At 42.7% G+C, this 72,089-nt stretch overlaps 1 protein-coding gene across 1 annotated transcript; it reads right to left on the reverse strand.

The window, feature by feature from the left end:
- Positions 1-9,384: 9,384 nt before the first annotated feature.
- Positions 9,385-30,352, reverse strand: LOC147440808 (26S rRNA (cytosine-C(5))-methyltransferase NOP2B-like). Its single transcript, XM_086482638.1, has 19 exons — positions 30,182-30,352; positions 29,950-30,071; positions 29,804-29,873; positions 28,995-29,134; positions 13,570-13,633; positions 13,338-13,471; positions 13,154-13,237; positions 12,654-12,728; positions 12,511-12,582; positions 12,365-12,438; positions 12,233-12,285; positions 11,974-12,083; positions 11,830-11,898; positions 11,664-11,738; positions 11,286-11,378; positions 11,125-11,204; positions 10,944-11,043; positions 10,611-10,867; positions 9,385-10,000 (listed from the first exon to the last, which is right to left on the reverse strand). The coding sequence occupies exons 2-19, from the start codon at positions 30,067-30,069 to the stop codon at positions 9,853-9,855; spliced, it is 1,818 nt and encodes a 605-aa protein (XP_086338764.1). The 5' UTR covers positions 30,070-30,071; positions 30,182-30,352; the 3' UTR covers positions 9,385-9,852.
- Between the last annotated feature and the right edge of the window lie 41,737 nt (positions 30,353-72,089).

The raw sequence follows: 72,089 nt of genomic DNA on the forward strand, positions 1-72,089 counted from the left end.
TACGTTGATGTTATGGGATACATTTGTCACAGATGGTTCACTACCTGAAGAAGGAATGTTGGAAGTAGCAGCATTGCTATTGTTGCTCTTATTTATGTAACAACAAACAGCATGTTGCTTAGCCCTTTTTTTTATTTATTGCCTCTTGTAATAGAGAAGTGACCAACAGATCAAACTTAGCCACTTGAGCTGTGCAACAAGCCTCAAAGTAGAAGTAAAAGTCTGATGCAAATCTAGTATTGCGTCCATGATCCTGCTTAGCTATAGCTAAAACAACACTAGCAGTAGGTGCAGAATTGCTCATTATATAATTGGATTGCAGTGGCTAGCCAATTGTCACTTGTCACGAAACTTGTGTGTTTTACATTGCTCGAATTGGTCATCGTGGATATCATCTATGGCTAGTCTTTTAGCAGAAAGATTTGTTGGTTGAAGATTATGCACAGATATTTAGAAATTTGAAGAATAGACTGGAGGCAGCACAACAGCCTTCTATGGAGCAACGTGCAAACCACTATGTTGCTAAGCTCTTTGTAAGAGCATCTGCAGGGTTGTCATCCGTGTGAACTTTGGCTAACTCAATGCGTTTGCTAGACAAAATATCTTGTATCACATGATACCTGACCTCAATGTGTTTTGACTTGGAATGAAACACGGGGTTCTTTGCTAATGCAATCGCACTCTAGTTGTCACACTAGACGAGATAACCATACAGCTTCTTTGCCGACACTGAAAACTGCAACATACTCAGCCTCAGTGGTGGAAGACGAAGTGCAATTTTTGAGACATGATCTCCAAGAGACTACCGCTCCAGCAAACAAGAAAATGTAGCTAGATATGGATCTCCTAGTGTCCACACAACCCGCATAATCAAAATAAGTGTGCAACTATGGATGCATCAATGTTCCCAAAGCATAAGCACTTGTTGCTAGTTGAACCCTTCATGTATCTCAAGATATGTGTCATTGCTTCCAAATGCTTTATGCCTAGATTGACCATATATCTGTTGGCCGCTCCCACTACAAATGTAGTATCTGGTCGCGTGCTAACTATGGAGAACATAAGACTGCCAATTGCCAAAGAATATGGCACCTTTTCTATCTCTGTCAATTCAGCATTCGATTTGGGGCAATCATTCTTGCTAAGTTTTACATATTGGGGTACTCAATGTTTCCTCCCCTACATGTTGAAACGTTGCAAGACCTTCTGAATATATTCTTCATGTGATAGTTCAAGTATTCCACGCTTACGATCTCTCTTGATACGCATACCAAGAAAATGATGTGCATCACCCAAATCCTTTATGGAAAATTGCTTGCTTAAGGTATCCTTGAGAAGTGCAATCTCATCTTTGGACTTCCCGACTATAAGCATATTATCCACGTTTAAGATGAGAATGGTGAGGGAACCATTCTTCAACTTCCTTGTGTATAAGCAGTGATCCTCTTGGCTCCGTACATAACCTTGGGATTGAATGTACTTATCAAACTTGATGTACCACCTCCTTGAGCCTTGCTTTAGTCCATACAAAGCTTTCCATGTCCTCAATGGCTACTAAACCAAGCACAAGACATAGTGTAGTCATCTTGACTACTCGAGAAAAAATCTCAACAAGTTTATGCCTTTCTTCTGCTTGAAGCCTTTAGCAACCAACCTAGCCTTATACTTAAGCTCAAAATATTTTGTCGTGTACTTCTTCTTGTACACCCATTTGCAAGGCAATTCTTCTTTACTTTTTGGTAACTCTGTCAATTCCCAAGTCTCATTGACTAAAATCAAGTTATACTCAGATTGTATATCTTACTCCCACTTCACGCAATCTTCCATTTGAATAGCTGCTTTTTGTAACAAGTGGACTCATCGCTGTTAGTGACTAACACATAGTCCAATCCAAGCTTAAAACTCTCACGGACACGAGATACATGCATAGATCTCCTTACTGCCTGACTGCTGGATTTTGCTCTCTCTAGAGCACTACTAGTGGTAGGATCATCACCAGTAGGCTGAGTTGGTTTTCCCAAATTTGTGGAGGTTACATTCTCAAATCTGACTTTTCATTATTCAGCCTCTTTAACAGGCTATCTATGCATTTCAGACACAGTGAATATCACTTGTGAGCTACGAATAACCTTTCTAGATTCCAAATGCCAGAGGCGATATCACATCTCTCCATCTACACCAAAACCAATGAAGATACACTTGTGTGACTTGGGATCTAGCTTCTTGCAAAGTTCTTTAGGAATGTGTGAGAATGCTTCACACCCAAACACACGTAATCCCATTTTCCGGTCATTTATATAATTAATTGATAGCCCTTGTATATGCTTCTTTGATAATTTCATTGTATATGTCAATGTTTAGTCTGTATGTCAATTGTAATATTATCTCTGTCAATTTTAAAGACTATTTCTTATCTAATCTAGACATAGTTCTTGGCTATTATATACACTTTAACTGGTTTCTAGTCCCATTGTGTGGTTCAATAGTTTGTGAAATCATAATTTGGCTTCTTGCCGATCCACATCTCGTGTGGAATCTTGAAATTCAATGGAGTACTAGGCAATCTATTGATGATGTGTACAATTGTCATAACAACCTCTCCCCAAAACTTAGGAGGTAAATTTGTCATAGATAACATGGATGTGACTCTTTTTTGAATCATGAAATTCATACGCTTAGCAATGCCATTTTGAGATTTAAATAAAGATTGACGTGTTTTACAGCATGAAAAGGGCAAAAAGATATTGTGAAGTCTGACGCTCCAAAGAGCAGTGTAAAGATAGAGGAGATCAATGTGGTTCAATCTCCACCTCCAGAGGTTGTTCCTGATGTACAACAGCTATCAGATGCGCTTGTTTTCACTTCCGATTTCAGTCCAAATGCGTTATTGGCTCTTGATGAGTGCTATGCACAAAATTGGATCATTGATTCAGATGCCAATTTCCATATTACTCCCCACAGGGAATGGTTCTCCACATATACTACTATGCATGGTTCATTCAAGCTTGGAGATTCCTATCATCTTGATATATGCTATATGGGAGATTTCAAGCTATGCATGACAAATGGCGCTGAATTTGTACTTTGTGAAGTCAGACATGTTCTTAAACTAACTAAGAGTTTGGTGTCAGTTGGTCAACTTGATGCTCTAGGCTATACTATTGTTTTCGGCAATGGTTCTTGGATGGTGTGTAAAGCAAATTTGGTTGTCATAAAAGGTTACAAACCTGATTCATTGTACTCTTTATATGTCTCTTCAATCAAAGAGAGTTCTATCTATGTAGCCGAGCAGCCTTCTACTAAGTTGTGGCATAACCGGCTAGGCCATATAAGCCAAAAAGGAATGAAAATCCTTCAATGGGCTACTTACCTGTCAAAAAAAAAAAAAAGAACAATTTATGTGAGCACTGCATCTATGGCAAGAAAACTATAAAAACTTCCTCGCCATTACATCGACAGTTGGGAAACCCTCTAGATTTGGTTCATAGCAATTTATGTGGGCCTATGCCTCAGAAATATCTAGGGGGAGCACTATATTTTTTGAAATAGATGACTCTACTAGAAAGGTATGGGTCTACCTCTTGAAGGGGAAAGATGAAATGTTTGCTACATTCCAAAAATTATTAGCCATAGAGTATGTCTCCACGAAGTTCAAGAATTTCTTTAGCAAATGAGGAATTCGGCGATAGTTTACTACGTCGTACACATCTAAGATAAGCTTTCATCTTTTGATTAATTGGTCGCAAATGGTTTTGTCAAGCTGGTATCTATACCATCTGCAAAAAAAATGGGCAGACTTTCTCACCAAGCCTGTGCTCGCCACCAAAAAAACAGATTCATCTCGCGGTTTGAGTTTGGGGTTTGAGTTTGATCCCTACTAGATGCACTTCTCTTTGAGGGGGGATGGCATGTGTCTATTACGTGGATACTTAGCTATTGTTATACCAATGTCACAAATTTTTTTTTGGATATTTATCTCATCAATCTCAATGTGTTGCAACAACAAGTCCACCCTTAAGGGGGGATGTAAAAGTTACCTATAGTAAGTTGGTAAGGGTGGATGTTCTCCACCCACCTACCTTAATTTCCACATGCTATTCTACCTACCTAAGTTTCCACAAGTGCTATCCCACCTACCTTAATTTCCACATGAGAGATATCCAAGTTCTTCAACGCTTACCTCAATTTGTATATAAAGCACATATCGTGCCCTCTTTTGTATATGGTTGATGTTCCACTTATCAAGTGCAATCTAATCCCATTGCTCCATTCTTATCTTGCACTCTTTTGCTATTGGTATTAGCATATTAATTAACATTAGCATTACTCACAATAAGCTAATATCTAAGTTCTAACACCGCCCTCTACTATTTCTATGCCCATTGAGATGGAACCGTGAGAGGTTGCCCAATGCCAAGGGCAAGTGCGGAGGAGAAGATGCAGAGGGAAGAAGGTGTGGCCTCACTAGTGTGTGGGTGTGAGTCCAGACCAAAGTGGAAGAGGGTATCGGCCAATAGCGAGGCGGCCGATCACGTTCAAGTGGGGATTCGGCCAATGGTGGCGTCTACAGACCCCATTGGAGGAGGGTATCGGCCAATAGCGGCGGCCGATCACGTTCAAGTGGGGATTCCAACTGCAGCCGCAAGTAAGTCGTGGGAGGACAATTTTGCACAACAAATAGTCAATGAACTTGATTCACTAAGACTATTGCTGATCATAATCGAAGCTCAAGAATTGGACGTGCAAGATTTGTACAGACACCATCCTATCTACTTGTGTACACAACTCTAAATATTGACCACCTTTATCATTTCACATGTGTTACCTCTATCAGCTATTGAAACTCACAAAGCTTAAGACACTATTTGAATATATTTTTTAAGTTACTTTTACAATAAAGTTATATTACAATGATATTTGGATTTTTGTTTATTAAAACTCACCCATGGGGAGCTTTGAAGAGAGAGCATTAAAGAAAGCACGGGTTGGAAGTGGTGTACGTGCATGTAATTTGTCCAATTTGTAGGGAATTTCATTCAATCAAATAGTATACAATTAGCATTTATTTTATTTTATGTTAAAGTGCTCAGTTGAGCGTGGTTAGAAACAGCCCTGGCATATCCTTTGCATAGGGCTCCTTTAAAAAATACATCAAAGGTGTCGCACCTCCACACCTACTCTTCCTTGTGTAGCTTTCAATTCTTATTCCTTCTACTAAGGAGATGCCACCATCACGTTTCCAGAATAAAATTTGTCTCCAGAGGCTCATACTTTTTTTGAAAGAGTAACGCGTTTTTGGACCGAAAAACTACTCCCAATACTGAAGCTCTTACTATGCAACAGTGAGAAGATCCATATTGTTGATACGTCTAGAGCCCATAGCAAAGTCGTGTATTAAGAAGGGAGTTTCCAAATGTGTGTACACTCACCTACAGATTGTGTCAGTGAAGACTCTGATTTGATTATAACCCGTTTGACATAATAATGTTCTAATGTATACTAAATGATCATGATCACTAACTAAGGTTTGAGTCACTATCTTGTGTGGTTGTCGTTTGCAAGCATGGTGGGTGTGCAAGTGATTGAATCCACAACTCTCTATTCGATCTAAAGATATGTAAGTTCTTCCTTGAAACGTATCAAATTTGCATAAGCATATAGATGGATTGGCTTGTGTTATGTCCTTCAATGTGTATAAAGTATTGTAAATATGAACTAGCCGTGGTTGGAGGTAGAAATATTTTATGTACAATAATATGCTTCCCCGTTGTGCACCTCCTAATCGAGGGTTCAATACATATAAACCCTCCATATCACATGTATTCAAGGCTTACTTTAAAAAAAACATAATTGTTGAATTTCTACCAATATAATAGACCATTTTCTAATTAAATATGTGTATGCCCCTTTGATTGGGAACTTTTTGTATGTCAAAAAGTATGTCAAAAATGAGGCTTAGTAACCTCTGATGTTAAAGTCACATGTCATGTCTACGTGACTTCCCAAAACCTAATACAATGGATTAAGGTAAGTTTATGAGTTATATACAAGGAATACTCTTATCATAGGTATATTCTCTAATACCCACTCACGAGGCACACATAGGACATGATTTGATAAAACACTAGTTAGTACCAGGGATTGTATCCATGATGTTGAACAAGCTACGTTTGAACAGGCAAACTAAATGGCCACAACAAAGTGTAGGGTGCGATTATATCAAAATCAACAACGGTAGTTTGGGACGGACCACGGAAACATTGTCCTAATCATTTTATAAGTATCTAAGGACTTGTCCATCCATACTTGTTTGCCTTGCTATATTAGTCCTCCTTTGCATATGACTCTTGGAAGCTGCTTTGAGTGGTATACTCATCTCTTCATCATTTTATTTATTTTTTAAGTACGGAATGGATTTGTGTGTGCTCGCACACATATATTTCAATTTGGTATTTAAAAGAAAAAGATGTGTGTGTGTGTGTGTGTGTGTGTGTGTGTGTGTGTGTGTGTGTGTGTGTGTGCGCGCGCGCGCGGCGCGTGCGTGCGTGCCCGCGCACAATCAATCCTGGCCTAAATGGAATCATATGCATAAGCAGAATGTAAATTGCAATAAAGTCATACTTCACATTTGGAATAAGAGCTCAGAGTAGACTTTAGCGTTAAACATCTTGACGCAATAGGTGCCCATAATTCACTTTAAATGCAGAAGAATGCAAGTTGGAAGATTGATACTAATCACATAGCTCTCAGTAAGGTTTACATTAGGCGCACAATCATTATAAATCCCCCACTCACCCATACGATTCATCAGGGGGGGGGGGGGGGGCTGCTTGTCCCTTCCAAATATTAGCCATGTGACAGCATACCATCGGGCAAAAGCCACGCATAGACATCACCATGGCCGCCTAATTGATGCACCACGTGCTCGAAACGTCAGAGAGAACTCTCATAGCAACCAGCTAGGAACCTCCTCCTCGGGTTTTTCTCTTAGGAGGAGGATGCACTCAAGTGTCCAAGGGCAAGAGCCCTAGAAACATTAACACCACGTGAGCACAAGATGTCCCTCTAGAGTGTGATGCAAAGGGGGAGTTGAACCCACAACGTGTATGTTCATCCCTAGTTAAGTTAAAAACTTTCTTTAGTGTGTACCTTGAAGTTTATATTTGAATGTAACTAAAAAAATGTGCCGGTTTAAACTCACAAAAATTCTTTGGAAAATGCAGATAAGCCTAAATCTTCAATGGCAATAGCTTGGACCAATAAAGAAAGAGCTATGTGCAAAAATTTAAAAATGCGTGAGAAAAATCAAAGACGTTTGATAAGAAAGGGCAAAAACTCCATAGGAAAGAAAGGAATGTGGCATTATCATTAATGACATTTTGGTCAGAATCAATCAAACCCATCTACAATTTTCCTCTTTAATCTCTAATTATAAGACTTCTACATTGTCAGAAAAAAAATCAATTCCTAAGTTTCATCAATATCCAGCTACAATTTCATGTCTTGAAAAACATGTTCTATACATCATACATTACTAAATAAAAGAAAGCCGTCACAAAAAGGACGACCCTCATTCTAATCGAACCTAATTGCTACATGTGCCCTTGGGAGATATACCAAATTCAAGTTATCAAAGTCCTCTACATCCCATGAATGGTATTCATGGGGCTTTATTGACATGATTTGATAAAACACTACTTAGCACCAGGGATTGTATCCATTATGTTGATCAAGCTACTTTTGATCATGCAAACTAAATAGCCACAACAAAGTGTAGCATGCAATTATATCAAATTTAAGATGGGTACAAAGCCAAGGTTTGGGACCACGAGAACATTGTGCTAATCATTTTATAAGTATCTAGGGACTTGTCCATCGAGCTCAGAGTAAACTTTAGTGTTAAACATCTTGACGCAATAGGTGCCCCTAATTCATTTCAAATGTGCAGAAGAATGCAAGTTGGAAGGATTTATACTAATCACATAACTCTCATTGAGGTTATAAATCCTTATAAATCCCCCACTCACCCATACAATTCACAAAACCCCAAAAGAAAGCAGATTAACAATGTGATATGACAAAAGCAATCAAACAAAACTCCTCTTGTACATGAAGGTTAGGATCATATCGACAAATTAATAACACATATCAAATCCTGTGTCTTTTGCATACGTCTAGTAGATTGCTAAAGTTCGGGGACTCCCATCACTAAAGGCAATGGTGTCAACAATAACCATGCAGCTAGTTTTTTTTTCCAAACATGCTTGATTCAAAAAAAGTGGATCGTTAACAGCCGGTTGCCCACAAGAGGTCAGTGCACTAACAAGCTACATGTGTGGGTTTTCTTGTCCCATAAAACTAAACACCATCCCAAACTAAATCAGCCATGCCATCACATCTGGATCATCTGTGTTCATTATCCACACATAGCTACTATTTGAATGTGACTTGCCATTGTCTTGAAAGAGTTAAACTGCCCAAGTTGTTCGTTCTTGAGCACAACATGAACTTGATGAAAATCTATATGCAAAAGGATAGTTCAAAACCAATTTTCTAGGTTAAAATATTGAAGGATTTGTTAAACAAGGCTGAGCGTCACATAGGCTTTATACAAGGCTAGATTCCTGCCCCCAGTAGCATCACTCGCCCTCTACAATCTGCATGGTTAACTCGAGCAGCGAAAGGTAGAAACCTTAACACCAAAACTTTAAAAAAATGATTTTTTGAAACAATCCTAATTTATAGCTACTTAGCTTCAATTTGGCCCTTTGGTTCACACAATATTGAAAATAGATGAGCATCAGAGTTTACTCTAGCTCCATCTCTTTTTAATATCAAAAGATAGTTGATGCCCAATAGATCTGCCACCTCCAGTGTATGTGTGTGTTGCAACACAGTATAGCAATAGATTGCAATGCATATACACACTCAAGTGACGTCTTCTCAACCACTATTTACGTAGTGTCACCAACTTGTTTCTCATTCACTGCATCTAACACTCAAAATCTGCGCTGTCTATGCTACAACAAAATATGATAACTTCTCATACATAGCCATGAATGCAATTTAAATCAGTAAATAAACACAAGCCGTATACAATAACTATCGAAGGGACAGGCGAGTGCACAATAGTGGGTCTATTCATGAATGCAAGAAAGCATGTTGGAACAGACAAAGATAAAAACAAAGGTAAAAACTGAGATGAGACATGTTTGCCGCCGCCAACCACGTTAGTGTTTGCAACAAAGTGTCCTTTGCTGTACTTTTAACCAGCTGAAATTGAAAAATCCCAGCTACGCCTTGCTGAAAACAGAGAAAATTTTACAAGTTTGTGCGAAGACCCATAAATCCTTCAACTTTTGACCTGAAAACAGGAGAGCCATAAGAACACACCTACCATTCATAGTTGACATTTCGATCAGGCAATCTCAAAAGGCTTCTACATAAAATCCACCGCATTGCCCTAATCATCTGCTAATGGTCCATACAGACCACCAAAATAGCGTTTTTGTGTAGCTAAGCACTCCCCCTTCCAAAGCCAAGCACGCTTTGAGTTCAATGGGCATCCTTAAATGCATCCTCGCATGGGAATGTAATGCAAACAAGAGACAAATCTGCGAGATGCTACACCCAAGGCAGCGATGAAAGCCTACGCTGACAATAGATCTGTGGACAGGTGAAGGGCCCCTTTAGAAAAGCCATCTCTCATCAAGCTACAGATCAATGCAGCTCAGAGACCAGTCCCCTTTGCACAGCTGTCTGTTGTCACCATCAAGCTGCAGCAGTATGAATCTAGGGGACCCCTTCTTCTGCCAATGAGGTGCTCCATGTGAACCGTCCTGGCACAATCAATCATCCCTTTTTGTGTTTCTTCCTTTTACCACCTCCATTTGTTACCTGTGAATGAGCAGCTGCCCCTGTTGCCTCTATATGTGGCAATGATTCATCACTTGTATGCTTCCTCTTTGCCTTAGTTCGAAAAGCTTCTCTTTTGTCCTCCCTGCAACATATTAGGGTGAAAGCACATTAACTTTTACCAAAAAGCAGGTCCATGGACAGTGTCGGTCAGCATTAAAAAAAAAGAAATGCTAATTGGATTTGATCCTGGGCTATGTTATAAATATGTCTATCATATTCTATATCACCAGAAAGCTAGTGAAACATGGATTTGATCTTATTTGCAAAAAATTTGCCACGCACCCACCCAATTTGTAAGCATAAGACTCTTAGCAAGCATAATAACATTTAGGGTTAATGTGCTTTTAGCCATTATCATTAAGCTTTCATAGGTCAGAATGATGTGAGCCGTCGATTATAGGAAGCACAGTACAGATATTTATGTATTACCGACCCAATTGCACTGACTCGCTTTTACTAAAAAGATACATACCTACCTATCATGAGAATCTGAGCTGATAAAGAGCAAAATGAAATCGAAGTAGCAAACAGATTGTCAAAGATTATGGTTGAAATCTTTAAAGAAGAGAAAATGAAGAAAAGCAGCTACAGATGATATTAACACAATTTTCTTTACAGGAGACGGAGACTCTTGCAAGAATCTTAATATAGCCTACAAATGTAAACCTGAGAAGAGAAACCGCATAGCATACCTCAACTTGGATATCTCATCTTTAGAGGGCAAGTTTTTCAAGTCTCTTCTCAAAAGCTTCTTTCTTTTGATACTCCGGCTTTTGGATGAACTGCCTGTTGTGTCTTGTGTCTCATGTGCAGTATCTTCAGCAATGGATTCATTAGCTGCATCAGGGTTTTCAATAGGATCGGGTTCACTTGTCACCACAGAATCAGGCTCCTCAGAGGTATTCATCTTCTCACTTCCAGGTGCCTTGCTGTTACTCAGCTTTTTCAGCTGAGAGAGAGAATAGGATGGTCAATAAAGAATACCCAGCCTGTAATAATCATCCATCATCAAAGTGAAGCTTTACCTTGGCAACAAAAAAGCCATCCAGATTGTGTACATGAGGATAAAAGCGACGGGTTTCAGTTAAAGAAGTATGAAACCGTTTCTCTCTAAATCGAATAAACCTACAGATAACCCTGGCTCACATCAGGAGGACTGACTTCAATGAATCATCAGCAAGTACTTCAAAATTTTCCTATCCTCACCCTGGTCGCCCAAAATCAAGTCCGCACGGTACCACTTTTACATCTCGTTTTTTGACAGCATAATCAATAACTGCCTCGTTCTGAAAGAAACAGCATGCCAGAATCAGGAATGCTTTTATCAATGTTCACGATTATAACATCATGTTACACCACCCATGTACCTCAGCTACAGTAATTGAGCATGTTGAATAAACAATATAGCCACCTGTTTTCGAGAAAGCATCAACCATATCAATGGCAGCAAGAATCAGCTCCTGGAAACAAAAAGCATGCCATTGAGGAAAATGCAATGGTTCCTATCTAAGCACATCTTTTTCCTGTCCTGCCGAAGTAAAAATTGCACATGTTGGAGTATGTTTGAGTAATCCTCAAAATATATCGAGCAACTGCTGCCAAATGTCCCCATGCATGTCCACCCTTTTAATAGTTCAAATTTAGGAAGCGTTGAACAAATGAGTGATCAAAGAAGTTATTTTTTTGATTCTGCCCAGAGAGACATGCTGATGCTGAGGGATTATCACTGCCTATCCAGCACAAACCTTTTGTAATATAGCGCTATTCTGAATATCTGCATCACTCTTAGACATCTTCACAGATTGGTCCTTTGAAACTACCTGATACCAATGCATACGAAATGCAAACATGAGACAGGTTTGGTAAACATTATTGGCCAGCCTGACTGATGATTAGAAACAAGAACCTTACCCCAGTTCCACTACATGGCGCATCTAACAACACACGATCAATCCTATTGACTCCAACAACTTTAGGCAGCTGACACAGTTGAAATAATTCCCTTGTCACAAAAACGAAAGCAGAAGTTGAAAGCTGGTAAAAACAAATCATTACCTCACGCCCGTCATAATTGCAGATGATTGCATTTGTGACACCCATTCGATGCAAATTCGCAGATAAAGACTTCAATCTCTTTTCTTTCAGTTCGTTTGCAAAGACAACTCCTTGCAGGCAGAGAAAAAGCATCAAAACTTTACTCCATATATCCGTACACAAACATCCAAGGCACATGCAAAAGGTCAATAAATGTTGAGATAAACCATCACCCAAAAAAATAAGACCTGAAAGCACAAGGACGTATCACAGTTCCCACCTGTGTTCTTCATGAGAGCCGCCAAATATGTTGTTTTCCCACCAGGTGCTGCCCTATATCATAAAATACTGTGTTTTGAGATGCTTGCCAAATGCCTACTAATGAGTTTATAAAAGTATAGGTGAAGCATACGCCATGTCAACAATTGTCTCCTTCTCTTGTGGAGCTAACGCCATGACTGGTAGAAAAGAACTCGCGCTTTGAAGCTGCATTCAAATAAGACTCATGACAAAAGCACCACCATGATAGCACATACTACACTTGCAAAGATGATTTACCATGTAATGCCCTGCCATGTACTCAGGCGTTGCTCCAATAGGGACTTGGGATTCATACACCACGAGGCCAACCTTCAAAACGATACATAGTTACAACTGCAACTACAATGTGCTGATTAAATCATTAAGAGCAAGAAACAAACCTTGGACCATTTACCAAGAGGATCTAGATTCACACCCCTGTTGATGAGAACACCAGCAAGATCTCGACGTCTTGCCTAGAATAAACATAGTCAGAAAAACATGATGAGGACAAACAAGTGACTGGTCCAAGATAGGTGAGAAATGAATCTTTAAAAAGTCTGAATGTCAATCGTATTAATAAACTCCCCGCAATTTGAAAGATGCTCGACAAAGACTTAATACTGAGAAAAAGTCAATTATTCTAAAAAAATTCCCTCAGCATTGCTCAGATGCCCTCCATTCTTACGCCCACCGCTCAAAATCCCCTTGACTCCAAAGCTTGATTCCTCTACACACCTATGCACACACTCTTGCTCATAAAATGGAGGCTTTTGATTGGATGGATACTGTGTGCAGATCCTTTTCCAAATGCAAACAGCTAAACCAACACCAATATGCTTACTTGCATACTCCTCAAAACAGCGAAGACCTGTTAATGGATGAACATAAAGGCAAGCACCTTCAAGGTGTTCGTTCGCAAACAAATTGGCCGTGGAGTTTCATTAGCTTCGAAATACTCGAGTGCTTCTGCAGCAGGAAACATCTGAGAAAAGGAAACTTATCATCAGACCAGGAAAAAAACAATACACCTGTGTGCGTGTGTGTATGTGCATGCACAACACATAACAGTTTGATAACAGAACCTGTAGGATCATTTCGACAAAAAAATCATTGTATCCAAAATAAGCACTCAGATCACTTGAGAGCTGCTTCACATAATCTTTTCGAGGCACATCCTCTTGGCGAAGAGCCTTGAAATCAGAAAGAACTCGCACAACTACAATATAAAAATAAAAGCAGGCCGTTGTTTGTAGTTCTCACTTCTTCCCCAGTTTGAAGAGAGAGACAACAAACGATGAGATAATAAAAACTCACTGTCTTTAATTCTTTGTAGAATTGAAGGCAAATTTGGTGCTCTCTGGGACTCCTCTTCGAGCTCCTGTATTCAATACATAATCTTGCTTAACCAAAGCAATCACACTAGGTCTATTCTTACACATAAACTAGATGATGACAAACAAAGCAAAGAAAGAAGATAATCTCCATAGAAAATTGAATTTAATGGAAAAAAAAAGCTTCTTTCGAGACAAAGAGCAGATTACCCTTGCAGTTGGCTTTACAAGATATCAAAGTCTCCAGCAAGTTTAAATACAAGCAACCTAATCTACAACGAACGTCATTGAGTAACAGACATCTTATCCAATAGCAAATCTAAATACAACCAACCTAATCTCAAATGAAAATCATTAAGTAACAAAAAAATTATCCAAACAAACATCGACACGACTTGCAGCTGAAAGAAGATGATTGGGGCTCTTATGGTTTGAGAAGGCACGCCTGAGGAAACGAAAGGGAAAGGAGCAAAGTATGCAATAGTATGGCCCTTTCTAGATTCAAGAGAAGATAAATGATGTATCCTTCAAATTGAAGTTGCTATATACTTGGAAGATTCACAATGCTTCTCATGCGAGTCTTTTGAAAGCTCTCAAGGGTGAGGTACCAGTCGACAAGGAGCTTGAGGAGCAACCTGAAGTGGCAGAGAGCGTGGAAATACTCATCCCAGAACAAATACTGGCGCACAAGGAAAGAAAAGTGAAAGGTAAAGCAATACGGCGGTTCTTAGTGAAATTCAAGAACTATCCGGCATTGGATGCGAAGTGGATGGAGGAGAAGGACCTAGCAGATACTCCCCGATACTGGAACTTTACCTTGAGGCTTTCGGTCTAGCTTCGTCCATTCCGAGAGATCCCGCAGATCAACAGGGTTGAATCTGGTGCAGACACGAGACCTGCAAAAGAGGGGAGTCACTCCACTCCTTTGTCACACGTTACCCAGATAATATAAAGTAACTGATTTTCCATTGGATTTCAGGGATACTACCGGGCTGACAGTATTCTATTGAATGAGTTTATGAAAGAAGTACTTCAAAATGGGAATTCCCGAAATGAATCTCATTTTTGTGTGCTCTCTCATGTGAGTCGTGTTTGAGAGCATGTTTGAAAGACGAAATGACTGCAGCATTTCAGTCTTCTGATTCCAAATGAGATGGACATGATAGCAAGATTTCAGGGATACTAAGGGCTGACAGTATTCTATTGTATGAGTTTATGAAAGAAGTACTTCAAAATGGGAATTCCCGAAATGAATCTGATTTTTGTGTGCTCTCTCATGTGAGTCGTGTTTGAGAGCGTGTTTGAAAGACGAAATGACTGCAGCATTTCAATCTTTTGATTCCAGATGAGATGGGCATGATAGCAAGATTTCAGGGATACTAACGGGCTGACAGTATTCTATTGTATGAGTTTATGAAAGAAGTAGTTCAAAATGGGAATTCCTGAAATGAATCTGATTTTTGTGTGCTCCCTCATGTGAGTCGTGTTTGAGAGCATGTTTGAAAGACGAAATGACTGCAGCATTTCAGTCTTCTGATTCCAGATGAGATGGACATGATAGCAATAGGAATTAGTCAATCCGGACATCAGTGAGATCTGGGATAGATCTAGATGCGATTGCTAAACATGTTGCCGATAGATCATTTCGGTCTTCTCAATGGACTTTATGTGATTTGATTTGAATGTTCAGTGACTGTCGTCTTTGTGCAAGTGCTTGATTTCTGTTGTCTAGTGCGTCAATACAAAGAGTCAGTGTCTACTGAGCTCAAATATCTCCCATACTCAATGTACTCATCCTACAAATGTCTGTCTAGCCCCATGTCACTGGTATCTAGCTCTCTCAGTATCTTGTCTGAAGTATCATAGAAAATTGTCTGATGATTTCTCGTGCGAGCATTAAAGACCCCTAAGAGAATGATGTCACCATCTCTAGAAAACTCCCATACGTCCTCATCTAGTGCAAAGAAAGGAGACTGTCCTCTGGGTGCGGCATACACTGATGTGCTAGGAGTAAAGTAACATATAGCAATGTATAGCAATGTACAAGAATCTGTCTGTCTCAGCTCTCAATCTCACCCTCCCAATCAGTCTAGCTTAGGAAGTATTCTGGCACTTTTTTGAGTCTGTTCGTAGACCATGCATGCCCAGGCACTTAGAGTAGATGCATATCCTCTGGTTGCGCACAGCATGATCACCAGCATTACCATCAGAATCCATCAGGAGCATTTTCCAGTGCATTAAATCTAATTTCCCTATTTTTGACAGTTTTCACTTAGTATTTTAAGTGACTTTTGTTGGGAATTGAGTAGGGCAAATTGGGTAAGATAATATATAGGCAAACCTAGGCTAGCACTATTGGGCAAAAGAGCAAGGAGAACACGGGCCAAAGCGCAACAGGTTCCCCCTCTCTCTCAGCAAGACTCCCCCCCCCCCTTGCTGGAGTTTTTCAACAAGCTCCATCAGCTTTGCCTTGGCGATTCGCATCTGCAATTTCAGCCTTGCCTGGCGATTTCCATCAGCGTTTTCAGCCAAGAACTTCAGCAACACAAAGCCTCTTTAGTTAGCCATTTGGGTGTCCTGCTGCCTAGCGTTTTTCAGCCTGCCCTTTCAGCGTTTTTGCAACAGCCATCCAGCGTATTCAGCCAGGCGATTTCAGCCAGCAAGTGCAGAGTGTAGCAGTGTTTTCAAGCAGTCTCCAACCGCATCTTTGCATCCGCAGATATCAGCACTCTTAGCGTTTTTGGACAGCAGAGCAAGCAACATTTTCAGTGACCACTTAGCAAGCCAAACAGTAGCAGATCAGCCCAACAACTTCGACCTCTTGCAAATTCATCAAGCATTCGGTTTTCAACCATAGACTCATCACCGTCCACCTCAACATAGCCCATTAGACTTGCATCAGTTAGCTTCCACATACACTTGTACCAGATTGTGCAATCAATAGTAGACCACTCTCGCCATCGAGAGTCGGGCCTTCGGAGGAGGGTTTTACAACTTCTCTGGTGTCGTATTCTCTTCTCTCTCTCTCTCTCTCAGTCTCATGCACCTTCACGCACAGTGTCCATTCACTTTGTTTGTGTCCATTGCACTCTCTCATTAAAGAACGGAAGGCTCTCCCTTCCCTAAGAAAAAGGAACCTTGAGCACGAGCAGATCACTCATCTTGAGCAAAGTTCATCATTCATTGCGTTGCACCTTACACTGGTATCAGAGCTTTGGCAGTGTTCTATATGACTCAAGGAAAGAACCACAAGAATTTTTTTTGCTTGTTGCGGTCGCACGTAACCCAAGACCTCTTGGGCATGTCGATTCCTAATCGTGTTTTTGAAGAGTGACAGGAAACCCAAGGAAGAAGGGCTTGTCCAGCCTCCCCTTGTGCCTCTTTTCACTCATTGAGAGCAGACCGTGCACTTAGCGGCCGGCCAATCGACGAGAGGTGGGAAAAAGCAACCTTGGTGTGAGCGCAAGGCCGCCGAGGGGGAAAAAGAGCAGAACTCGGATGAAGAGAAGATCCTTCTCTAACACCAAGGATCTTGAGCAAAGTTCATCATTCATTCCGATGCATCTTACATGTGGTGACTGGTCCCACGGTCTCGCACCGTCATGCGGAGAGTCGCTCCAATATCACCACCCTTCTATCTCAGTAAAAAGCAATCTTACCTTTTTCCCTTGCCGCTATAATATCTGGCATTACGTCCTACATGTGAGCAATCTACGAGAGGGTGAGGTCATCTCCAAGAAAGATGCCCATCTTCTTAAGAGTTGGTCTTTCTTCAAAAGTCCTTTGCTTCCATGGAGGGGAAATGAAGGACAAGTGCCTTTTTCTTCGAGGTTTCCCCATTGCTTCCATTTTTCTTATTGCCCACTCTCCAAGCTCTCGTATGTGTCGACTCATTAACCCCCATCACAGTCATGAGTTCTTTTACCTCTTCGTCCACATTATCTTTGTCTTAAGATCTCACATGTAACGCACGCACCCGTCTCCTTTGCTCCTCTTCTAATGTCAAGTTAATAATGGTGGGTGTGGGCGTTGTTTCCTTGCCATTTCCTTTCTTGGTAACCTCGATTCATTTCTCGGTCTCGTCCGCTTTTTGTTGAGACTTTGTTATTACATCCACCCAAGAAGTCCTCATTTTTTTGTGTTGCTCCCCCTTCTCTTTGGTGGCCCACGCTTACTCTTTAATCGTGTTGAGTTCTTCAATTCTTGAGAGTTGAAGCTCTGTCACAAACGGGAGCGCATAGCAATATAAAATATACTCGGATAAATAAAATTTCACTTAATATTGAAGCCAGAGGATATAGAGAGAAATAGATAGAGAGAGAGAGAGATAAAGTGAGAAGATCGACACAATACTGGGCCCAGAAGATGGGCTGGTCCCCCCCTGTAATAGTATCTTTATTACTGAGGAGAAGTCTATACAAGCACTTGAACCGAACGTACTACCACGTTCGTTCTAGAATAAGACTTGATGGTTCCCGGAAGCCTCAGCTTCCGATTCCTAGGGCAAAACCCTATTCCAAGGAACTTCCGTTCCTTATTCCAATTCCTCGAGAATCAAGGTTCTCGCCTCTGGATCTCACCTTCCAGACTCAGGGCATGACATCCCTGCAACTCTCTTTCCCAACTCTGTTTCCAAAGTCCTCTTCCCGCAGAACAACTCTGCTTTCCCGGACACGAAGTCCTTACTTGGGAATCCCAACTTCCGGATCACAACTTGAGAGACTACCTCTCTCCGATCCGTGGATCTACTTCCCAAACTCGGGTACGAAACCCTTGGGCTGATCTGGCTCTAGTTCCTCAGAGCGCTTTTCTCGTGCAGAGGCTCATGCCTTCCTCTGCTCCTACTCCCTCACGAAGAGGAAATACACCTGCAATCAAATACTTAGAGATCATAACATGAAAATCGTTACCTTCAAAGTCTCGATGCTCGAAACGCAACTCGATTCTCGAAAAACAATTCCCCGGAAGAGATCTCTACATAGAAAATCCTCTCTTCCAATCTTACACACAGAAGAGGTGTGTTCTCTGGTTCCTTCTTGTAAATCAGCTCCGTCTACGACATTTATGGGCTGAAAACAGAGAAAAACAGCAACTTCTCGCGATGGAAACATGCTCCGTAGGCACTTCTTCGCGAGGGAACTCGCGCACTGGGTCTTGGCGACATTTGGTACACTTGGGGCTGCCATGGGCATCACCGGCAACGTCTTCTTTACGGCTGAAATTTGTTGCGGCATCTCCTCCTTGCAAAGATTGGTCTTCCCCTTTGAGTAAGGGCATGTGATGCTTTTATAGCTCCTAGCCACGGGCATGAATAGCTGCTCGCTTATAAATCCAATAATTCATTTAGAATTATTTTTCTGTAAGATAAAGCCAATTTACCAACAAGCTCTCCCTCTTCGAGTGTGTTTCGTGATCGCATGTCACGTGACACATCCCAACCCTATGTGTCCGTGGACAAGCTACACCACAGCAGGGTTCAGTCAGTTCAATCAAGTCTAGATTAGCAGTGATCTGGCACTTTTGTGAGTCTATTCGTAGACTGTGCATGCCCAGTCACTTAGCATAGATGCATATCCTCCGGTTGCACACAGCATGATGATCGGAATTCCCATCAGAATCCATTAGCATCAGTTAGGGGAATTTTCCAGCGCATTTAGCCTATTTTCCTATTTATTGGGATTTTCACTTACTATTTTTAAGTGACTTTCCAACAAAAGTAGATAGGGCAATTTTGCTAAGTTAATATATAAGCAAACCCAAGTTAGCACTTTCTAGCAGAAGAGGCAGCAAGAGCTTCCCGCTCAACAGGCAACTTCTCAGCAGTATCCCCTCAGACCATCCCTCGCGTTTTTGCATCTTCTCCCCTTGGCGTTTTTGCATCAACTCACCAGCCCTGGCGTTTTCCTCTCTTGCGGTGATCACCATCGACCACACTGCCCTAGCGTTAGCAGATGCTTGCAGATCAGCCCAATCATAGCAAGTCACTTCAGTGTTTTCTCATCAAGCACTAACGCTAGACCTTGCTGCCCATCCCAACGTTTTTGCCAGCAGATCATCAGTGATTTCAGCCCTCTAGACCAGCGTTTTTCAGCAGGTGTTCCTCATCATTGGCAGCGTTTTCGGCAGGTGCAGATCTGCCCTAAAACGCAGCTCAGCAGGTACAAAGCATCAGAGTTTTCATCTGCAGCATGAACCCCGAAGGAAAAGATCATTTTCAGCCATAAACACAGCAAGAAAACAGTCATTTTCAGCCACCAAGAAGACCATGAAAAACAGCAGCGTTTTCATTTGCAGCATGAACCCCGAAGGAAAAGATCATTTTCAGCCACCAAGAAGACCATGAAAAACAGCAGATAAAAGATCCCAGATTTCAGCCATCAAGTCGTCGTCGTCGTCGTCATCAGCATAGTCCCATTGCATCAGTCCATTGCATATGCATTGTACACCTTTGTGCAATCAAAGTAGACCACTCTCGCCGACGAGAGTGGGGCCTTCGGAGGAGGGTTTTACAACCCCCTCGGTGTCGTATCTCTTCTCTTTCCTTCTCTCAGTCTCATTCATTTGCACGCACCACATCCACTCACTTTGTTCGTGACCACAGCACTCTACAAGACGGAAAAGCTCTCTCTTTCCCTAAGAACTAAAAGGAACCTTGAGCAATAAGTATCACTAATCTGGAGAAAATACAACATTCATTCCGCTGCACCTTACATTGGTATCAGAGCTTTGGAAGTGTTCTGCATTACTCAAGGAAAGAACCACAAGAACTTTTTTTGCTTGTTGCAATCGCACGAACCCAAGTTTACTTGGGCGTGGCGATTCCTAATCGTGTTTTGTTGAAGAGTGACAGGAATCCCAAGAAATAAGGGCTTGTCCAGCCTCCCCTTGTGTCTTTTTTCACTCATTGAGAGCGGACCGTGCACTGGCCGGCCAATCGACGTGAGGTGGGAAAAAGCAACCTTGGTGTGAGCGCAAGGCCACCAAGGGGTGCGCCCGCAGAAAAGGGTAGAACTCGGGTGAAGAGAAGATCCTTCTCCAACGCGATTTGCAAGCGAAAGAAAACCTCAAGAACCTCAAGAACTCAAGAACCTCAAGAACCCAAGTTCCTCGTGAACTTAAGCACCCAAGACCCGCAAGAACCCAAGTTCCTCGTGGACTTAAGAACCCAAGACCCCCAAGAACCCACGATTGCAGAATGGTCATCACTCGAAGCGGAATGGATACTTCACTTGGAGGTGATGAGCATGAGAGAGGCGAAGAAGACTTTTCCCCACCAGGAGGTTTTTCCGACCCTCCCCCTTTTCCATCTACGACAAAGATTGCACTAACTCCTATGGAGGAGTTGGACCAAGAAAGAGAAGCAGAAAGAAAAGCCTACGAAGAAGATATGGCAGCCATCGAGCGTTAAGTACCAAGAAAGAAGGGTAATGTTGCTAATTGGACTATTTTCTTATTTTTAATGATTAATCTCTTTTTTAGGATATTTTATTGTGTGCACTAAGAACTGTTAAAAGATTGTAGCTACAGGAACTGCCATCAAGAACGGACAACTTTGATATGTCATTTGATGGGAGACGGTAAACATCGCGAAGGAGTTTCCGTAAGTTCGGTGGAAAGGGCCGGGTTACGAGTGCCCCTGATGCGTCACATGATGGGTGACGGGTGCATCAGTAAGGGGGCATCCCGTAGGCTAAGGAGGAAATCCGAACTGAGTAAGAAAATACGTGTAAGAACGCAAGCACAAGAATAAAGATGGGTTCAATGAAGCTTTTTACGAAAAGCAGGAACAATCGCGGGAAGGCAGGCTTTCCCGCGAGGAATCTATGTTTGCATTGCATTCGTGCATGTGGTTGCATCCAGGGACGCCTAGGAAGTGTTGTTAAATGCATTGGTTTTAACTTATAAGGTTTTATTGAGTTTTTGGGTAGGTTCAGACCAATTTTAAAATATGTCGGCCGCCCACTTAATAAGTGGGCAGCCACTTAGGAGATAAAGCAACAAAACCAACCAACGAATTCTCTCTCCCTATTTCGGGTAGAACAGCACCAAAAAACCCCAAAAAAAAAAACGGCCGCGATCTCTACGCGAGCAGGTATTCGTGCCATGGCCAGGGAGCTATAAAAGCACCACATGCCCTCACTCACGGGAGGTACCAACATCAGCAAGAGAAGACTCTGCCGCAAGAGATCGCGAGACTACGAAGCACGGAAGTCGCTTTTCCCGCGCAAGATCGACAGGTATCTATTGTGGATTCGCCATACGAATTGTTGTCGCGTGTTTGTGTGGTTTGTTTTGCAGGAAACTCCCGTCTTACGGGAAGGCCCTTCACGGGAAGTACGGCTTCACGCCTAAGTCCCTTACGGGAAAGTACGGCTTCGCGCCTGAGTCCCTTACGGGAAGGAACGGCCTTGTGCCCAAGCCCTTTACGGGAAAGCACGACCTTCGGGTCTAAGATTACAGAACGGAGGGGTTTCCTCGGGTTCTCGTGCTTGTATACGAATTCTCCCTGAATAAAAGAATACTCTTAACGAGGGGGGACCAGCCCATCTTCTGGTCCCCAATACTATGTCGATCTTCTCCCTTCTCTCACATTTGCAAAGTATTTTAATTTTCAGATTTTCAAGTGCTCGTGTACGCTCCCGTTTTGTGACACGCAGCCATAGAAGCAGAATTTTATCGCAAGAACAAAGCACAAATGCAAGAGTTATTGCGACTCTTTTCTCAAGCTCAGGCACAGATGCAACAGAATCGGAAAAAGGAGACTCTCTCAGTTTCTCTTCTCCACAGCATGACACACAGGAATTGCATGATGAGAAGCATGATGAATTGAATGATAATGATTTGCATGATGATTTGAAGCACAATGATAAGCATGATGATTTGGATGCCAATGATTTGCATAATGATTTGGATGACAATGACAAGCAAGATGATTTGCATGATCAAGATGTGATTTCTCACAAGCATGATGAATTGCATGAAGATGATGTGATTGTTCACAAGGATGAGGTGTTAGTAGATACTTTTTCTAGCGAAGCTAACCTCGTTGTAGATTCGATCAATCACGAAGAATCGATCTTGGCTTTCGAGTCGAGGTCCACAGATCCCCCACAAGAAGATTCGATCAATCACGCAGGATCGATCTTGGCTCTCGAGCCTAGGTCAACAGAACCCCCTCAGAAAGAACCCAGTCAAGAAGAATCCCTTCAAGAACAACAGATCTTGGCTCTCGAGCCTAGGTCCAAAGAACCCTCACAGGAAGTATTATGTGTTCGCATGATTGATACGCACGCATTGTTCGAGTGTTTCATTCGTGAAGGTTTCCTGTATTTTAGTCAGCATCGTTTTGTGATCCCTTTTCCTAGGCATGACATATTGTATGTTGAGCACGTTTCTCTCACAGATGAGCACGAATGTATGCGGATTTCTCATGGAAAGCTGAAAAGTATGTATGTAAGGAAGTCACATTCCATGTCTCTTACTTGGCATGACACATTCGTAGAATGAGCACATGAAAGTATGAGCATCAAGCATGGGCATTATCACTCCGTCTATTAGTTCATCTACATTGCATACAGTCTTTAGAGAAGACAAGATTTTTTTCCTTCACTTTACATGGAATGGGTATGTTCATGGTTTTGTGTTGGAGATTGTTTCAAGAATTTTCAACCAAGGAGATTCTTGAAGACGGAAGAAGCAGGACTCTAGACGAAGTTGAAGCAAGAAAGCAGATTCAGAAGACTTTGTGTCGCTTTCAGCGCGGCCCATAGAAGCAAGCGTTGCATACCTTTATGAAGTTCAAGTACCGCACAACCCACACATCAGAGTGGGCTGGCGAAGAGTCCCTTCGAGGATTCTGGATGTTGTTGGCGATCTCCCTCGACGCCATACAGTTCGGTACCAATACCTCGCTTTGAAAAGGAGGCGATGTCACATGACACATCCCAACCCTATGTGTCCGTGGACAAACTACACCACAATAGGGTTCAATCAGTTCAATCAAGTCTAGATTAGCAGTGATCTGGCACTTTTGTGAGTCTATTCGTAGACTGTGCATGCCCAATCACTTAGCATAGATGCATATCCTCCGGTTGCACACAGCATGATCATCAAAATTCCCATCAGAATCCATTAGCATCAGTTAGGGGAATTTTCCAGTGCATTTAGCCTATTTTCCTATTTATTGGGATTTTCACTTATTATATTTAAGTGACTTTCCAACAAAAGTAGGTAGGGCAATTTTGCTAAGTTAATATATAAGCAAAACAAAGTTAGCACTTTCTGGCAGAAGAGGCAGCAGGAGCTTCCCGCTCAACAGGCAACTTCTCAGCAGTACCCCCTCAGACCATTCCTCGCGTTTTTGCATCTTCTCCCCTTGGCCTTTTTGCATCAACTCAGTAGCCCTGGCGTTTTCCACTCTTGCGGTGATCGCCCTCGCCCACAGTGCCCTAGCGTTAGCAGATGCTTGCAGATCAGCCCCATCATAGCAAGTCACTTCAGCGTTTTCTCATCAAGCACTAACGCTAGACCTTCTACCCATCCCAGCGTTTTTGCCAACAGATCATCAGCGATTTCAGCCCTCTAGACCAGCGTTTTTCAGCAGGTGTTCCTCATCATTGGCAACGTTTTCAGCAGGTGCAAATCTGCCCTAAAACGCAGCTCAGCAGGTACAAAGCATCAGCGTTTTCATCTGCAGCATGAACCCCGAAGGAAGAGATCATTTTCAGCCATAACCACAGCAAGAAAACAGTCATTTTCAGCCACCAAGAAGACCATGAAAAACAGCAGATAAAAGATCCCAGATTTCAGCCATCAAGTCGTCGTCGTCGTCGTCATCGGCATAGTCCCATTGCATACGCATTGTACACCTTTGTGCAATCAAAGTAGACCACTCTCGCCGACGAGAGTGGGGCCTTCGGAGGAGGGTTTTACAACACCTCGGTGTCGTATCTCTTCTCTTTCCTTCTCTCAGTCTCATTCATTTGCACGCACAACATCCACTAACTTTGTTCGTGACCACAACACTCTACAAGACGGAAAAGCTCTCTCTTTCCCTAAGAACTAAAAGGAACCTTTGAGCAATAAGGATCACTAGTCTGGAGAAAATACAACATTCATTCTGCTGCACCTAACATCGCACCTCTACAAGCTCCTTCTTGAGTAATGCAATCTCCTCATCTTGGGTCGTCACACGATCTTCAAGTATGTTTATCTTGCTTTCTTGAGCCGACATACGTTCTTTAAGCGTCTTTATTGTGCCTAGGAGGTTGCGATTAATCTTGTTGATGGTCTCGCACATTTCTTCTTTGCATTTTTGAATCCCTGCTCCAGAGGGTCGTCCTTGTCAACTTGCTTCTTCAAGTTCGAGAACCACAATGGGAGAGGGAGAGGGAGAGGTAGAGAGAGAAAGAGTACAGAAAACCACACTATGTAGATAGGTGTTTCCACATTATGCATACATGTGTATTGCATATTTGTCCACTCTACGACTCTAAACCAATAGGTATTCCCACATTACGCATACATGTTTATGCCACACCTATCTACATTCTCTCCAATTCTGAAAAAATTCTGAAACTGCTGAAAATTTGAAAATTTTCTGCACTGCTAAAATTTTATGAATTTCTGCAAGGTTCCGAGTTTCTACTGAACTCTAAATTTTTGTGGGGGAGAGAGGCCGAGTAGCGTGACGATTAAATTTCTGCACTTTCGGAATGCGGGGGGGGGGGGGGGGGGGGGGGGGGGGTTTCAGCGCGTGGGAGTGATAAAGATCTCCTCCAAAGAGGAGAGAGACGAGGGTTGGCGGGTGAGCGACGTGACGCACACACACACACAGAGTGATATATTAACGTCTTCAAAAGGCCAAAATGACCTATGAGACCAATCTTTTACAAACTGGTGACTTTGATACCATGTCTAATTCCAAAAAAAGAGATAGTAAAATGAATCTAGAAGTGCTACTAGCTGGAACTGTGTCACAAACGGGAGCGCATAACAATATAGAATACATTCGGATAAATAGGATTTCTCACTTAATACTGAAGCCAAAGGATATAGAGAGAAATAAATAGAGAGACAGAGAAGATCGACACAGTACTAGGGACCAGAAGATGGGCTGGTCCCCCCCCTTAAAGAGAATTCTTTATTAGGGAGAATCTTTTTACAAGCACAAGAACCGGAGAAAACCCCTCCGTTCTAAATCTCTGACTCAATGGTCGTTCCTTCCCATAAGGGAAATCCGAGAGACGAGCTCTCAATCCTTTTTCCGTCTGTACTCGAAATCGAGACTCCGTAGACAATTTTCGAATTCCGTTCTCGGAATTCCCAAGCGTAGGCCGAAGCCTTCTCGCTTCTCCTTCGCGATGAAGTACCTGCAAACACACGAGCAAACACGCGACAACAATTCGTATGGAGAATCCACAATAGATACCTGTCGCTCTTGTGCAGGAAAAGCGACTTCCGTGCTTCGTAGTCTCACGATCTCTTGCGTTAACTGGCGGCAGAGTCTTCTCTTGCTGACGCTGGTAACCCCTTTTCAATGAGGGCATGTGGTGCTTTTATAGCTCCTTGACCACGGCACAAATAGCTGCTCGCGTAGAGATCGCGGCCGTTTTTTTTTTTTTTCCCCCAATTCTACCCGAAATAGGGAGAGAGAATTCGCTGGCTGGTTTTGTTTGCTTTATTTTCTAAGTGGCTGCCCACTTATTAAGTGGACGGCCGACATATTTTAAAATTGGTCTGAACCTGCCCAAAAACTCAATAAAACCTTATAAGTTTAAAACAATGCTTTTAACAACACTTCCCAGGCGTCCCTGGATGCAACCACATGCACAAATGCAATGCAGACATAGATTCCTCGCGGGAAAGCGTTTGCTCTTCCCGGAAAACTCGTTAAAATTTTCCACTTTTTAAGAAAAGCTTCTCAGAACCCATCTTTATTCTTGTGCTTGCGTCTTTACGCATATTCCTCTTTTCCAGTTCGCGTTTCCTCTCGCCTATGGATATCCCCTTTCCGATGCACCCGTCACCCACCTTGTGACGCATCAAGAATACCCATCACCTAGTCCGTTCCTACCGAACTTACGGTACAATCTCCTTCACGATGCTCTATGTCACCCATCCTATGACGCATCAGAGATGTCCGTTCCTGGATGGTCGGATACTTCTTTATTGATGCTTCCTGTCACCCATCCGTTGTGACGCATCAGAAGTACCCGTTCCTGGTGGCCTTACAGATATTCCCTTTCACAGTGCTCCTGTCATTATTTTGAATGACACACTAGGGATACTCTGTACTCGGATGTCTCCAGTGAGAAAAACCCTCTCACTTAAAATTCCAATAATTCATTTAGAATTATTTTTATGTCAGATAAAGCCAATTTAGCAACAAACTGTGTGGGGTATATGTGATCACTGATACAATGGGTGCCCAATACAAGAGAAAGATACAATGGGTGATAAATTCATCTTCATCTATACTTTGAATGTCGAGATAGTATGGCTCGAATTCTCTGATGTAATCTCCATCAATGCTCTACACCTCCTCTCCTCAGTCATGGGCATCTTGATCCAATGCTCTGTCAGTGAGAGTACCGCGGGTGTGAGTATGAGCTAAGCTTTGCAATGGTGGTTACTCCTCTATCTGTCCATTCTCTGATGTGAAGTAATCAGTGATTTGTCTTTGGAATTGTCTCTCTCCAGATCTCCTTAGTAAACTATCTTCGTGTCTGTGTAACCCAAGTAGATACAATGAGCTAACCTTTGCAGTGGTGGCTGCTCCTCTATCTGTCTAGTGTCTGGTGTAAAGAAATAAGTAAGTTGTCTCTGAGCCAGATCTCCTCAGTAAACTATCTCTGTGCCTGTGTAACTCAAGTAGATACAATCCAAGACATCTCTGGTCCTAATCATTATGACTCTTAAAAGGGTCCAAAGCCTTCTCCGAATAGACAATGGAAGTGACTCCGTAATTCGTAATACACTGTGCACTAGCATATACAATGTGTCTCCATCTCTCGCTCTATATGGCATAGGTGGCATATCTTGCTAGTTGCTGGTATCCCTCTAAATCTACTAGTCTCAATCTCAAGCTGGTGTGAAGATGCTCGTATCTAACCAATGGCACACCGTAACCCATGAGATAGATGTGTATTCATATAGCTGGGTCGAATCACAAACCCATTCCCTAAGTTGGAGAAGTTGCTCTCTATAGAAAGCCATCTTCGTGATCAACTCCTGTGTCGACTCTATTCATGTTATCTTGGTATCCAACTGGGCCAAGTCTTGGCAAATGAGTCTAGTAATCTCTACCCGATTAAGATACAACGATGGTGCATCAAGGAAGTATTGGAAGGGAGGCAAGTTGTCCATGTTGAAGCCATGTATCTAGAACCATGATGACATTTGTGCATACCAACATGATGCGGCCCCCTATAAAGCTAATTGTATGGAGGACTCAAGGAACAATCTTGCATATCTCTCTCTGGTAGTATCCCATAAGTTGTACATCTGGTAAGCGCCTCTATCTCCACGCGGGGGGGGGGGGGGGGCTAACTCCACTCTAATAATCTCGTGTCGCACAAAGGCCTCCGCTCTAATCAACCAAGAGAGCATAGATACCAAGGGCCTCTCCATACCTCTCCACCGATCTCGAGTCAAAGAGAATCCCTAAACATGAACCCCAGAGAGGATAGCTGAAGCTACCAAGGTATCAAAGAGCCAGAGCTATGTTCCGGGTTCCTGAAATTGAACCTGCAAACACATCCTCTACAATTCTCCCAAGGCTGCATACGCTCAGTTCGGTGTAGTCTTTGCTGCTCTCTTCAAAGAAAACTTTGGCCCAATGAAGACTACCCCAATATAAGTGTATGCATATGTGTACTCCGCAGTCTCCTCACCATAAGTGAGTGTAGGTATTAATCTCTTGATCCACAGAGAGAGAGAGAGAGAGAGAGAGAAGAAGAAGAAGAAGAAGAAGAGTATTTTAACGTCGTAGGGAACTATCCCGAGAGAGAGAGAGAGAGAGATAGAGAGAGAGTGTGTTTTGTGGGAGAAGTTGCTAAATCATTTTTTATAAAGACTCTTTAGGAGAGGTGATGGCAAAATCTCTTCTCATCTTATTTCTCTCTCACAGAAAAAGGAAAATAGATAATGACCACCAAAGACTTTGTAAGAAGGGTGTGTAACTTTGCAACCAAAACAAGCAAAAACTCATCTTGTTGAAATGACATTCTCAATGAACTTTTGAGGTGACTAAGTAATGAGCACACAACCATGATTTTGAAACTGAACTACTGCAACACCATCACGAAATTGGCTTTCAAGAGGTCCTCTTAATACGCAATGAGATAACCAAAAGAGAAAAACAATAACCAACACTCGATTCAAAGCAAGCTTATATACAAACTTTACCTCCGAGGTTGGTAGTCTGAAGTACTCATGCCTATCTTGTATATTCAACTGAAGTTCAGCTTCAGCCTCATCCTCTTCTTTAGCTTTTTCAATATCGAGGAGCCGTGACTTTCTTTCCACATCAAATTCTTCATCGCTTCCTATATCATCAAGAGAGAATTCGTTAAGCTTTGGGTATTGCATTGCAAAGTAGCATGAGCCATGTGTATTTTAAAAGAATATGTGCTTTGACATAAAAGTGCAAAAAAACAAGATCACTTGAGTCTTGACCTTCTTACTAAAACGTTACACTCGAATACTTTGAAGGTTGAAGGATTTTAATCACGAAAGACATGAGGCTTTAGGGTTATGGTTTCCTCTGCCAGACCAAAGAGGATACAAACACTGCCTCCATCTGAACGACAGCAGCATCCCCACCCCTAAAAAGGTGGTCAATACTTAATTCTTGGCAGAGCACAAATCGTCTGTCAAAAATTGTCACCTTATAGGCACAGCTGCTAGTGCCCTGATATCCCTTTTAGAGATTGAACGCTGTTTTGTTTATGCAAGCTAAGTATACATCTGAATGCTATCTACCTATCGATCTATACATCTGTCTCTGTTTGTAACTATGTAAGGAGAGGGGGAAGGGGGTGGGGGGGGATGAAATATTTTGAGAGGCGCAGACAGACAAACATGTCAGACCAAAAAAAAACTTTCTTCGCATGTGCTTACGTGAATGGACAAATTTTACTACTGCTAGATAATTAGAGCCTGAAACAACACACGCGAGCAATACGCTAACGCTGTAGATTTTATGCAATACATACCACTGTTGCCTTCATCGTCATCATCTTTCAACAGTTGAAGCTTGGCATCTACGTCATCCTTCGAAAACACCTAATATAGAAAAGCATGAAGCTTGTCACAGAAACAATACCCTCAATCTGCATCCTGTAGATGATGCGAGCCAGACCTTTTCCTTCTTGGACTTTTTTTTTTCATTCTTTGATCCTGTTTTCTCTGTTGTTAGAACCTTCTTCTCCTTCTTCAATGCCCTCTCTTTCTTAGAACTCTTTTGAAGTTTTGATGCCATTTCTGTAGACATTGCAAACCTTTAAATTCTCTCTCTCTCTCTCTCTCTCTCTCTCTCTCTCTCTCTCTCAGCCCTGAGGGGAGGTCTCGAACCAGCCAGAGTGCAGCCCCACCTTCCCTGTCGTCAGGCAGCCTCTACTGCGGCAGTGGCACTTGCTTCCCAAGCTCGCCCTGCAGCAACAACTTGCCCTCGCCAAGCCCTGGTCCTCACTGCCGCTCTTGAGTGCTTGCTCTCTCAGCTTTTCAAACCCCAAGCGCTTATTTGACCCCTATTCCCACCTCCAAGGGCTTGCTTGTTCTTCTTCAAAACAAGATGCAACGAGGGAGGTCATCCACACCAAACAACACCACGGGTGGATCCAACAGATCTTCTACGAGCACAAATTCGAGAACTTAAAGATGAAAACACGAAAATCAAGGTGCGCCTTGCGGCCTTGGAGACCCTCTTCGAATTACAAAAGCAAGTCGACACCAATCGTATTCTTGCCAAAGCAAAGGAAATTGAGCACACGCTCACTGCAAGTATGGGAAACCTTGCCTCTCAAGTCAACGAAGCAACCGCCGCCGTCTCTTCCAAGGTAGATGAATGCATACAAAAACGTCGTCGACGGGAAGGATTGGGCTATCTCTCTGTATCGATGGTCTGCCCTCTACCTGGTGGGGGGAGAACGATGATTATATCTCGACCTTTACCAAGCTCAACCAAGCCATTCATCCGACAGAGTTTGATCCCAACACAATCAAGAAGGTCCATCATGACCAGCGCACCAACCAAGGCACCCTTGTCTTCAAAAACAAAGGGGTGCGCATAGCACTTCTACAGCAAGCTCGACTACTCAAGGGCTCCAAAGTTTGGATAAGCCAGGCCCTCACTCAACTCAAAATCAAGAAACAAGAACTTGAGAAGGTGCGAGATGCTCGAGCAACAGGTAAATGGGCCATCTATCGACGTGGAAAGGCCATTATTGAGGAACTTTGGGTTCCAAGAACTCCCATACCATACCCCCCTCCCCCCCAAACCTACCCACCCTCTCCCCACTCCCTAAGCGACAGATATCACAATTTTGTTGTATCTGCATCTAGTCATGTTTCCAATGTACCCTCTAAATAAGAGGCACCATGTATGTTTTTCTTGGTCCCATAGGTCATATTTGACCTCCGAGGATGATAATGACTCTCTCTCTCTCTCTCTCTCTCTCTCTCTCTCTCTCTCTCTCTCTCTCTCTCTCTCTCTCTCTCTCTCTCTCTCTCTCTCTCACACACACACACACACACACACACACACACACACACAAAGTGGAGTTTTCAACCCTTTACATTACATAAAAAATCATTGAGCTCCATATACAAGACATATGGGAAAAACCATGAAAGATATATCATGAAATCATGGGGAAAAATCCCAAAACAAACCTCAGGATACATCTAGGGATAAAGATACTCTAATCAATAAGTGAAATGTAGTTATCTAGCTTGTGATGAGCCTACACAAATCTACCCAAAGCTCTACCCACCTCAAGTGATGTAGCAAAAACCACAATGTCCAATGTTATGTATCTCACTGATATATAGCATCCGTGGTAAAAAACTTCAGTAGCAACTCACAAAGCCAAGGGACTATGAGACACCTCGAGGAATATACTCAGTTAAGAAGGAGCTCCCTGCTACTACCAATCACAACAGTCATTGTGCTGCTCCCACAAAGTGATGGCGTGGCATGTGTCACAAACTGCTGACGTATCAAGCCATTAAGGATCCAAAGGGTCAAGGATCCCCAATCCTAACCCTAGCCAACCTACACATTCCGACCGAGGGCCTAAACTGTAGAAGCAACAGAAGAAGAAGTTCCTCGTTGAGAGTTCTGATTATTGAAAGTCCTCTTGACTTATTGCACCTTGTTCGATGGGCCCTAACACCATTAGAACAAAGCAAGATCCACACACACACACACATAACTAGTGTTAAAATTGCTGACATGGCAGCTTGTTGTAAAGATCGTCCTCAAATTATGTGTTGCTATTGATTTCTCGGTTGGAGTGTCCAAGCCTGTAACTGTGGTATCAAAGCTCAAAACAATTCTTCTTCTACGGAGTATTTAACCCTTTCTACAACACACATGAGTTCTTGCAGAGAATCTGATAGAGACAACACCCTTCTGACCTTTGGTCAATGGGGAGATGAAGAAAAGTTGAGTCCCAGAGTGGGAACTAAAGAAACCAACAAAGATTTTCACAAATTTCCAGTGGAGGATTAGATGAATATGAAAAATATTTGATCACAGATTGGCATCATCTTAGGATGATTAATAAAGACACGTTGGATTACTATTGCCAGAGGTTTTGGGATACTTATTTTCTAGTGTCCTTGTTTTGATAGATTACTTCCAGGGACCAAATTGAGCGTCTTTGTCGACAATATTGTCTGCAACAGAAGTTTAACTATGTTCAGAGACTTATGGGACATGCTAAGCAAGGATTTTAAATGCATGCCGGCTCATTGACTTATCTTACGAATAGGAACGTATCCACCTTAACAAGGCAAGAGTCTTCTAGTGTAGAGAATGAATCAAGGGAACCATATGACAACTCATCACAAGATTCCAAAGCAGTGATGAAAATATTACATCTTTATTAACCGACTGAAGAGTATCGAAATTCAACTTGTTTATGTCGAAGCCCCAGTACAAGAAGAATATCTCATAGCCGTTTTGCTAAAAAGTTTGCTGCAAATTTCATCAGATTGTTATTGTTTTAAAGGAGAAAGATCCGTTGCCCTCCTTGGATGGTATCATCAATTCATTGTAGGGAGAAGAACGAAGGGTGCCTAGTACCAATTCTACTATTTTTCTCAGTGCATATACAGTCGCAAATGCAGTATCCCCCATCAGTTCTTCTGATACTTCCAGTGCCTATGCAGTCACTAATTGTGCTTCTACCTCAGCTTCATCTCGACCATTCAATGGTACCAGATCTTGTGCCATTTGTGGGTGCAGTAATCATCAGACAAAAGACTGTTTCAAGAATAATCCTTGTGTTCATTGTGGTAAAACAAATCATCCGTCACACAGATGCTTTCAAAAGGGTAAAAATCAAATTCATATGACTAGGGAGACACCGAACCTGCAATCTATTCTGTTGACAATGACGTTCTTTAGTTAAATTTTTTTCATGTTTTTAGTCAAAATAAATTGTACGGGCTATAGACACTGCCACACATGAGTGGTAAGACCTCCCAAACAATCAGTTTTTGTTCTCAAGTCCTATTTTGTTACCACTTTTCATGAGGTTACTGGGTACACCTTAAACCCAAGGTTTGGAAGTGGACCAAAAACTCCATTTTTGGTAGCTAATTTTTTGACCTACACCCTATCTGTTGAAGGGGGGGGGGGGGGGGGGTTCTATCATAGCACCAAGTTATGGATACACCAAAATCCTTGGTTGTGAGAGAACCTAAAACTCACGGTTTCCGAGTATACCAAAAACTCGAGATATCATGAGAGTGATGTAGTTCTGGCTTGAGGGGGGGATTGTTGGGTTTCAAGCCCAGGTTGTGGTCGTCTAGCTCGTGGGAACCACCTTTTATACCATGCAGTTATACACTCTAGTTTGAAGTGGAATGTTGCATGGAAGGTCCAAATCTATATATTTAAGAAGTTCATAATAATACAATATCGTGTGTTGTTGGCTCTTTTGCAATATCGAATTCTCTCTCTCTCTCTCTCTCTCTCTCTCTCTCTCTCTCTCTCTCTCTCTCTCTCTCTCTCTCTCTCTCTCTCTCTCCATGAGTCCTGCGGACCATCACCCACCATAGCCGGCATCACTCAACAGGGCAACCCAGGGGGGTCATGAACCAAAGCCAAGGGCCGACTGCTTGGGTGTGGACAAGGAATCCTAAAGATAGATGGCCAAGGGCCTATAAATAGGGCAGAGGATTCTCAGGGACAGTTCCCTGGGCTCTCACACTGGTATCAGAGCTTTAGGCTTTTGAGAAAAAAAAGGTGTTGAGTCTTTCTACTTTTTGCATGATCTTGCATGCATGCAAATCCTTGGAAGCAAGGAGGCTCACGATCGTGTGCATGATCGTTAAGGGTGAGGGGGAGCCGAAGCTTGACCATGTCAAAGTAGCGCGAGGGTGGGCTCATTGAGTTTGCACCGGAGCTTGGGCCTTTTTCGTTCCTGTGGTGGTGCCTGAATCAGCCTACCCTGCGAGTTCTCTCTCTCTCTCTCTCTCTTTTCATCGTATGCATCATCTGCGCACTCCCATAGCCTTTGTCAAACTCCTTTTCAAACCAAGGCATACAATTTGGGGTACCTTGGCCATTCTCAAATAAATTAAGGGTGCATTCCCACCCGCCCCACAATCGCAACATTAACAAGCTTGGCAAGTACATACCCTTATACGCAATCAAGCTCGACACAGTCAAGGCCGCACAAACTTGGGGGCCCTATTGTTTAGCAAAGGCATATTTGGAGTGGCATGCAAATTCATGAAATTGATAGATTATGAAGCAATTCACACCACATGTGTAATATCTCTATGAGATTGTTGTGGGTCTACCAACCACTGTACCAGGTGATGACTTGGCATGGGTGCTTGTAGATAAGTTGACTAAACTTTGTAATATTTATTTGATTCGCTATTCAATCTCTAAAGCTAGCAAAGTTGGTCGTTCATAATCTATATCGATTATATAGCGTAGTCAACAATATTGGGAGTAATTATGACCGTTTACTAGTCATTTTTGGAGGAGTGTCTATAAACGATTGGGGAGAAACAATTCAATATTAGTACTATCACTCATCCACAGACGGATGGGTAGCTTGCAAATATTAATCTAGAGCTAGAGGTTATGCTATGTTAGCGAGAAGCAATCCAATTGGAAAGATTCTCTCTCTAGTTTGGAGTTTGTTGATCATGATGCAAAGCATGTTGTGACTAGGTTTAGTCCCTGCATGTTTATGTCAAGGTTTCAACCTTGATCACGAGTTATGGTGAGGTTGTTACTGATGAAAAATGATAGCAAGTCAAGGACTTAATATGTGCTCATCGGTTATGTCAGCATGTCACTTTCATAGAAAGTTGAGAAGAAGTATTCTTACATGTTCCAACACCTTCAAAAAGTTTAAAATTTGGTCATTCATTTAGACACCTCTTAGTTGTGGTAACTCATCTAAGTACTCAAGTGAGTTATAAATTGAGTCTAAATACTATTGTATTCATTTGGTTTTGGATATACACAATTTACAAAGTAACAATAATTGTAGACAATCAAGATGTTCTTCTTGGTTTCATTGACTCTCCTATTGAACCATGTATCGATCAAATGGACAGCTCGATCTTTGATGAGTGGTGCCATTGTTCTTTGTAAGATCTCACCATTATTGTTTTTGAGGATGAAAATCTATGCATTCGTGTTGGCCCAAGGAGGGTCTTTTGCTACTGCTCCAAATTTTGTTGTAGCACGAGCTTGCTTGCTTTTCCTCCTTGCGCTATCTGCAGGCCCACCATGGAGCTTTGAGTTCACACTTTGGTTAATTATTTTAGGCTAGAGTTTCTTTCCAAGGACATATTCTCACTATTGCACCCTCACAGATTTCCGCCTACCGTGACTTCATAGCTTCCCCTACGAAGGTAGTGAACCTTTGAGGATTTCCTAATTTCCAAATTGCAACAAGAAGCATAGTTTGACACGTAAGTCACAATTGGCAACGTAGCTCGACAAGAGGATTTGATTTTGACATTGGCCATTAAATCTCAAAGCTTGGTATTCCTGCATCAGCAAGACAGGAACAACTCACATCAAGTGCCATAAGAGCTGCAACAGTTTAGAACTCACAGTCGGGTACTTCACGGCTTGCAGACAGATACTTTACCTTAGCACTATCTCACACGGGCATGGGTTGGATGGGATCAATGGCTCATGCCTTTTTTGGGGAGTGCGGGCATCGGGGGTCGTTGATCTCATGGCGCGCCCGAATTTACCAGTTTGCCCGAATTTACTAAAGCCGCTCCGAATTTACACAGCGACGGGTTTATCATAAAACTCCCCCCTTCTCCCATTGCTTGCAACGAGCATGCGCAGGTGAGGTGGTTAAGGTGATAGGCTTGCAAAGGTGGCGTCCTGGGTTCAAGTCCGGGGGATGAGAGGGGGAGGAGAAGCCCGAATGTACGAGTTTTGGTGCGCCCAAATTTACTTGTTTTCCCGAATTTACAAAAGTCGCATCGGATGGCTCATATCGCACCCGATTCTCGAAATGGGTGTGGGCCATTGATCCAACCCATGCCCATGTGAGATAGTGAGGAGGGATACTTTAGGACTTCCAAGCACGTACTCCAATCGGCTGCCTAACGATGGCGACATGTTGTCAGTCAACACGTATAGACGGCACCAAGCTGGCATCAGCATATGTTGCAAGATGGCCACGCATGCTCCCTAGACGACCCTCTGAGTTGGCGCATGTAGGTAGCGGGCAATGCCCTCTGAGGTGACATGCAATGGTAGCCGAAGGCAATACCTTATAGGCAACTAACAGGGGCGGTGTAGGGTAGCTATCCTACTGACACAAGAAGATCTAGAAGTTTTCTCATGTAGGAATACAAAATCTTTTTCAAAAAATGTATAACATCATGAGCTTCTTCTTGAGAGGCACCGCATACCTAGCTAGGTACGATTGGGGCAGGGGACCACTAGCTCGGGTGTGTTAGGGGAGGGGGGGGGGGGGGGGGGGGGGGGCGCGCTGGTCCCCTGCCCCCAATCGTACCTAGCTAGGTATGTGATGCCTCCCTCACAAAAGCTCGTGATGTTGAGGTAAGTCACAATGTGGGAATTATTGTGAGAATTTGTCCAAAACTTCTTGTGTGAGGTCACAACCTCTGATTTGCAGGCAACAAATCAAAGGTCACGACTAAGGGTTTTTTTTCAATGTTTACTTGGTGAGCCCCTTTTTCCAGTATCTGAACGCAGAAACCACCACGTGGCATTGATTTTTTTATATTTTTTTTGTAAAACATCGCTCCCATCAAAAGCTCTAAATAAAAAAAACTCCACGTGAAAAGCTACCAAGTGAACAAAATCAAAAGCACTCTTCGTTGCTCAATTTCTCTCAGAAGTAGTTCGATCTTCTCCACAAGCAGGTCACAAGTTCCCAGAAGCAGGTCAGAGCTTTGTCTATAGGTAATTTGTCTCTGGCCACTCTTTGCAAGCTTGGGCGAGAGAGAGAGAGAGAGAGAGAGAGAGAGAGAGAGAGAGAGAGAGAGAGAGAGAGAGAGAGAGAGAGAGAGAGAGAGAGAGAGAGAGAGAGAGAGAGAGAGAGAGAGAGAGAGAGAGAGAGAGAGAGAGAGAGAGAGAGAGAGAGAGAGAGAGAGAGAGAGAGAGTAGGCTATGATGGTAGTAGGCGATGATTGCTTTGCTCGCACATGAGCTTTAATAGAACCATTAAACGCGGACCTTATTGCCTTCTCATCCTCTGAGCTATGGTGCTGGAAGTGGCACCGCCCATCTATGGTGTTGGAAGTGGAAATGCCTAGTTAGGCACCTTATACCTGTTCACATGAAAGCGAAGACCCATGAAGAAAATCCTACCTCGTCGACATGACGAAAGCATTTTTCAGTAACGTATAAGAGTCTGTAGGGAAAGCTCCTCCCTAGTATTCATTCCAGCAGTACAAGGTCAACAATGTCACTGTTTGCCCCATCGACATATTGGAATCAGCCTTCTTTTGCAGTGAAGCCTCAATACCTAATTATAAGCCTACCTGCACCTTCCCTGTGTAGCAATCATAGCAGCTTTGTGTGCAACAAGACCCAATGGCCAGCTGAACAATATGTACAGCTTCAACTACCTTACTCATTTTGTTTCTGCAGGCACAACTAGTTATGGCCAGCATTATGCCACTCCAAGTATAGCTCATGCAGATTCAAAAACCATGTGCCCTTGACCATCCTTCAATGTTCATGGAAAGGATATGCAGTAGGTCCCCATGCCTAATTCTCAAGATTCACACCAATTCTTTTCCGTGCAGTTTGCCCATGTAGCAGGAGCAAGCTGGGCAGAACCGGATTAAAGGAGTATCGGAGACCTTTCAAACCTTGGTTATAATATTTCCCTGATCATCAAGCGTTATAATATTGTGCAGATCATCAAGGTGGAGGGTACTTCGGATGCTTGCCGACATGATGAGCACTCTCAAAGATCAGATATTTCGTGCAATCAACCCATGGCAGAGGTCTGTTCTAGTGCCACTGAAATAGAAGATACCAGATTTCTATCGATGATCAGTTGGCCTAACGTGGAGTTGAATCACCAAAACTCATTGCCTTAGCAGGCCCGTTCAACACATTTTTGTGTGGATTCTATCAGGCTGTTGGCGGAGTAGACGGTAGAGGCCGAAGAAATGGAAAGAGTAAACGTCAAAGTGGACATGAGGGCAGAAAAGCTTAGCAGGATCAATCACATTGAAGCTTATGATGGTTATCCTCAAGTAATTAAGCCAGCGACTTCAATGCTAGCTGCTTGCGCGTCTAGCAGAGAGTGTGAGGGGATTAGTGGCAGACATCTCAATGTCGAGGGAAAGGCATTGGGGAATATTGCTGCTAGAGCAAGTCATGGTCTGATGAGTCGTTGGCTTCAGTCACACTCTTTGTCCAGCTCTGTTGATAACCTATTAAGAATTTGAAGAGGCAAGCATTTCGGAACGATCTGCAAACAAACAGAAACATCTCTCACGACCAATTCAATGCAGAATAATATGGTGTCCACAGGAGTTGGTTAATGTGTAGCTCCAAGGAGATGCAACAACATTGCAACAAAAGTAAAGACCTAGGTCAATCATGCAAGTGCCTATGCTGCCGACCAAGATCAAAAGAATAGTCAAAGACCAGAAGCGGAAGCTAATTCTTTTTTAATCCACACAAAGACATTTGAGCAACACTTATCAGTCTCCAGTAGCAGTTCAATGTTGGCCATTCAACAATTGGGTGGGATAGCAGAAACTTATTAGCAAGTGGGTGAGCAACACTTATTAGTCTCTTGCTAAACCGCGTGCAGGCGACAACCAATGCGGGTGCAGTTGAAATTAGCAACAATAGTATATTGCAGCGTTGCCAGTAACCATGATTCGGTCGCGGATCCTATGAGCAAAGGTCCATGTACGCAGCAGCACTTGGATCAAGTTCAAATGGCTGCAGATGGCAGACATCAGTTTGGTATTGTAGCCAACACAAACCCTCATTTTCCCTTGAGGAAAGATACTCCAAGGCGGGCAATGAAAATCTATTCACATATTCTCAAAGGTCTTTTATGCAGTAGGCGACCGAGGTAGAAACTCCATGTAGCAGCTATAGTATGCCGAACGGGCTAAGTACAATTATTGCCAACAACAACTTAACATTCCATAGTGCAGGGCATGCTGCTGTTAATATATCGTGTGAGTGTGAAACCAATTTCAGCGTCAAGAAGGTAGATTTTGTCTACTGTTGAATGCATTTTTCCACCTCAAGGTTCATAAATTGTTTTATTTTGCTATACACTCAATATATCCTATATGTTGGGTGCCAAGCGCCCTCTTGTGCAAATACACTCCTCATGATGCTGCATCTTATCTCGGTTTTCTTGTAGAGGTGAGTCAACTTTCTTTACATCTCTTATTGGCTTAGCATTTAAGATCCATTACATCATCAAAAATTTGAGGAGGGTTGTCTGGACAGAGGGGTTGGCTTGGTGCTATGGATTGGAGGCCGCTAGGGCTTGAGAAAGAGAGTTGGCTGCATGGGGTGGTGGCGGCGACATCGATTGGACTGAACATATGGAATCTGGTTGTATGCAAAAAAGAGCTAGATTTCTCGCATGCTTCATGCCGCCACCTCAATTGCATCGTTAACAGAACTAGTACCTTTGTCATAAGCACTGGATTATGCATCTTTTGGAGGAATCGCACCTTGAAAACCTTCAAGTTGCATCCTTTGACTAGAGATATTAGTTGCTAATGGATGGTTGTTGTGCCCCTTGCACGCAAAAAGTGGTTATTGGAGGCCCAAAATCGATGGATCTTTAGAGTTGTTTTTTGCTCATTACTGCTCAAAGCACAAGACTCACGGACGTTCAGAAGCAGACACTCAATGCAAAAAACAAATTTATTGCTCTTGAAAGTGAGATCGTTGTCAAAGGCATCAATAGATCTTTTACAATTGTTGGTGACGAGCTTGAGTATACCGTCTCTATGGCCACAAAAACACACTCAATACACCGTCACCTTTGGGCGGTGTTGAAGAGAATCGCTATTTGATTGAGACCCCGATTAAAAACCCTTGGAAATAACATATGTCAAACGGGCTGAGAAATTTGGCTTCATAATTGCTACATACGACAATGTCCACACCACTTTTTTGGCTTTGTTTTGAAGGTGAATGATATCGAGCGGAACGCCATCCGTACTAATGCCCATAAGCGTCACGTAATAGTAGTTCACCAGATGCACGTTTGGATTATTAATGAACAGATTGAATATAGTACCTTCTGCTATGGGGACTCCGACCTCAAGATGCCCATTATCATGTGCAATTAGGAAGCATGATACATAACGCGCGTTAGTCAACAAGGAGGCAAGAAGACATAATTGCTGACCGAAGCAGCTTACAACACATACACACACACACACACACACACACACACACACACACACACACACAATGTAATAATGATAAGAGGACATAGAACATAAAGTTACATCTCTGTGTTTTGTGTATGGCAGGGAGGACATATATTCACAACATTGCACGTTCCAATTGCACAAGCGTGACTCCAGCTCGACAACACTGCAAGGTCCGCTATCTCCATTTAATTTTCCATGCGCATGCGTTTGCTTGGTGCAACACATAAACGCTACGAGGCAAGGCACGGCTTCCGTTTCTTATAATTTTTTGGAGAGACCACAGTGCCAGCTCTCCACCATACTTTTGTATGGCACCTCTGTATGACGTGCACTGTTTACTTTCCACTTTCAGTCTAAGATGTTTCATTGCAAGACGATATATTTAACTATTCACATTGCTTTTTTGTAGCTTGACTCAAATATCAGTCTATAGATTGGACAATCGAAAAGCAAGAATATAACATTGCAGGTCAGTAAAGCACCTCATTTATTGTCAATGCAGTTCATTCATGCTTTATCTATTTGCTTGTTTTAGAATATTTTGCATTACTTCCTTTGCTTCGGTTTATTGGATCTTGTTTTCAGAACTATACACTCGATGTCAATCAATATCTGCGTATGTTAGTTACACACGCAACTCTTTGCACACACAAGTAGTGAATGCATGTGGTGTATCATAGTAGTTAATTCACCTTGTGCATCTTTACTTTAGCTCTAAATATTTGATACCATACTAGGTGTTTAAATAATTGATGCCATACTATGTATGTCCTCGTTTCTCTTGTACTAGGTGTCAGTATGAAGTTCTCAAGACCCAGAAGATTACAGTCCAAGCGTCAATAAGCTAGGGAGCAAACTGAAGCCAACTTGAAACTAGCTCATCATCCATATGCTACGTCATGGTTTGAAATTACTGCATTCTATAAAGATGAAAGCATGCAATGTGACATCTTTGCTCACAATCTAGAAATATGTCCTTCCTACATGACGGCATACCTCACATATATAGCGATAAAGGAGATCGACAAACAAATGAATTAGACACTCCTGCTTCCTCACTTCTGTATTATTGTTGGGCACTTTGCCATCGGAGTGACAACAACAAGATTTAGAAGCATTGCATCTACAGTCCATTACCAGTTCAAGATACCAACCACGAATTAACAATATCCCCTCTCTATTCATGGGATTAATGAGCGATATTTGGACATAAAAGAGGCAAATATTATAATTATAGACGAGCTATCCATGTTAACCCAAACGACTTTTGACCTTATCGTAAGAAAAAATATCAACGTAACAAGCAGTACATTGGCAGATCCCTTCAACAACAAATGTGTTCGCTTGCTTGGTGATCTTGCCCAACTATCCCCAGTTGTAGTCATGCATGGGATCTTTGTAACACATGCCATATCACAAGCTTGGTCCACTGGTTACATGCAACTTTGTACAAGATGTCATGCACTGCAAATGGACCCTGAATTGCTCCAGTTGTTGACCATTATTCATGAAACAAAACCAATTGTAAATGAGATCAATTGTACCTTGGGTGCATGTATTATATATGAAGCACATGTGCATGACTACATCAATAACTCTACTACGATAACTAATTTGTCCTCATAGATCAGATGTCCAACACTATAAGAACCTTGCCTTGAATAAGTTGTACAATCAAACTAACATTACAAAAGTTGAAATGAAGATGAACGCGGGTAACATAAATGTCCTTCAGTAGTGGCTTCTAGACCCTAAGTTTAATGAGCTAGATTTGATCGCAATTGGCGTGCGTTGCATGATTATTCTATAGATGTTATATAGTAAGGCCCACCAAGCAAGACTAGCTGATATTACTTGGTCACTTTTTTTTTAAAGTGAAGGTCGTCCAATTTAAAAAGTGTCCACTCAACTTAAAAATTGACCACGATGTGCAGTTGATGGGCTCTTATTGCTACTCAAAGAAAAGGTGGTAACAACAATGTAGCCACTTCTCATGGTTCTTCCATGAGTAGCAAATCACATGTTCCTAATGCTTCTGCTGATAGCCTCGTTTGGGAATTCTAGTGTAAAAGGTAAAAAGAAGATGTGTTGCCATCATTGCAAAGCTAATTATCACTTGATAAAGCAATGTCCTAAATTGAAAGCAAAAGAGCCCAAAAAGAAAGAGGCCGGTTCCACTAAATGTATGCTATTGTAGAATCTTCTGTGAATGGAGATTGTGATGTTGATGTAGATGCAGAGTGAGCATTTAATGCAGAGTACACTTATGATCCTTCTATCCATGATGCATGTATGTCATTTGCTGCAGATTCACATGTGTGGTACTTTGATAGTGGTGCTACAAAGCACATTACCTCACATCGTTACTTGTTTACCTCTCTTGAGTCCGTCCCTCATGGGTACAATCACTTGTGCTAACAATCCCTCTTATCCAATCAAGGGAGTTGGAAAGATTGTGCAAGATTGTTATGCTTTGGTTGTTTCTAGTTTATGTGATGAGGAGGAACCTCTTTCTTTTAATGAAGCACATAATTTAGAAAATTGGATGTCTACCATGTAATCAAAATATGATGTACTTATAGAAAATGACACATGGACTTTGACTTTTGGTTATGTGCCTTTCAAGTTTGAAAAGTGCACTTGACCTCTGGGTAAGTGTAAGATATTTTGCACCTCCTAGTAAGCATATGATTTGCTTTAGTTTCATATTAGAATATGCTTTGATTAAGTTTTCCAAGTGGGATACATATAATGGAATGCTTCTATCCATTTCTCTCTTTAGACACATGACAAGGTTATGTAGGAGTAAAGAATTTTGGGAAAGTAGTGTACCAGGTACATTTTTGTACCCTGCAGTTATATGCCTACATGATAGGGTTTCATTTGGCCCATGTTGTTAGTCACAAGTTGTGAAACATGGTTTAGGAAATTATGAAGTTTGACTAATCCACTGTGGCGCAAGGTTTATGAGGGTCCCTCTCACTCATGTCATTAAGTGTTTTTTGTTACCTCCACACGCAAGTACAACTCATACTTAATGGATGTCATATTTCTTGACATCACTACATGAGACATATTCCACAGGTGGAGAATATGGATCTTTGGGACTAACACTAGCATTTGTTTCCCTAATTATGTGTCTCCCTAGGTGCTAGTCAAATCCATGTATTAGACCATTTTGAGCACATAGCATTAGGAACAGTTTCAATGGCTAGAAATTGTCGATGACCAAGTACGACTTGTTTACGATTACAAGTACTACCAATGTCACAAAGTGATGATGTGGCATACCCTACTAGAAGAGAAAATGGCCAAGTGGATGAGAAAGTGAACTAACCAACTTAAAAGAACTTTTGAGCACCGATCAAGGGGCCCTAACCCTAAAAAATCCTAAGTTGTTTGAGCTATACCCCGAGGCTTTCATATTATTATTAGTGTCTATGCCAAAAGTTATTGATGAATTAGCATGTTGAATCTGGTGAGGTGGTGATTGCACAAGAGGTGAGCCAATCCATTCCTTTGTCACAAATTCCCTAGTCTCAATAAAGTCACTAACTTCTCCTTGAGACATACTGATAGTATTTTGTAAGATGACTTTATGTAAATATGTACATTAAATTGGAAATTTCCTAGAACTGAACATGCTCTTTCATGTGTGTATTGTTAAAGTATGTGATGGAAAGCGAAATGTTTGCATCATTTTGTATGATGAATGATTTTAACTTAGTGCATCTAGAAATATGTTAGAGATCAACGCAACTTGTATGTGATGACTAAGTGAATGTGAAATGAATGAGATTCTAGTGCATCAAGATTGCTACCTCGATGAGATGATTGGATATTGTTGCAAGTGTTGACGGGAGCAAAGCGAACCCCGAACCCCGACGGCCTCTAAAACACTGGGGACCGAATGGCGCGCCTCGAGCCTGTCATGGTAAAGCAAACAGGGGGCACCACCTAGCTTCAGCGGCTAGGACGCAAACAACACACCACCATAACAAAGTTTTCATCCAAGAGAGATGGATGCTTGGGAGTAATGATGAAAAGGAAAGGGAATGAGATCAAGTGAGAGAGAGAGAGAGAGTGAAGGAGGGGGTATAGCGGCTTAGTACTTAGGCATCACAAAAGGATGGCGAATGCACACACCCTTCACACATACACAAGCTCACTCCAAAACACAAGACTAGGTGGCGATTCCGCACACCTCACATGGGCAAAAAATTGCAAGAAAACATACTCACAAAACCTCAAGCTTTATTTAGAGAATTAGGCGATGAAATGGGGAGCATAGGGTAGGGGAATGAGAAGGGAGAGAGTGGTAGAGCACATGGCGGATAGGTGGGAGTTGATGGCGAAGACTCGCACGAGGATTATGGCCATCATCCTTCATTTAGTTGCCCTTCATCTTCCATAGCCAAGGGTGTAGAGGTCATGCTCAAGACGAGCATGGTGATTGTGGTGATGGTGATGGTGTGGGTGTGTGTGTGTGTGCACTAGGCACACACAGTGCATAGTGTACTCTTTGGTGATGGTGTGTGTGTTTAGTGTGATGGTGACCCCTCTTTATATAGGGGAGGAGGGGGAAGAAATTCTAGAATTTAGAAATGAAGAAATCATTATCTACATAGGCCATGTGACTGTGGGCCCCACTTGTCTGGCTGTGTGTATATGTGCCAGAATTGCAGTCTCATGAGAGAGAGAGATGGGTTGATGAAAAAAAGTGAGAGGTGACATGGAGAATAAAGTAATTACAAGAGGGGAGAGAGGGGAGTGTGTTCAGAGGTGAATCTGTGTGCAGATGTGTGTGAACATAAGAAAAATCAGGTAACCACCGGGTGGGGATGGGTCTATGGGCACCTTTTTCAGTGAAACTGAGTGTGTGTGAGTGTGGGGGAGGTTATTTAGCTACAAGACAAGAGACATGGCGCCCTTTAGAGAGAGGGGGGGTATTTGGGTCATGGGATATGATAGGAGAGAGAAAGGGGGGGGGGGGGGTATACTATTTTGGAAGATAGGGTAAGTTGCATGTGAGTTAGTGTGCATTATTGGTGAATTATAATGCATTATTGGTGAGAGGTGGGGTAGCTTGAGGGGAGAGAGAAAGGAGAAAGGACAAGGGGAAGAGAGAGGGGGTTGACCTTTTGAGTGGAGGAGAGGAAAAGGGACACCCGGCGGGGCAACAGTGAAGAAAAAGGAGGCAAGGTGGGGATGGGCTACCCCGCAGGCATGAGGTGGCCTATTTTACCTTTCTTATATATTTACATAATCATACTTTATTTTTTCTTACTTTTTTCAATGCCTTTTATCACTCCCTCCCTAAGAGGGGGTTTTCATGGGGTGGGGACGAGAGAAGAGGGGTATGGGAGCTTGGCTTGTGAAAAGCCATCATTAGCCCTCCCCTTTTGGCTAGAGGCATTCATGTCTCTAGCTCATCTGTTTGATCATTATCGTCGGAGGTGGCGGCTGATGGTGTGTCCTCATTTGGAATGTCAATTGGTGGAGCCTGGTCAAATCGAAGAAAATAAGGTTTAAGTCGCCAACCATTTACCCTGGTTTTATGAAGTTTTCCATCAGCCTCCATAAGCTGGTAGCTTCCATTGGCATACTTTTTCCTGATGATGAAAGGGCCTTCCCATCGGAGCAGGAGTTTCTTATACTTGCGCGTGTCGAAGCGATTGTCGTAGCGGAGCATCAACATTCCTTTCTTCAATTCTTTTTTCCGGAGATGCTCGTTAAAGCTAAGCCGTCTATGCTCTGCTTGTGCTGCATAATAATTTATTACTTCTTCTCTGTCCAGCTGCAGTCTTTCCAAGTTGATGATGTGATCTCTCAAATGCATGTTGGGTTGTTGAAGTTGGCTTGCCATTACTCTGAGACTTTGTAGTTGCACTTCAATGGGCAAGATTGCTTCCTTACCAAATACTAGATGATACGGTGTGAATCCCAAGGATGTACGAAATGAAGTTCTATAGGCCCATAAAGCTGGTAGTAGATACTTATCCCAGTCTCCGGGATGATTGTTTACCTGCTTGGTAATAATTTTAGAAACCATTCCATTTACTTTTTCAACTAGGCCATTACATTGAGGGTAATATGGTGAAGAGTGCCTCCTTGTAATGCCCAGTTTCTGCATTAATTCTCCTACCAAGTCTGCTCTGAAACCTGGCCCTCTATCAGAGATGATCTCTAAAGGTGTGCCAAACCTACAGCATATGTGCTCGTAGATAAATTTAGCTACCTCTACCGCTGTGATTCTAGTGGTGGCTGTAGCCTCTGCCCATCTAGTCATGTAGTCGACCCCCATGATAATGTAGAATTTTATTGAGTTGGCCCTAGGTAATGGCCCAATGGCATCGATACCCCATTTTTCAAATGGGCCATATGAGAGAATAGGTGTCTGTGGTTCAGGCATAAGTGACCTAGTGCCGGCCTTTTGACACAACTTACATGTTTTGCACCAGTGGTGTACATCACGGTTGAGGCTAGGCCATATGAAGCCTGCCTGCAAGATTTTCCTACTTGTTATGTCTAGGGCAAAGTGACCACCACAAACCCCGTCGTGACAGCTAGCAATTACTCCCGTGATTTCCTGAGAGAGAGGGACCTTCCTGAGTATTTGGTCCTTACCCTTACAGTACAAACCGTCATTGATGAGTCGATACCTTGTGGCCTTCCGCGTCAACCATTGCTTCTGTCCCTTTGTTAAATCTGATGGGCATTCCCCTGTTTCCAAAAAATGCATGATGTCAGGCAAGGCATCACTTCCTTGAAATAGAGGGAGCTTTAGTTTTATTGCTCCAACCACCACTTCCTGTAGTCTTTCACTTGCTAGGGCATCTGCTTCTTGGTTTTGAGCCCTTGGGATATGGTGTATTTGAACTTTTTCAAACTTACCCAACAAGGTTTTTACACCACTTAAGTGAGTCCTTAAACTAGGATTCTTGCATGTCCATGCTCCATTTACTTGCCTTACCAGAAGTAGAGCATCCCCAAATACATTAAGGCGTTGTACACCTTGTGAGACGCACCATTGTAGACCCTTGGTTAGTGCTGCATACTCAGCTTCATTGTTAGAATGTGAATCTAACAATTGGCCCAACGAAAATACCTTTGTCCCTTTGTCATCAAAGACCACTATGCCTGCAGCTGCTTTGTCGGACGCTCGCTTGTAGGCTCCATCAAAGTAGAGAGAGTATGCTCCTTCTACCATCGGTGGTACTGGAGGTAATTGGACTTCTCCTTCCTTAGATTGCTTCTCCTTCCTTTCAAAGACTTGGTAGGTCATGAGTCCCCCCAAACTTGCCCTTGTCGTGCTTTCTACCTGTACCGTGTAGTCAAACTCTTGCAGACGAACTAGCCATTTAGTAATTCTAGCAGACACATCCATGTGTTGTACAACATAGGGAAATATTTCATTTGTGGTTAGAATCATAAATTGCTTAGGCAGCAAATATGACCTAAACTTTGTAGTTGCAAATCTAAGAGCTAGGACTAAGTGTTCCACATGGGTGAAACCTTTCTCTCCTGCTGTCATCATTCGACTAGAGAAGTAGATTGGCCTCATGAAAGATGTCGTCGTATCCTTTTGGAGTAGCACAACCCCCAATGAATCATCACCAACACTTGAGGTGACATAGAATTTTTCATCCCACTTAGGTGGTGAGATAGTTGGCAGAGTGGCTAAGACCTCCTTTACCTTGTTGTAGTGATGTTCGCTTTCCTCGTCCCAAGTGAAAGTTGATCTTTGAGTGAGTTGTTGCAGTGGTAGAACAAGTTGTGATAGTAGATGTATGAATCTACTTAAGTACCTCACCTTCTGTAGAAAAGAGACCAGTTGACGTGCGGTCGTTGGTGAAGGTAGGGCTATGAGTGCGGACACCTTACTTGGGTCGACGTTGATACCTTTTGCTGAAATTTCATGGCCTAGTAGAATGACTTTACTCTCCCCAATGTGGCATTTATCCACATTTAATTGCCCACCTAAGCTCTGCAACCTGGCCAAACCTTCAGTTACCTTTTCTAAATGTGAAATACGGGAGCTATATATACAAAAATCATCAATGAACACTCTTATGGATGTTCCAAAGAACGGTTGAAAAACATATATGACATATCTTTGGAATGTGGCAGGTGCATTTGTGAGACCAAATGGCATAACCCTGTATGCAAAACAACCCCATGGCGTGATAAAAGTGGTTTTTAGCTGATCTTCCAAGGCTATGCGTATTTGAAAGTATCCAAAATAACCATCACAGACGGTATAGCATTCAAAACCCGCTACTTCATTCAGAATTTCATCCAAGAAAGGGAGAGAAAAGTGGTCTCTCTTTGTAGCTGCATTTAGTGGTTTGTAGTCAACACAGACCCTCCACTTACCATTCTTTTTAGGCGTCACCACTACGGGTGACACCCATTCTGAGTTTTCTACAGGATAGATGAATCCCGCCTCCAGCAGTTTCCTTACCTCGGCCAAGAGTGCCTTTTCTTGTATGACCCCCAATCGTCGTAGCTTTTGCACAACTGGTTTTACCCCTTCCTTCAGCTTAATATGATGTTCCACCACTGTAATGCCTGTGATTCTTTCATAGTTGTCAATGAACAGGTTAGGAAATCCCATCAACATTTGCAAAAAACTATCTTTCTCCTCAAGTGTTAATTCCGTAGACAACATACCCTTCAACCTACTTCCTCCTAGGCCAGGTGATTTGCTCTCCTCTTCATTGGGTTGCCCTTTTGGTGATGGATCACCAGTTGTGCTTACCCTTTGTGGATCCTTCATAATGATACCCATCACATCAATGGAACTGTCACTTTCGTCGGTGGATGTGGTCTCCTCCTCAGAACTGGAAGATTCGCTAGTGGTTTCATCTGCCGATGTTTCCAGATTCATTTGCTTCTGCTTGCCAATCCTCATGTCGTAGTAGATTGTCTCCCCTTTCTTACCGGTCATGCGTAGAAGGCCAGTACCCCAGTCCTATTTTGCCTTCATGGCCATCAACCATGGCCTTCCCAAAATTAGTGGATAGCCCTCCCCCTTAGTAGGCATTACAAAAACATCTACCTCTACCTCAGTGTTGAAAGCTTTGATTTTCACGGCACTTACCACACCCACACACTTTACTTTTGCGTTGTTTGCCATCTTTGCCTTGCATGGAGAAGGCCTGTCAACCTCGAGCCCTAATCGAAGCATCATAGCTTCGCTCATTACACAGATTTGTGCACCTCCATCAATGTAGGTGTTTCCAACCCACTTTCCTTTTATGTTTACATCGACAATTGGAAGGATGTCATCCATGTTGCATCCCGAAATTGCTCCGACTACCTTTGTTTTGGAGCGTCTTGTACTTACCATTTTAAACCATTGTCGCCTTACTTTTGGTGCAAGATGTAGCAGCTGTGGCCATGTAATCTTCGGTCCTTGCTCTGCCACATCCAATGTTAGATCATAGGGCTTAGAACTTTCCCCTAGCTGGAAGTCGGTGATGCCCAATTTCCGTCGTGGCCTGGATGGCCTCTTGCTAGTTTCTCCTCTCATGCTTCTCTCATCATCTGATTGTGTAGCTTTCTCCCTCCTAGCTCTTTTCACAGTCATGGCTTCAAGTGGTTCTAAAAAGGTTACCTTCTCCTTACCCTTGTCCCTCTCCTTTGCTCTGGGTGGATCTACTACTACGGCTTTTCCTTTCTCTTCTAGCCTTATGATGTTTACGGGGCGATCAGGTGGTGGGGCTGGTGGAAGAGGTGGGATGGATGCTTGTAGTGGTGTCTGGGGTGGACGTAGAATTTGTGTTGGTGGGGGTGGTGCTCGGGGTGGGGGTGTTCTTTCTCTAGGGGGTGACAATTGGTTCCTCCTACCTCCTCTATTATAGTTTTGTCGTGGTTTGGGACAATAGTACATACCGTGACCATCTTCTCCGCAGTTGTAGCAATGATACTCCCTGTTTTGTCGTCGTGCTCTTCCAGGGTCTTGATCTCTTTCTTGACTCCTCCCTTGTTGTATTAAGTGGACAGACAAATTCTGCAGTTGGTTAGTAATATGGGCCAACATATCTTGTTGGTCATCTCTTACCCCAAGAGCCGGTGGTGGTGGTGGAATGGTGGTTGTCGTAGTTGCTGGTCGACGCGATGTTCCTGATTCTGTTGACTCGGTTTCTTTGGCTTTCATTCGCAGCTTCTTGTCTTTAAGGCGAGCAATCTCAACGGCTAACTCGTACGTAGCCGGGAATCTACCTTTCACCTTCTCCTTGAGAAGCGGCCATAAGCCATGCGTGAACTGATTTTTTTTTAGGAAATCGGGTGCAGCTTCTCCCCTAGCCAGTGACTCAACCCACCGTTCCCACAAATCCACAAATTTGGACTCATAGGTGGCATATTCTAAAAGACCCTCCGACTTCAAGTCTCTCAACTTGTCCCACAACTTTTCTGAAGTGGTACCTCCCCCAAAGCGCCTCTTAAAAGCGGTTTTTAAGGGTTCCCAGTCATCCTTGGTTGCTTGTGGAAGTGCATTGTACCATGATCTAGCTTCTAGCTTCATGAGATGCTTAAAGATTCTAACCCGGGATTCATCCGTATCTTTGTTGCTCACTACACATGCTACTTCAAAGTCATCTAGGAAGTCTGTTACCAAATCCTCCCCCTTCTTTCCTTTAAATGTTGGAAATGCTACACTTGCCATGATTACTGAGAGAGAGCTAGAAAGACACACTGCTTAACTTGCAAAAGTTTTTTTCTTCTTTACAAGGAGGTGTGTATACCCTCTTATACTAGGACATAGATTAAAACTTCAAACGGTACATTGCCTTGTACCAAAGGTAGGACAAATGGTTGATCTGATGCCAGAACCTCAAAAAATCGCTCCCCACCCAGCATGGTGTCAATGACGTGCTGGTAGTGAGCCTTCAAATCCAGTATTACCTTGATTGAGCGTACACGTGTTGGTATGTGTGATCTGTCTTGAGGTAGGTTGTACTGATTCATGTGAAGCTTAGAGGTGCTTAGTCACTGTCCAAGCTGGTGGGAGAGGGTGGTGTTCTTTCCTGAAACAAACTCAGTAGATCCCTAGTTTCTCTGGTGAGAGTGTGAGCCAATGATTCCGTTATCTGTGCTGCAGCATCAGGTGCGACTTGAAAACTGATTGTGATAATTACCTCGTTGACTTGAGTTACCCGATTCTCAAAGTAGAATAGTGTTGATTCTCTATTGTGTAGAGCTCCTTCCATTTTGTTGTTGTGGGTTGGTTGTAGGTTGCGGACATGGTTTCAACCTTCTCCTTCTTCTTCTTGGCACTTGGCCTATGTATATCCACTGGGTTTGGCGTGTTGGTTGACTCTCCCACTGCAAATCGATTACCGTTACGCCCGGCACTCGAGCTTCGATGGAGATGCGGAGTTCGTCTAGTTGTGCTTGGAGCTCTTCTTCTTCTGTCGTCCAGTTAGCAAATCCTGCTAGCCATTCATCCATTCACAATAGTTTAGGGTTTCAGTCTTGTAAACTGAAGGGTTTCATGAAAAGATCCTCCGTGGGGGCACCAAAAATGACGGGAGCAAAGCGAACCCCGAACCCCGACGGCCTCTAAAACACCGGGGACCGAATGGCGCGCCTCGAGCCTGTCATGGTAAAGCAAACAGGGGGCACCACCTAGCTTCAGCGGCTAGGACGCAAACAACACACCACCATAACAAAGTTTTCATCCAAGAGAGATGGATGCTTGGGAGTAATGATGAAAAGGAAAGGGAATGAGATCAAGTGAGAGAGAGAGAGAGAGAGTGAGGGAGGGGGTATAGCGGCTTAGTACTTAGGCATCACAAAAGGATGGCGAATCCGCACACCCTTCACACATACACAAGCTCACTCCAAAACACAAGACTAGGTGGCGATTCCGCACACCTCACATGGGCAAAACATTGCAAGAAAACATACTCACAAAACCTCAAGCTTTATTTAGAGAATTAGGCGATGAAATGGGGAGCATAGGGTAGGGGAATGAGAAGGGAGAGAGTGGTAGAGCACATGGCGGATAGGTGGGAGTTGATGGCGAAGACTCGCACGAGGATTATGGCCATCATCCTTCATTTAGTTGCCCTTCCTCTTCCATAGCCAAGGGTGTAGAGGTCATGCTCAAGACGAGCATGGTGATTGTGGTGATGGTGATGGTGTGGGTGTGTGTGTGTGCACTAGGCACACACAGTGCATAGTGTACTCTTTGGTGATGGTGTGTGTGTTTAGTGTGATGGTGACCCCTCTTTATATAGGGGAGGAGGGGGAAGAAATTCTAGAATTTAGAAATGAAGAAATCATTATCTACATAGGCCATGTGACTGTGGGCCCCACTTGTCTGGCTGTGTGTATATGTGCCAGAATTGCTGAGAGAGAGACTAAGAGAGAGAGAGATGGGTTGATGAAAAAAAGTGAGAGGTGACATGGAGAATAAAGTAATTACAAGAGGGGAGAGAGGGGAGTGTGTTCAGAGGTGAATCTGTGTGCAGATGTGTATGAACACAAGAAAAATCAGGTAACCACTGGGTGGGGATGGGTCTATGGGCACCTTTTTCAGTGAAACTGAGTGTGTGTGAGTGTGGGGGAGGTTATTTAGCTACAAGACAAGAGACATGGCGCCCTTTAGAGAGAGGGGGGGGTATTTGGGTCATGGGATATGATAGGAGAGAGATAGGGGGGGGTGGGGTATACTATTTTGGAAGATAGGGTAAGTTGCATGTGAGTTAGACTTGAAGATTTTGCAATAATTTGTCAATTCTTTTCATGCAAATTGCTTTTAGAGGGCCAAAGGCCTTTGATATGTGCCATGGGCTCATTCTTTCACATGCTTCCACGTAGAGGTGCAGAGGATGAGTTGAAGAAATATAAAGAAATACCATAGGAGGCACCAGGGTTTAGGGCCAATGCTCTCCTGGGGTGGAACTCCACCACCTCGTGTCTTGTCTGTCATGCATCTCTTTCAGTTCATTTGCTATTTGAAGTGCCTAAAGTTGTTCATTCTATTCTTTTTCATTGGCACATAGTGGAGCTCCACCACGTGGAACTAACTCCACCACCCCGCATCTTATGTGTCGTGCATCTCTTTCAGCTCAACCATTATTTGAATTGCTTAAAGTTGTTCAATCTATTCTTTTTCATTGCACGTGGTGCTCTTATCCCGTTACATCCTACCTTTGTCTTTCCTTTCTTTGCTCACTCCTCTTCTACTGTAGAGCTCTCTGGCTTGTCCTCTACCTAATCATTGGATACTTTGTTGGGGCTCTTGGCAATAACATGCCCTTGTTCCTCGCATTCATAGCATTTGACCTCCTTGTAGTGCTTAATGCGCTACTCTGTTGACAATCTAGGGCTTGAAGCTTTCTTTTATGTTGTTTTCCCTTCTTCTTGTTAGCCTTTGTAGGTTCTTAACTGGTCCTTACTGCCAAGAATCTGTCTATAGGGTAAATAAGATTACCTACATGCATAGAAAAACCTTGTTTGGCATGTCCCATGAGCCATTGCATGGAGGACTTGGACTTCTTTTGCAAACAATAAGTCCATATCTCTTTGGAGAGTCCATAGTAGAGCTGGTCAACTTATTGCTTGAAGGTTATTTTCTTAAAGGAAGAAATAAGTAGAAAATATCCCAAACTCCCTGACAGTAAACATCCAATGAGTCTTCCTTGGTTAGCCTCAAATGAATCCAAGCAATGATTACATCTTGTTTGTATTCGAAAGTGAACCACGAAGAGGTGAAAACTTGCTTGAGTTGCAACCACTTTGTTGGTGCTTCCTTCCATAATAGTAGGGTAGATCACCATGTGTAGGCATTCCCTTTGAGATATGATGCCATTCTTTGTACCATGGACTGTTTTGAGTAATGCCCTCCCGAAAAATCAACGTCAGATTGATGGATAAAAGTGAGGGCTCTATAGGTATCCTTAAAGCTTGAAAACATATCAAACTTCAAAGCCTACCAACCCTCCTTGAAATCCTTGGCCTTTTTGTCATGATCCTCAAGGTAGTCATACTAGTTGGCTCAACATAGATACTTTCTCTTTGTTGCGTACATCGGCTCATTGAAATCTAATCTCTCAGAGAACAAGGAGTCCTCATACAAATTGTTAAAGTGCTTCCGAGATTTCCTACATGATCTTCTCCTATTTTGCCTTCTTCTTGCCTTTGCTATTTCTCTTATTGAATCTTTCTCTGCTTCCTGTCCTTTCTATCCTCATCACTAGAGTCAAAGGATAAAGAACTCTCCAAGTTGTCAAAAGAGTATGACGATGAACTGGGATCATCCTCAAGTCAAACATATTTATGTTGGGGTAAAGGTGGTGTCCCTGTTACCCCACCCCAATTGGGCATGCCAGAGGTGTTCGACTACCCATCACTTGTACACACCTTATTATTTACTAGAAAGAAGAATAAGGGGCTCTCTCATAGATATTGTAGTGAGTTGCTCCACCCACATCTTGTATTCTCTCTCTCTCTCTCTCTCTCTCTCTCTCTCTCTCTCTCTCTCTCTCCCCCCCCCCCCCTTCCCCCTTCTCCCCCTTTGCACATGTACCGCAGTTGTGCACTCACAATTGGTATTAGAGTGCATAGCAATCGCTTGGAGCACAATGGTATCAAGAGCTTTCAGGCGATAGCTTGCTAGCTCTCAGAAGTGGAGAGATCAAGAGAGCTTGGAAGCTTTGTGAGAACACAACGGGAGCTTGTGAACTCAATTGAGAGTGATGTATGCACTTGTGGAAGCTCAAAAGAGAGTGTGGAAGATTGTGTGTAGGTGAAGGTGTTGTCCTAAAAATTGTGTGCGCGCAACATTGTTTTCAGCTTCTCTTTTCTCATTGTAGAAAACAGACCTAAAAATTCTACCCATGATGAAACTTTTTGCGAACTCCTCATCATTTTGTTGATATGAGTGACAATATGCAGGAAATTGCAGGTTTTTTGTTTTCATGTAGTGTATGAGTTTGATGCACTTTTGGAAGCATGGCAGGTGCTTGAAGTTGAGTGCATAAATTTTGAGGCTGAAGATGCAATTTCAACTTGTGTAGAGCTTGAGGTTTGAGTGTTATTGGTAGATTTGGGTAAAGAAACATGGAGGCGTTTACACACCATCGAAGCGGTCTCTTGAGAAACACAATCTTTCAAGCACTTAGGTGGAGCTTCTTTCATAGATCTTCATAGGACATTTTGTGTTGGGATCGTAGAGCACACACACAGAGAGCCAACACGAAGAAGGAGATAGACACAGTGTATGGCGGGGCGGTACTCACACTACAATGTGTAGTTATGAGTATAGTTATTATGAATGAGTAAATGAATGGCTGTACATGGGCGGCTGAACAACGGGCAGCCGGGCACACGGGCCTTTAACCCAACAATCTCCCACTTAAAGGCAGTGTGCCTTTAAAGTGGCCAAAGTACAGCAAAAGAAGTCAAGCCATACCCATCAGCGATCTACAGTGTGCAAACCGCTGTGAGGCTAACGACTTCGTGAGTAGATCAGCAGGGTTATCGTCAGTGTGTACCTTCACAAGCTCTATGCGCTTGTCCTCCAGCACCTCTCGTATGAAGTGATACCTCACCTCAATGTGCTTTGTCTTCGCATGGAAGACAGGATTCCGTGCCAATGCTATGGCACTCTGGCTATCACAATGTAGAATCGGAGCATCACCAGCCATACCAAGATCTCCCACTAGTCGTGAGAGCCATGCGGCCTCCTTGGCAGCCTCAGTGGCAGCCATATATTCAGCCTCTGTAGTGCTCAAAGCAACGCATGGCTGTAAACGTGATGCCCACGAAACCGGTCCACCTGCAACTGTGAACACATAGCCGCTAGTAGACTTCCTCGAGTCCACTGACCCTGCATTGTCTGAATCTGTATATCCGCAAACAGACATATCCTTCTCACCATAACATAGGGACAACTCTGAAGTCCCTCTCAAGTATCTGAGAATACCTCTCACTGCCTCCCAATGACGCTTGCCCGAGTTAGACATGTACCTGCTAACCACACCAACTGCATGAGCAAGATCTGGACGTGTAGCCACCATGGCATACATCAAGGAACCAACAGCTGACGCATAGGGAATCTGAGACATCTCTGTAGTCTCCAAATCTGTCTGAGGGCAGTCATCATGGCTGAGTTTTACATATGGAGGCAACGGGGTACTAATGGCCTTCCCCCCTTCCATATGAAAACGCTCAAGCACCCTGTCAATGTACTCTTTCTGACTAAGAAAGAGCATCTTGCGAGAACGATCACGAGTGATCCGCATACCCAAAATATGACTGGCATCCCCAAGATCCTTCATGGAAAAGGTCTCATGTAGCCTATGTTTCAAGGCATCCACATTAGAAATACACTTCCCTGCGATCAGCATGTCATCCACATACAAAACCAAAACAATAAGACTACCATCTGCATCCTTGCGAGTATAGAGGCATGGGTCCTCATAACTGCGTACATAGCCCAATGAACTCATGAATGCATCAAACTTACGATACCATTCACGAGATGATTGCTTCAGCCCATACAAGGTCTTAAGAAGCCGGCATACCATCTTCTTTGAGCCATGAATAACAAACCCACTTGGTTGCTCCATGTACAAATCCTCATGCAAGTCCGGATGTAAGAAAGCTGTCTTTACATCCATTTGCTTCAACTCCATGTCTTCTGTAGCTACCAAGGCAAACAACATACGCAAAGTAGACATCTTCACCACTGGGGAGAAGATCTCGTCAAAATCAATGCCCTTCTGTTGCTTGAATCCTTTAGCCACAAGCCTTGCTTTGTACCTAGGCTTTGCATCCATTGAACACAATTTTATCTTGTAAACCCACTTGCATGGTATTGCCTTCTTACCCTTTGGCAAAGGAGTAAGCTCCCACGTTTCATTTTGGATCAACGAATCCATCTCTGACTGCATAGCCTGCTCCCACTTGAGCTTGTCAACACTAGACATGGCCTCATCATAACATGATGGCTCCCCGCAATCAGTCAACAATACATAATCCATAGAAGGCACAAAACGCTGAGGCTGTCTTGCACGCCGCTCTGAACGCCTCAAAGACTGTGCAGGAGGTGCATCTGGCTGTCCCACATCTACATGATCTCCCAACAAGGGCTGATCTCCCACTTGAGGGTCAATGGGCTGCCCACGAGCAGCCATGGGACCATCATACCGATGACCATCCTCCTCAAATATCACACGCCGAACCTCAACCGTTCGCGGTGATGCTCTATACATAGAGTCCTCATGAAAAACAACATCATGGCTACGCACAATCTTCCTGTCAATAGGATCCCACAATCGATAACCCATCTCACCAGAGCTACCATAACCCAAGAAGATACATCTCTTGCTCTTCGGATCCAATTTGCTGCGTTTTGCCTTAGGTACATGTACATAAGCTTCACAGCCAAAAACACAAAGGTGACCATACGAAAGTGTCAAACCTGTCCATACCTCTTCAGGCACTTTGAAGCCCAAAGGAACACTAGGTGAACAATTTATCAAATGCACAGAAGTGGCAACAGCTTCAGCCCAAAATCCATTTGACAAACCAGCCATAGAAAGCATACTACGGACTTTTTCCTGTATAGTCCTGTTCATGCGCTCTGCCACACCATTTTGAGGAGGTGTATAGGGAGCACTAAGCTCGCGCCGTATACCCTTCTCAACACATAATGTTGTGAAAGCATGAGACATAAATTCACCCCCATTGTCCGTACGTAAGCACTTCAACTTACAACCTGATTGGTTCTCGACAAGAGCCAACCATTGCTTAAATATATCAAACACCATATCCTTCTTACGAATGGGGTATGCCCATACCTTCCTGCTAGCATCATCAATGAACGTAACAAAGTACATAGCACCTCCAAGAGAAGCATTGGGCATCGGCCCACATACATCACTATGCACCAAAGCTAGCTTTTCCAAAGATCTGTGTGGAACACTTTTCTTATGAGAAGACCGAGCATGTCGACCATAAAGGCAATGCTCACAAAACTCAAAACCACCAAAATCTGAAACGAGAATGTAATTCGCACGTGCCAACAACTTCAAACCTTTTAGTGACATATGCCCCAAACGCTGATGCCATAAAGAAGCAGGAGGTTGCTCAGTGATCCCCACAATGTGATCAGCCACACTACCTACACAAAGGGAATACAACGTATTCCTCTTAGCACCTTTAACCAAAACAAGGCTGCCCTTAGTGAGCTTCCAACCTCCATCACCAAAAGATACATTGAAACCAAGTGAATCCAACTGACCCACACTAATCAAGCTTTTTGCAAGAGCCGGCACATGACGCACACGCTGCAAGACAAACGTAGTAGAGTTTGGCATAGCCAAATGAATATCCCCAATGCCATGAATCTGCATAGAACGCCCATCGGCAATCCTGACAGTACCTGTGCTCGAAGCATCATAGTCATGAAACCACGACCTATGAGGCGTAACGTGAAAAGAAGCACCACTGTCAATGACCCAATCCATAGGCATACTACGCTCATGAGTGAGAAGAAAAGCGTCATCAAAATAGGATGCAAGCAACACATCTCCACGCTCTTCACTAGTAGCACTAGTCGGAGCACATACATGGTCATCTTGAGAGCTACACTCTCCCTGTGTTGCATTTAACTCCTCAATCTTGACATTGGACTTAGGCTTGTCCTTAGCATCATAGTCTTTCTTCTTACCATTTCCATTTTCCCTTTTCCACTTGTAGCAATCCTTTTTGAAATGGCCTTTTTTACCACAATGAAAACATTCCACATCCTTTTTACTTGTGCCTGCACGGGACTTGCTTCTAGATTTACCCCTGTTGGACTTATACTTGTCCATAGTCCTGCCTCTGACAACCATTGCACTAGAAGACTTACTACCTGCATTATTCTTTCGATTAATCTCTTCCGTGAGAAGACTAGACTCCACATTAGTACTTGTCAACTCATTTGCAGGAACCGAGTTACTTATGGCTGTCCTAAATGTGTCCCATGACTCAGGCAACGTGACAAGTAAAAACATAGCTTTTACATTTTCCTCAAACGTAATTTCCTGCGTAGCAAGTTGGCTGAAAATTGTATTGAACTCATTCAAATGCGCATTCATGGAAGCACCTTCCTCCATTCGCAAATCAATAAGCTTTTTAATCCAATACACCATAGAAGCAGGTGAATGCTTATCATACATATCGCAAATCCGCTGCCATAGCTCATAAGCTCCACCCTGTGCATCTTTCACATTGTAATAAACAGACTTTGAAAGGGAAAGCCTAATGGTAGACCTGCACATCTCATCCAACTCCTCCCAATCATCCCTCTCCATGTTCTCTGGCTTAACTCCCTGCAACTTTAGAGGTCGAATCTGTTTCTTCTGCACCAAGACATCCCAAATCTGATCTTTCCAATATGAGAAGTTAGCACCATCCAACTTCTCAATATTGAAAACTGTGTCCTCTTTAGTGCCCATTACAACAAGAATGCAACAATGAGAAACCTGTAACCAACCAACAAACTGCCACAACAAAGTAGTGTTGCAAATCTGACAACACCTGCTGCTCAATCAAAGAGCAAACGCATAGAGTATAAATCAGCCCATAATATGGTCAAAAAACGTACGTAGAAATCCACAAACAAATGCATAAACCCGTGACACCTGTAACTCAACCGGCCTAGGCAAACCGTGCCACAAAATGCATCAACAATGAGCTGTCATAGAGGCATAAACATACTCCATGTCTGAATAACCACAATAGAGACATAAGCTGACCAAGCTTACACAAATCCGTGAGCATAAATGGATCCAAGTGAGCATATAACCAATGCACAAGCTCAACGAAGTCCAATCTCTACTGCCAACCAAGTACCTATCCGTACTCAAACCGCAACACTGCAAGCAAGAGCAAACCCGCTCTATGTATAAGTGAACCAAATCTCCACAATATCATGCATAAAGAGTGTCTGTCAAACTGCCATATCCACATCCATCAACATACATAGATGATGTAAACCTGTAGCTCAAGAACACGCATAAATAGACTGCCCAAAAGAGTAGAAGCTCCCACTCAAACCACAACCATATACATGGCTGTCCCACAGTCAAAATACATGTTTTGTAACCACAGAAGAAACCTGTATCCAAAGCTCCCTGTAACCTGTAACCTGTACCCGTACCTGTACCTGTAGTCGAAGAAGACAATGTCGCCAAACTCCCACTCTATCTGTGTGTATGAGGCCACTCCAAGAAGAGGCTACACACTCTCAAATGAGTTGTGGGCTCACGTAAGTGGAAGACACTACAACAATGGCACCTGTAATGGCTATGGAAGCTCTGGCAGCAGAAAACTACCAAAGAGAGATGAAAAACGTAGCTCCTAGTCTGTAGCTCGGATGGGATTTCTAATGGCACGAATGGCTCCGAAAGGGGGGTTAAACCTCAGGACGCCTGGTGAAAATACTCGCAGAGTGCTGAACCTTCTAATGCCAAGCTCAGAAAAACCTTCTGCTCTTTGGAAATGCGCGCGTGCGCGAAACCGAAAAACGGCAATGAAACAGCAACAAGTTTCAACACACTCAACAATGATGATGAAGCTCTCAATGCTCTCACTACCAAGCTCTGATACCACTTGTTGGGATCGTAGAGCACACACACAGAGAGCCAACACGAAGAAGGAGATAGACACAGTGTATGGCGGGGCGGTACTCACACTACAATGTGTAGTTATGAGTATAGTTATTATGAATGAGTAAATGAATGGCTGTACATGGGCGGCTGAACAACGGGCAGCCGGGCACACGGGCCTTTAACCCAACATTTTGGCAGCAATTTTGTGCTTCATTTCATGGTCTTTGCGAATGGATTTGCATATGATTATGGCACACGATTGATGCCCATCGTACATGTATTTTTGGCGAGCACTTTTGAGTGGCAATGAGCTTTCTTGAGAGCATTCTTTGTGCATTGATCAATTTTCCGAATTGTAACTCTTTTGGCGCTTGTTTATGTGCGAGCACTTATTTGATGTATGTTGAGTATGGATTGCCATTGTATGCACATTGTGGAGCTACCTCAACACTTCTACTCATTGGCATTAAATGGTATCGAGTCCTCTTTTGAAGACTATAGTGGTCAAGGTTTACTCCCACTTTGCCATACTTTTGTTGACAAAACTTTTGGTCACTCTATAGTGGTCAAGATTATCTCCCGCTTTGGCATCTTGGATGCGGTTTGCATTTTGAGGTTTTGCTCATTATGCAAGGGAGATTCTATCCAATTTCCCTAGATTTCTTGACATAGTTTTGACTTGATTTCCATACACTCTTTTGATGTATTTGTGGTCATTGGATTGAGACGGTGATTCTCTCTTATCGTGGTCATCCCACATCGACGGACATATGGTTGTTTTTGGATATGGATTGGTGTTTTTTGTATCCACTCTTGCAAGAGTGAGATTTTTGTATGCTAACACTCGCCACAGGTAGACTTATGGTATGCAATGTTTTTGATCAATGCATATTCCAATCATGAGTCTACTGCATACAGTTTGCAAGTAGTCGCTGGTTATAGATTTCATGTAATTTTAGTAGTTGACACTTGCATCAATGTGACAATTGTAGAGCACAATGTGGTTATACTACTACAAAAATTTTATGTATCGATGCGCTTGAGCACTACAAGTTCTAGTGTGCTCTTTTGAGAGTGATTTCTCCCCACAAAGAGCTCCTTTCATTCCAAGTTTGGTGTGCTTCTCTTTGGCATTGGTTTCTACACATTGCCCTTGTACATGCTATAGAGCCATAGCTTCATTTATGGCACTTGATATGTGTGATAGTTCCAAGTCCACAACGATGAGTCATGTGAAACAGTGGTCTCATTCATTTTGACAATTGAGATGTTGGTATTGTGGTCACACAGGGCACATTAGATGTTGTTGCTTTAGATGCATGAGGCAGCGGTGCAGATGTATGCGTGATGCAAAGACAGTTTTGACACAAATTAGAGAGGTATCTTCATATGCTAGTGATGGTGATGTCAAGTTTATCTCTATTGTTTCTCTGAATTTTATGTATGATAGAGATGCCACTTACTCTCAATGGCTGCTAGATGACTATGCAGCGTTCCACGTCACATCATGTCATTAGTGGTTTAGTTTTTTTGCTAGTGGGAGTTTTGGTTGTATGCATCTAGCTCATAGATTGTCATATGGTATAGAGGGTGCAAGAGATATATGCTTGTCATTACCTAGTGATGCATCCTGTATGCTACGACATGTATGCTATGTTTCTCAACTAAGAGTTTGATCTTAATGAGACAGTTAGAAGATTGTGGATGTCACGTACTACTTATACATAGAGAGTAGTTTTTTCAGATGCATTGTGGTCCACTAGTCATTACAAGAGGAACCATGATTGGCTTGGTCTATCATGTGCATGTATCTGAGGTGCAAGACAACATAGTCTTGATTACATTACAGTCATGCCAGCGAGAGGCTAGACACATTTCTTTCACAAATGAGCTCCAGAGTGTTGTCCACAACATGTCAATAGATATAGAGCTAGAGTGGCTATGCTCTAGCGAGACACAATAGATTGATCCTCTTAGGATAGAGATGACTCCTTCCACAAAGATGAGCGATATGGAATTCTTTGACATGCTCATGCTAGAGGCTGATATGCTGATGCCAAGATATGTGGATATAGTCCCTATGGATGATGAGAGTGTGATGACTACCCTGGAGGAAGGATTGGCATGTCCATATGCAACTAGTTATGGTGGTAATGTAGTGAGGGTTGAGATACCTATTGTAGATAATTTGGCAGAGGTCACTACACATGGCATTGATGCAATTATCACGGATATGGTGACAAAGATTACACGTTTATCATCTACCTTTGGGACTCTCATGTACGACCTCTTAGTGTTACGACCCAACATAGCAGGTGCAATGGGAGTGTTTGCATTTGGGGTTGTCAATCGAGAAATGATTGACACTAGCATGATACATCATGGATCAATGTAGGTTATTACAAGATACTTGTAGCATGCACATGCTAATTCTAGTAGGGATATACACTTTTGCACATTGCTAGAGCCTATAAGGTGGTGGTACAAACAAAGTTGGTCGAAGCTAGAAGTGGTTTCAAGCAGTGCCAGAGGTGTGCACAGGAGCATGGTGAAGTGTTTCAGCAGGTACAAAGGTCTTGGGCAGTGGAGGATAGCGTTCTTAGGCCAAAAGGGCTCCCAAGCGGGCCAATTGGTTTGGCAGGTCTAGGTGTTTGAAGTGCTGAGTTGATGCTTTGGAATGAAGTGCTTGATGTGTTGTACGAGCCAGTCTAGATAGCTCCTCAAACAAACTTGTAATTTTTGAGTTACAGCCTAGTAAAGTTTGTTGTAGATGTAGAGAAATGACCCCATATGTTTTTTTCTATTTTTTACAGCCTCAATTTGCGGTCTTGAGGAAGTCGGAATGCTGCAAGGAATGGCAAGTTTGGAGTCAGGAAGATGGAGCCCCGGCAGGACTTTACAACTTGCCCATTGGACTTGTGAGCATAGAGAAAGAGCATGTTTAAAGTGGCACAAAAGAAAGAAATTTTTGGGGTTCTTGGGGGTTTTCCCCAACTGACCCTATGGAAGGGTGCTCTCCAACTACCACCTAGGTAGAAACAATCCCACATGCACAATCTTGGACACCAAAAGCAGGCTATATGGTCTATAACATTACCCGTTTGTGGGATGTGAGTTGGGGGAGAGAGCTCTTGAGCTCCAAGCTATGGTAATCCTCCCTTCGTGTTGTGTGTGTTGCACAACCGGGCGGACTATAACGCTGTTCTGACGTGGCTTTGAGCGGTTTGGTGGTTCCTGTGTGTCGGACGACGACTTTAATGCTGATGTGGTTTCTCGACAGGTGGTCTGTCTCGGGCCCGTTAGGGCCCATGTTTTTGAAGACAAGGGTGAGGGAACTAACGACCTTGCTAGTGCCTCCCCCGGCTTGAAGTGAGCTCATGTGAGAGAGACGGAGTAGATTCAGGTGGACCCAAGGGGTGGTCAAAGCCCAATAAAAGAAAGAGGAGAAGTGGTGTGGGCTCAAAGGCCGAACAAAGGTGCAAGAGAAGAGGTAGTCCAAGGCAAGTCAAAGAGCCAAACAAGGGCAGTTCAAGTGGCCAACCAAAGGTGAGCTAAAAGGAACTTTCCAAGGTGGAAAAAGAGGTAAGGTGAGAGGAAAAAAAAAGTGCTAGGGGCACTAGCGATATCGCTAGTGCACCCCCCCTTCAAGAGAGCAGATGAGAGATAAAGCAAGGCAGTGCCCCACACCCAAATTTCCAAAATAGAGTGTCAGATAGGCCAATCAGAGGTCGGATTCCAAAATTGAGTAGAGCACCCCTGTAAAGGTCATTTTTGAGACATTTTTAACGCTTTTTGGCTAGAGGTCTTGAGCCGTTTGAGTGTATGTCTACAGAGAGGGGATTTTAAACAGATGTTTGTGCAGGTCAAGCCCATCTGAGAGTGTGTTTTTTGAGGGGCTTCTTTGTGCTGAGGTGTGTGCCTGCAAAGCCCATATGGTCTATGTTTTCTAGCTCAATGACCATGTGGGTGCACCGTTCGTTTGTGAAGGTGTTGTATATGGTGGTTTTTGAGCATGGTGAAGCTTGCATAGTGTTTCTTAAGTGTTTTTTCCCCTACCATCCTACTCTAATCTTCTACTTTTGTGTTGGTGGCGGTGTGAATGAGTAGGTGTGCTCGTGCCCCTTTTTGTGTAGGGAATGGAAGTGAGAGAGAGATTTTGTGTGTGGCAGCAGTGTGGGGTTTGAAGTGAGCTATGAAATGCATGTGGGTAGCTGCGGTGAGCGTGTTTACATGTCACTGTAAGTGCAGGTGGTGTTTTGCTAGGTAAATTGTGTTTTTTGAAGGTGTTTTCTGAGAGGATATGGGTGTTGTGAATGCCTTGAGCTATAGAGAGGCCTTTGTGTGTGTGATGGGTGTGTTCCCCCATTCCCCCTGTCCAACGACATGCATCGACTTTGAGAGAGATAGTGAACATAGATTGAGATAAGTTTCCTCCCTATGCCTCTTGTACATACTGCTAGGTTCTATAGTAGTACCACTTATCGACACACTTGCTTTAAGTGGGAGATTGTTGGGGTAAAGGTGGTGTGCCTCTTATCCTGATCAGACGTGCTATAGGTGTATGGTCTCATAAGATGGTGGGAACTCTCCTTTAAACTTAGGCCATATGTCAAGGTTTTGAAAGTTGGTGAGACTCATTCTGAGGGCCATTCAATAGCACACCTAGACTGTGCTGATATGTAACGGGTGTCTCATTCCATATCAAAGCTCTTGATATTCTGGTGTAGCAAAATTAGCCATCACACTTGGACCACACTGATCTGTAATGGGTGTCTCGATGCACCAATAACTACATACCCATGCAATCTCACCCAATTAGGAATATTAAGTGGTTGGCATATCACAATGCAACACAAATGCTCACATATGCACATATGCATGTTACAAGACACAATAAACAACGTTGCTATCTCACCCAATTAGGACTATTAAGTGGTTGGCACATCACAATGCAACACAATGCTCACATATGCACGTTACAAGACACAATGAACAACATTGCTAAGCACTCCCGTGAGACAAACAATCTGTGGTCTGAAGCTACTCAACGACTACCTCATTACTCCCCCTGTAAATAATCTAAAAAGGTCCAGGCCTTGAGATCAGAGGATTGATACAACCAAATGCTCCCCAAACCATAGCTTCTGTTGGTTGGAAGTTTCAAGCATACAATCAAACGCTCCCCAGACATCCCATCTGCATCATTTGAAGGTTTTCCATCGTCCAAAAAAATGCTCCCCAAACATCCTGTCTGTGTCATTTTGAAGTTTTCAAGCATACAACAAAATGCTCCCTAGACATCCTATCTGTGTTGTCTTGAGGGTCAAACACTACCAAAATAACTTTTCTCATTACTACACTTAAAAGTAAATCATCACCAACCATTGAAACCAGCAATAAACCTAGAGCCAAACAATTCAAATCAGCACCAAGACAGGTCTAAAATCGATACCATCCATTTCAAAAAAATCCAAATAGGATCACCAAACAAGTTCTCATATAAAATTTAGAAAACTGCTAAATCAATCTAAAAAAGCATTCTCAACGTCAGTTGAACTTGAAAAGATGACTAGCTTTCCATTTTAAGACCTGCACCAAAAATTAGGGTTTGGTTTCTTCAAGAAATTTGTAGCCGACCACAGGATGGTCCATAAGCTCTTAAGTTGTCACAATGGCTTAGTTAGGCAATGTTCCTGTAGCGGTGATGATAGTATATTGATATAGATAGCAATCACATTGGGCCTCCAAGGTTATTGCTTCAAGAAGAGACACCTGCTTATGAGAGATGTAAAGAAATTTCAAGTTGTAATTTGTCAGGGTTTCCATGGCAATCATTTTAGGATACCCCAATCTGCAAGAAGTTGCACACCAAGGGAGGATATTTGAAGACATGTAACTTTGGGCAAATTTTTTTTGTTGCCAAGTCCTTGGAGTGTGTGGCTTGGTAGCTATAGACATCCACCACTTCATGGCACTGCCTGTGAGAATTATGGTGGCTCAAAAAAGAAAACCTTGGATCCTTCTCTTGCAAGTGGTTGTGGATTCTTTATGGCATATGCCCCTTCAAACACAGAAATGAAGACAAGAGCACGCCCAATGCGTGATGGATTAAGGGTGGGAATGGCTAGTAAGTCCAAGGAAGGGACACAAAGATTCTTTCATAAAAAATTATGAAAAATTTGGAAGCATCATCTTGTTCTATTTTCTCTTTTATAGTATGCTTTAAAAAGAATCCACACGACTATAGCTCTAATACCACCATAACGGGATTAGAGCACCACGAGCCAATGAAAAAGAGTAGACCAAACAACTTTAAGAATATTAAATAGCAATTGAATTGAAAGAGATGCACGATACACGAGATGTGGAGTGGCGAAGTTCCACCCCAAACCATTGGCACCCCTTTTGGTATTTCTTTATATTTCTTCATCTCAATACAACATTGGTACTCCATCTCTGCACCTCCATGCGGGAGCATTCCAAAGAATAAACTCGTGGCACATATTTAATGGCCCTTGGCCCTCTAAAACTAGTTTACATGAAAAGCATTAATCCCAAAAGCTTTTGGTCTCCCAAAATTAGCCTAGCATAAATTTAGGAGGTTTCGTACAATTTTGCCACATCATCATGCTGCAATCCAATTTGGGAAATTCGTAGAGCTTGCCACATCATCAATGCAATTTGTGGGTGTCTATATAAGATAAGGGCCACTTTTACACTAGATTTTTGAGTGTGTGTGTTGATCATGCTTTATTTAGTCGTCTTGTGTCACCAGGGCCCATCGAATGGGGTCCCAGAAGTTGGTGGGAACTCTTCTCTAAACTTAGGCCACACATCAAGGCTTTGCAAGTTGGCAAGACTTCTTCTATTGCTTCTACTGCTTCTAGGGTTTAGGACGCTTGGTTGAGATCTACAAGTTGGCTCCCTTCTTCAATGGCTTGATGACACATCAACAGTTTGTGACAGATGACTAGTACCAGATTTTGCGGGGAACAACATAGAACAAATGGATGAGAGTACAAGATTAAGAAGATCTTATCTTCTTTGATGGAGGAGCTAAGGCCAACTTCATCTCAACTGAATTGGCGGCTCAACTTGGGATTATGCCAGAAGAAATGGGACCACTGGCTGAGGAAGTTCTAGTGGCACTAAGATGGGATGGTGCCATTACACCTATCATAGACAAACTTTGGCTGCATTGTCAAGTATATAGGGCACAATGAATTTTAAATCATGCATTTGGAAGAGTGTGGTGTCCTTTTGGAAATTCCATGGTTCCATAAGAATAGTCTAGTGGCCAAGTGTAGGGCGAGGAAAGCGACATTGAAGAATGAAAAGGGTAGAGATATAGTACTTGGATGGAAAATTAAAGGGTGAGTCTGTCGCACTTGTATCGGCTTCAACCATCTCAAAATTAATGAAACTCGATTTGTTTGTTTTTTGATTTAGCTAAATGAGTTAAATGACAATAAAATGTCAAATTTGTCCAACCTTGAGAAGGAATGACAAGATTTTTTGCAAGCTCAAGCCAATTGTTTCTCTGAAGGCTTATGACAGAGTTACCTCCTCAATGACTTGAAGATCACACAGTTGATTTGATTCTTGGTAGCACACCACTGACCATCCACCTTATCAAGTTAACAAAGCCCTAAATAAGGAAATTATGAACTACGCAAAAAAACTTATAAAAAAGGGTCTAATTCAGCCTAATATATCCGCTTATTGTTTGCCAATGTTGTTGAATTGCAGAAAGATGGATCTTGGTGAATATGCATTGACTACATAGCTCACAACAAAATCACCATCAAGAATAGATTTCTAATACCAAAGATCGATGATATACTAGACAAGCTATAGGGTTCTACATGTTTTTGCATAACAAACCTGAAAGTGGCTTTGATCAGATCAGGATCACTCTTGAAGATGTATGCAAGACTGTGCTCAAGACGTTCTTTGGATTGTACTAGTATTTGGTGATACCTTTTAGTCTTACAAATGCTCCTGCATGTTCAATTGGATGATGGATAGGATTTTTAGAGACTGTTGGTGTAATCACTTTCGGCGAGAGATTGGAAATTAACACTAAAATAACTACAATCTACACACTTGGCAACACTTTTAGTCCTCAAAACAACTTGAAAAGAAAGAGAGAGTAGACAACACGGCGTGGAAAAGTTTTGAGCCAAGATGCATTGGCCCCAAAGACTAGCATCCCTTTTGGGATTTATTTATTATTGATCTGTAAGAGTAAAACTCCCGTTGGGTCCAAATCTTCTAGCTTTGCATCGAGATGCCTGAAAGAATGGCCCTAGGGGCACTTATAAAGAGTACATGGGATGCTAAAAGTAGAGCCCCAAAAGCTACTATCCTAAAAGCATCTTATCCCGTTGGGTCCACTTGTTATACAAAGTGAGCTTATACAACCCATGACACAAAATGCTAGATGCAACAATTTCATCACCAAAGCTGAGATCGTGAATTGTACATCTATTATCCACAAATTTCACAACAAAGCAAAGTCTAACAAGTGCAGATATAGACAAGAGGTTCCTTTTTATCCTAGGTAACATAAAGTGCATCAACAAGTGTAAAAGAACTACCATTCGCAGCAGTCGACACAATATTTCCAACTTCTTGGACCAGATAAGAGTAATGTGCTTTGTAGCACCACTATCAAAGTACCACACATGTGAATCTGTAGCAACTGACATACCTGCATCGTGGACAGAAGGATCATGAGTGCACTTTGCACTAAATGACCACTCTACATCTACATTAGCATCCACAATCTCCTTTCACAAAGGATTCTACAATAGCTGCACTTGTAGTGGAACTAGCCTCTTTCTTATTGGCCTCTTTTGCCTTCAATTTAGAACACTACTTAATCAAGTGATCATTGGCCTTGCAATAATGGCAATGCATCTTCTTCTTTTTGTTTTCACCAGAATTCCCAGACAAAGTGCTGCCAACAAAAGCATTTAAGAACATGTTATTTTTCACTTGCTGAGGAACCATGAGAAGTGGCTACATTGTTGTTACCACTAGTCTCTTTCTTATTGGCCTCTTTTGCCTTCAATTTAGGACATTGCTTAATCAAGTGATCATTGCGCTTGCAATAATGGCAATGCATCTTCTTCTTTCTGTTTTCACTAGAATTCCCAAACAAAGTGCTGCTAGCAGAAGCATTAGGAACATGCGATTTTCCACTTGTTGAAGAACCATGAGAAGTGCCTACATTGTTGTTACCACCTTTCTTTGAGCAGCAACAAAAGCCTGTTCAACTGCATGTTGTTTAGCCCTATTCTTTCTTGAAAGTGACTCTTGCAATAGCAATGTGCATAATGCATCAAACTTGACAACCTCAATATTTCCTTGATTCTAAAACATGTAGCCCACAAGCTGAATAATCACCTCAAAATGTTTCATAATTTTTGAAGCTACTACTTACGAGATGTGATTTTTTTTGGTGCACCCGAGTTTGCCCACACAAGTCACCCTAGTCTTCTCTCAAAGATGATAGTACTTGGTTTTCCTCTCTATCTGAGAAATCTATAAGGAGGTTTTGGATCACTTCAAGAGATACTTTTTCAAACCCCAAAACACTCAAAAACTATGGCAAGACATTGTTGCCCACAAGAAAAAAGACCTAGATGACTACTACACCTACAAGCAAGAGTTTGTACATCTTTGGGCTATATGGGTACGGAATATTGCTAATCCTAGGGATGGTGTAGAATTTCTAAATAAGGAGAGATTCATAGCGGAATTATTTCCACACTTAAGGTAATAGTTGAGGCCAATGCACGTGCTATCTTTGATGCCACTGAAACTAGGTCTACCTTGAAGTATAGAAAATTGAAGTGCATTCAAGGAGAGCTTCCAGTAGAGGGTCCTAGATCTAAGGAGACAACAAAAGCACCCACTTCTAAACAGATGCCCGAGGTAACAATAGAGGTAATTGAAAATTTCATAAGCAACTTGTCGATTCATCTTGCACAAGCCGTGGGTCCAAGGGACAAACAAAGAAAGCTGAGGAACGATAACCACAACTCAGACAAGTATTACAATGTTGGGATTGCAAAGAATCTAGGCATGGGATGCAAAACTATCCTTGGACCCTTGGGGAGCCAGAGAGACGTAACTTGAATTATCTAGTGATGAATGTAGGTGAAAGAACTAGTCAACAACCAATGCTTCTACAAATACCAAATGGAGCAAGACCCCCTCCTCGAGGAGTGGAAGGAGTTCCACCTTTGCCAGATCCAAATGTGCATGTGGTAGAGGTGAAAAATTCAAATGAGGTTGGCATAGAAGCAAATGGCATTAAGCATGGCCATGGAAAAGGTAATGAGAAAGAGGGAGTCACATCACAAAGTGACTATGGACAAGGCAAGAAGGCGAAGGAGACCAAGGAAGCCAAGAGGACTCGACGTCATATTAACCTCCAAGACTTCCCTCTTAGACATGATATGGCTCCATACAACCTATTGGAAGAAATGAGAAGTAAGGGTCCTGATATCCTGGCCTCACTTTATTGCATGCCATCCGTAGGTTGTTACTCAATTTAAAGAGGTACAAGTGTGTCACATTTAGGAAACAAAATGAGGATGCACATCTCCTTGCACAACAAGTGGATGCATGTATTGAGAAGGAAGTGTACATGTCATCATGGTGGTAGCAGCTATCAAGCAACCCAGGTACCAAGAATGAGTCATTGGCTCCCATTTTGGGCTACATTTTGGAGGGCGAGTTT

The sequence above is a fragment of the Adiantum capillus-veneris genome, chromosome 15, assembly GCF_014529385.1.
Source record: "Adiantum capillus-veneris isolate H3 chromosome 15, ASM1452938v2, whole genome shotgun sequence".
Lineage (NCBI taxonomy): Eukaryota > Viridiplantae > Streptophyta > Polypodiopsida > Polypodiales > Pteridaceae > Adiantum > Adiantum capillus-veneris.

Bases quoted from the DNA above. Each gene is read 5' to 3' on its own strand.
- LOC147440808 (XM_086482638.1), bottom strand. From the start codon at position 30,069: ATGGCATCAAAACTTCAAAAGAGTTCTAAGAAAGAGAGGGCATTGAAG. The intron at 12,729-13,153 runs GTGCTTGCCTTT...TGTTTATTCTAG, and splicing joins TGCGAACGAACACCTTGAAG to GCAAGACGTCGAGATCTTGC. The intron at 12,084-12,232 runs GTGGGAACTGTG...TCTGCCTGCAAG, and splicing joins GGCTCTCATGAAGAACACAG to GAGTTGTCTTTGCAAACGAA.